Consider the following 60948-nt stretch of genomic DNA (forward strand, 5'->3'; position numbering starts at 1 on the left):
TTTAGACAAAAACAACTCAATTTCTTCATATTGATACACAAATATCTTCTGACGTCAATATCGTCGAAGTTTTAATTATTGGAGAAAGGTTACTGAATTTATTTATTTATTTTATTCATTCCATTTTTGTTCACGCTTATCCTTGTTTTTTTTTTAGTTATTTCAGTTCCATCCCAGATCTATTTATTGAAAAAAACTATTCCCAGAAGGTACGCAAAACGCAAAGTCTACGTCACTGTTTTTTTTTCAATTCTATTTTGTTCTCCATTTGAAATGAGTAAAAGAACATTCAAGAGGTATTTTCTCCACGTTGATGTCCCTATGAATTTTTTGTATTACCTTGTTCATTTTACTTTTCTAAAAGAAAATAATTGATTATGATTTTAACTAATAACATCAAGACAAATAATGCTAGTAAAAAGAAAATATGACTATTAAATAAATAGCCGTTAAAGTTTGATTACATCAAGGAGATGTATGCGATTGCTTAAGTCGGGACAACTAATATGACAGCAATTTTGAAGAATTTACGATATTACTCTAACCTTTTGCTTAACATTCAAACCTTGTATCTAAAACTTTGTTCTGTAATAAAGCCATTTATAACATGTCTCAATATGCTTTTAGCTTATGTTGTATTAAGGAATAAACCTTTCAGAACATGTAGTATTAAATTTTTCGTTCAAGACACGTAAACACATTTCAATTATACTAAGTGCTTGAAGAAACAAAATTCACCCCTGTAGCAATTATCATTCACGACCAAGAAGAATGACTTCATTCATCTTCTTGTAATATTCTGATGTTTTTCTGTGATTTAAAGGATCACCATACAATAAATTATCTTCGGATTTTTTTAGTTTATGGAAAGATATAACACAACTAAAATGCCAAGATGTTCCCATACAAGATGTTTCCGTTTGAGGAAAAGGTTCCTTGAAGGTTTTATGCATCTCTATTGTAATAGCAACATATATCTTAGAGCGAACTTCAACCAACAAATAAATGAAGTAAATATTATGAAGAGAATATAACATCAATAGTTATTTAACAACTCATAATGTTAGTGTTTAAAGAATGGTGTGTTCTTTCGAATATGGTGAATGGTTTGAATTTTTTTTTCTATAAAGGCAACAATAGTAAATTAATGTTCAAGAGTCATAAATCAATTAAACTGTAACAAATCCCTTGGCATTGTAAAAATATTGTAAGCTAAATACTATAAAAATTCAAAGGAAAATACATATGCACTTTTACTATCAATTTACCAATGATTTTCATAACATCAGATGCTTAATTTTGTTTTTATTGATGAACGTATTAGGTTTTGATTTTTTTTTATTAACAGTCATTAATGTTTCTAGAAATAAACCATTGATTTTATATCAAATATTAAATTACCAACACCTTTGGGGGGATGTCCTATATACATGTATGCACTTTAAACATTGTCAATGCTCAAATCTCAACTTAAAGACTTTTATAGCTGAGATCTTTTGTATTTATTTATCATAATTAGAAAAAACAACAGTATTCATGATTTATCTTTTTAATCTTTTCATATGGTAATTGCCTCATTTGGTTGTACACTTCATAACTAATTAACAATGAAAAGTCATACATATATAGCATTGTATAATGCACAGAAACTCAAGAACAATGACAAAAAGAGGGAAAACTGAGTTCCAATTGGACAACAAGAACGGGTCAGTATGTTTTAATGCATAATTATTTCATTTGTAAGTATACATTCAAGATGAACACAATGTAATCACATTGACGTATTGTATATTATTATATTACATCACAGCTCCATTGTTCTAACAGGAGTGATCTAAGCCGGATCACCCCTACCAGATCATCCCAGTTTGAGTTTCCTTGTTCTATAACATTTTGACGGGAATGTCAAATCCACTATAAAACTTATAATTAATTATACGGAAAAGACTATCTATTAAAATTCACGTAGAAAAAATCCAGTGCATATGCTGGGATTCGAACCAAAGACCTTTATCATATCAAGCCATGACACATACCACTACACCAGGATGACTGGATACGAAGTAACAGTTATTTAACATACTTAAAGGAAGCAAGATATTTTTATAAGTGGGGCGAGTTGGCAAACCTTTATTCAGTGGGGTTTAAACCTTTTTCGTTAATAAGGGAGTTGTCAGACTGATTGCTCAATTTGATTTTACACTTTTTCAAAAGCAAGGCGAGTTGGTCAACAAGAGTGGGGCGATTTTCTTATAAAGTGGCGATTAAGTGTGGGCCGATTGGCAAGTGGGGCGAGTTTATATTGTTTGATATCTACTCATCGTGTTCGGGGGTCATAAAGGGTATACATCATATAGTAATATATAAAGTATATTATAATGGTTGTGTGGCATTCTAAACTAGATTTTATGAATTGTAAATGTTTTTTTCGTCTAATCTAAAACAGCTGGGATGTAAAATACTGACCCCACTCGGACTTGGTGTGTCAGTGTTAGATCACCCTCTGGCCTCCGGCCATTGGGGTGATCTTACACTGACACACCGCGTCCTTGTGGGATAACTATTAAATCACATATACATGTACAAAAGTAGGAGATGTTTCTCTTTGGCTCACATTCCTGTTCCTTGGTATGTAAAGATTTGATAGACTACCGGTTATGATTAAAAGGTTTATCTAACAAACAGAAAGAATCACTGTGTTAATGTAAATACACTTCATAGTGGTGTAGTTCATTGTTGTATATCATACTTGCTTGTCGTTCACTGTTGACTGTGTTAATGTAAATACACTTCATAGTGGTGTAGTTCATTGTTGTATATCATACTTGTGTTTTGTTCACTGTTCACTGTGTTAATGTAAATACACTTGACAGTGGTGTAGTTCATTCTTGTATATCATACTTGTTTTTCGTTCATTGTTGACTGTGTTAATGTAAACACACTTGACTGTGGTGTAGTTCATTGTTGTATATCATACTTGCTTGTCGTTCACTGTTGACTGTGTTAATGTAAATACACTTCATAGTGGTGTAGTTCATTGTTGTATATCATACTTGTTTTTTGTTCATTGTTGACTGTGTTAATGTAAACACACTTCATAGTGGTGTAGTTCATTGTTGTATATCATACTTGCTTGTCGTTCACTGTTGACTGTGTTAATGTAAATACACTTCATAGTGGTGTAGTTCATTGTTGTATATCATACTTGTGTTTTGTTCACTCTTCACTTTGTTAATGTAAATACACTTGACAGTGGTGTAGTTCATTGTTGTATATCATACTTGTTTTTCGTTCATTGTTGACTGTGTTAATGTAAATACACTTGACAGTGGTGTAATTCATTGTTGTATATCATACTTGTTTTTCGTTCATTGTTGACTGTGTTAATGTAAACACACTTCATAGTGGTGTAGTTCATTGTTGTATATCATACTTGCTTGTCGTTCACTGTTGACTGTGTTAATGTAAACACACTTCATAGTGGTGTAGTTCATTTTTGTATATCATACTTGTGTTTCGTTCACTGCGCATTGTGTTAATGTAAGTACAATTGACAGTGGTGTAGTTCATTTTTGTATATCCTACTTGTTTTTCGTTCACTGTTCACTGTGTTAATGTAAATACACTTCATAGTGGTGTAGTTCATTGTTGTTTATGATACTTGTGTTTCGTTCACTGTTCACTGTGTTAATGTAAATACACTTGACAGTGGTGTAGTCCATTGTTGTTTATGATACTTGTGTTTCGTTCACTGTTCACTGTGTTAATGTAAGTACACTTGACAGTGGTGTAGTTTATTGTTGTATATCATACTTGTTTTTCGTTCATTGTTTTATTTTCATAAATCGGGCTGTTAGTTTAACTGTTTGGATTGTTTTACATTTGACATTTCGGGACTCTTAGTCATTGGTGAAAGCCTTCTTTGGTGATTTATATCTTCGTGTACATGTATTTACGATTTAGTGTATATTTTCAACATGAAAAGCGCTTAGAGTAAATGTAATGTTATATAATGCGCTTTAAAATTACAGAGTGATAATAATAGAAATAAATAAACACGAGCCTACAAATATAATCCGATCTAAATGCAAAGAATTAGTTCTAGGATTATTGTCACATTTCATTGACTTATATCACAAAGTGTCCATTGCAATCCTCATATCTTATTTATTTTAGTCAGGAAACAGTATCATTTAAGCGGATACTGTGTGTTAAATTTCAATAATGTTTTTGTTTTGTTTAAAAAATGAATATGTTTATATGATTATCTGCTACAAATAACATATAATGCAATACCAAAGAATGTGTAAATGGAAACACTAGTCGAAGGATTGTCACAAGAAGAAAACAGAAATTGATATTGATCTACAGCTTCGTAAAGTATATCTTATACTAAATAAAGGCAACAGTAGTATACCGCTGTTCAAAATTCATAAATCGATAGAGAAAAAGAACAAATCCGGGTTACAAACTAAAACTGGGGAAACGTATCAAATATAAGAGAACTACGACACAACAGAGACACAACACCGAAACGTAACACACAGAGAAACGAACAATGGCCATTTTCCTGACTTGGTACAGGGCATTTTATGAAAAAATGGTGGGTTGAACCTGGTTTTGTGGCATACCAAACCTCCCTAATAAACTAGTTTATTTATGAATCTAAAGAATTAAATAATTTGAGAAAATATTTAATCAGCAGACACTTTTATAATTTAATTGCATGTATATATTCGTACATGAGTTCTCATATTCTCCGCTTGTATTTTGTATTATATTGTGTATATAATCTACACTTTTATATTGATACAATCTATAAAGTGTCACTTTTTTTATTATTGGTGCATATAGAATTATTGTTTTTATCAATCAAATTTACTTTTGGAATAAAGTATAAATATATATATATGTATTATGGTGAACCTTCAAATTACACTAAAGATAAAAACACATGACTCTTTGACACATTCCCCATTTCCATTCTCAATTTTTTTTTTATACATGAGCGTAACAATAGTGGGATTTATAGTGGGGTGTAAGTTGTGTATTATCCATATACTAAAATAATGTTGTTTTAAACATACATCGAGTTACTCTCTTCCACTCAAATAGCAAGACGTTTGTCCACTGCGGAAAATGAGAAATACTGTACGAAATTTAAAGAATTCATAACGCCATATTGAAATCCTCGAAAAAAAACACATCCTCTCGTACCATGATTGTTTGCGCCAAAAACAATAGTGTTGAAATGAAAAAAAAATCAATTCAATTAGTGTCAAATTGGATATTGATAAATCAATTTAAATTTAAAATGGTTGTTTTTTAAATTTAGCAACAAATTATACAAAATTTAAAACAAGATTAAGTTTCAAATTGTTTATTTATTGAATTTTTCCTATATAAAATGCATACTGTGTCAATTCTTTCATCTTCAAGTAGCAATTGTAGTTTTTGGAAAGTATTCCAAGTTTCAAGCTAAATCAAAGTGATAAAAGTTGACATAAATTTAATGTTATCAAATGCAGGTTATTTACTAATTAAATAATGTTGTTAGTGCGTGGGTTTTCACCAATTAAATGAAATATAATATGTCGCCTCGTTATAATATGTGTTTTTGAATATGGCTGTTGTAATCTAAGAGTTCGTTTCTATGTATGTTTCATTGGCGTTTGTTTTTGTTGCACTTCAGTGTTCCTGCTTTTTCGTTGCTTTCCGCTTATTGTTGGCGTGTTTCACTCGGTTTTAGTTTGTAACCCGGATTTCTTTTCTCTTAAACGATTTTTGACTTTTAAAACTCGCGGTATACTACTGTTGCCTTTATTTAGCAATATGTTTTTACTTGATCAGTATTTGAGAATTGTGTTACAAGGAGTATACTGGTGTCAAATGTAATATGTAGCACGTACAAAAACACGTGCACAATTGTGTACAACAAACAAATTAAAAGTAACAACATTTTTTTTTAATTTTAACTGACATTGATATCATAATGCTATATAAAAAAAAACGTTTACAAGAATTTTAATTGAAGCTGATTTCATCATAAGCTGAACTTGCATATATGATGATCAAACACATTCATCTCAAATTTGATATGTTATATAAAAAAACTGCCTTCACAATTGAAAAGAATGTTTATCATATCCTTATAGTTAACGTTCGTATATCTACTACAACAAAGTTAATTTGAAGACCTGAATTACAGTTAATACTACATTTCGTGATAATTACTGACAATTTCTAAGAGTAACATATAAAAATAATGTAGAGATGAACATAAAATATGACAATTATGAACCAACGAATACCACTGAACCATTTGATGCATATTTTGTCAGTCACATATCGAAGATAGTTGGGTTAACAGTGTGGGTAAGCGCTTAACTCTCCTCTATATCTGAAATATTGGTATAAAAAGTAAAATAACAAAAATACCGAGCTCCATGGAAGATTCAAAATGAAAAGTCCCTTATCAAACGACAAAAAGAAAAGATTCAACGCACATACGAATGAATAGTGCGTTGAATCTTTAAATTATTTTGTAAATGGTTCCAATCAATAGATTATTACAAAGCACGTACTCATTCAAGAAAAGACACATAGAACTTATTTAGGAGTTGCCCATTTCGCTAGAAAAATTACAAGCAATAAATAAATCTTGTTTTTTATAAATTATTTCACCTGTGTAGGAATACATGTTTGTTACATTGGAGTTATACGGTTAAAGTATTATATAATGCCAGACACTTATTAACTCTTTTCACATAAGACTGTGGAGATTTTATAGCTTAAATATAATTTTATAATTTCCATCAAGTCAGTGGAAATCGTTTTGTAATGTCATGAAATTTTGGACAATAGTCACTGTTATGATCTGATCAGGGTTATAAAGAAGCGGATGGTTAGAATTATATGCTCATATATATCTGTCTGACTTATTATTTGTAGTTCATACGTGGTTTATTACAATTTGTAAACGCAAAAAAACGTAAATTGTGTCGTACAATAAAGATATCCAATGAAAATGAAACATGTTTTATTGTTATTTCTCATGATACAACATTGAAAAGCAAATACACAGACGTTGATTTATTCGAAGGACTGTGATTATTTTTCTTCTTCTGTTACAACCCGCCTGCATAACAGATCCCACGTCAAAAGTTATTTGATTGAAAAATGTATCGTGGAAAATATATATATTTAATAAAATAGTGTGTAGTTCAACCAGTTCTTGGTAGAGTTCGTGTTAAGTCTTTATTTTTCTATTTTGTGTTTTGTGTCCTATTATTTGTCTGTCTTGTTTTTAAGGGGGCTCGCGAGTCTAAATCATATTTGTTTTTCTTAATAAAGGATTTCGCTATATTTTTCTATAAATGAACTTTATCTTATACTAAATAGAAAAATAAAATAAAACAAATGAGTCTCCGTTCATTTACGCTCACAATCTGTCTTCGAAAGAAGCATACATTTTTGTAAAAGTACTTTTTTTCTGTTGAACTAATAGGAGAAAAAGAGGTAAAATAAATATCGAAATAAAAAAAGAACTAAATTACAGAAATCGCTAATATTTTAGAATAGTTTAGTTTAAGTACAGCTTATTAGAAAATAATAATTAAAAAAATATAGGTCACCGATGATTTAAAAAGATATTTCCGTTTTAATACCCCAAAAAAATGTTTTTTTTGCACCAAATTTTTCTTAATAAAGGATTTCGCTATATTTTGGATCTTTGTCAATGATACAAACAATTAAAAAGTCATTATGGGTCAAAACGAATTGCTTTATTTGAATGATTTTTGAACCATATGATAAAGTGACAACTAATAAAGTAATACATAAAATTTGTAATGATAAAACAAAAGTTTTATTTTTTTCAGAATTTTTTATACCTTCGAGCTTCCTTAAGTCATGGCATTGTCAGTTCATTTTCAGTCTATGAGTATGAACGAACCTCTGGTATTTTTGTTCCCTCATCTTTAATAACTATTTTCTGTGCTTGTTTTAATCCCCTAAACATTATATCTCAAATTACTTTTTAGGTTGTTGTTTTTTTACTGTTCGTGTAATTTTTTTATTACTTAAAATATATTTTTAACTCTTTCAAAGATTGTAACACTCTGGTTTCGTTATTTGATATTAATTTCAGATTCCTGTTATTTTATTTGTTTCGGTAGCCAATCCTTCGTATTGAATTCATGAAATAATCAAAATAAAAAGAATGTTGATGAGTATGTACCTCTGATAATACATAATATTATAATATTCTAGAATACTTTTTTAATGTGTACACGATGTAATACCAGTCAGTAATTTTCTTGACACATGCATTTTTTTAAATTATACATTAGTGTTAATTTGTATAGGTATGCTGTTTATATTTCTCGCTATTCTATTGTGCTTATCATAAACAACATTACGCTCGTGTGTTTGCGTCACCATCAAAACATTGAAAACTTTTATCAAAGAATTGATTCAGTTATTTTAAACAACTAAATATTAGAAAAATCAGATAATTTATGAAAAACGCATAGTGGACACTGGAAAGAAACTAAACTATTTCACCCAAGAAAATATCTATACGTATTTAAAGAGTAATCTGTAAGCGAAATATTTATTACAAATACAGTTAAAGAGTGTTCTGAAAATCAATGACGTATAATAGCTATGTATGACCATTTAAAAGAGTAACGTTTACGTGAACGTCTGAATATTTATAAATCTAATTCGAACGCCAATTAGGCGTTTATTATATTTCTTAAATAATGAATAATGAAACTGTATTTAACAAGTGTGTCTAAAGTTGTCAATCTTTTTAAATAATTATCATAATAATTAGTATCATGATCATCCTTATTTAATATGAATCAGTGCAACATAACAAAAAAATTATTTTAGGTGTGAATTTTACGATATTTACCCAACCGTGGGAAATACACATGATGAAAGTGATAAATATCCATCGGGATAAACAAGATTGTCTGATTTATGAAGTAGTACAAGCTAATCAATAATCATAGCTTTCATATATTGGTTACTTAAATCAATTCACATTACTCTTAGGTCTTAAAACTGTATAAAAATGTTATTTTAGATAAATGTTAAGTTAGTGAAGGTATGCCTAATTGGTGGGTTTTCGGGCTTCTTAATGAAGTTTAATTCATTCGCAACTTGTTGAATATCAAAATGATGCAATGAGCTTTATACTTTCTGAGAAAGAATAAATTACAAGATATAAGCAAGATATATAAATGTAGACGGGATAAAAGGCAAAAGATACATAAGAGACATGACAAAGTCAGTAGTCAAAAAGAAACTGAAACTGCCATGGTCATATCTGTTAGGGAAAATAAGAAAAAAATAGTAAATAGAAAACTAGATACTGAGCAACATTATCCCAATCGGAAACCGGGGTTGATTTCAGATGCTCATGGGTTAGCAGATCCTGCCTCACATATGACACATGTTGTAACTTTGATTTTTATCAGATCCGAAGATAATATTTAATTCGCAACTATCGGTGATGAAAATTGTCTAACTCTTAAACACTTAACCGAATGTAAAATTCTAATATTGAAAAATGTCTTTCATGACACAGGAAATATAAGACTAACACCGGTAGAACAAAAACAAACTATGAAAAATGGATAAAAGCAGCAATGACACTAAAGAGAGAGAAACTATTTTTAAAACAAATTATCAAATGATCTCTGGTACATAGTAAAGTAATCAGATTCTGCTCCGAATACACATTAAAAGCGGCGAACAACTGATGTTTGTATTGTTTAAAATTTGTATTTAAGAATTGAATGCTTCTTTTTGTAACTGTACTGAGGTGTAAAAGCGTTGACCGATGTACATTTTGTATGCTTCATTCTAAAAAGGTGCGCACGGTCAACGCTTTTCCAAACCTATGAAGTTACAAAAAGAAGCATTCAATACTTATAATTACATTTCTTAGCTAGGATCATGGAAACACGATTTTTATTATGGTTTTTATTTAATTTACCTGTGCGCTTTATTGTCAGACCTCGTGTTATCATGAATGATAAGTTTTATTGTGTAATGCAATTGCTTAAGGAATAACATGTGATGTTCAGTTAGCTAATCAGAATGACGTATTATAATGAAACATACATATAATGTAATTATGTTTATTTAAGTATCTATCTAAAAACTATAAGTGCTTGTTTCTCGTAAATTACAAACGTTAGAGAATGGCAAACACATTTAAAAAATCGGAAAATTCAGAAAAACAACCATGTAAGTATACATGATATTCTTTGACTAACAAAAATAACATTATTACTTCTTGTTCATACAAATGGAGATAGACGTCAAAATGGGTAGCAATTTTTAGTACATCTGCTTACATATCCATCCGAGGTCGTTATCGTGCACAGGATTTTCCCAGAACATCGTCTCGATACTTGTGGTAAAGATTAAGTTACATTTAAACGATAAAACTAACATGAAAAAGAGAAAAATAAATGTTTATGAAAATCGAAGGTCAAATAAGAATGAGATGTCATTTTTTATACTATTGTGTTATAATTCAGAACATATTGCAGCGATCATACGAGTCTTTGTTAGTTATAAGTTTGATGAAACCCAAAAGGTCATAAAAACTATTATTTATCAGATTAGTCTATCAGGAAGGAAATGGCTATAAGCTGTGCATACCATTAGAGTTTATAATTATTGCTTCCAATAATTGCAATGCACGGTAGTTTTTTCTTGTAATGAGCATTCTTATCCCATAATTGAAAATTATTCTTAAACGTTGAACAAAGTTTTAATAGATTGGTACCTTTAATTAAATTCAACGTTATAAATTAAATTGCTTAAGAACCTAACTTTTTAATTTCAATCTGACAGGTTATCTCCCCTGCGGAAGTAATGTATATAATTTCCTGAGAGGAATTGGTTCAATTCAATTTAATGAAGTACTGAAACCGATAACATCAATATTGTCATCTGAAGATATGCCAAACCTCAATTCAGGTAAGATTAAATCAATTAATTCTACTGGTTATTATTACGGAAATGAAATTGGTAACGATATATTGAGATAAACAATGGATAAGGCATTTTTAAAGGTTACAATGCTTGAAAAGTTCCATAGAAGAAGTCGTTCCATTACCCTAGGTTAGTACGAACAGCTGCATACAACAAAAATACAACACAATGCATTAAATTGTGCTAATAAACTTCCCCTTTTTGAACATAATAATTACAATTTTCCAATAGACTAATGACATAACAAAACATACTTGACCGATAATGGTTTACTTTTATAAATTGTTATTTGGATGGAGAGTTGTCTCATTGGCACTCATAACACATCTTCCTTTATCTTTTTATCAAGATTGCAATTATCAATATGGTTTTCAAATACATTACACACTTTAATAAAACAGCAATATAAACTTTAAGATAGAAAGATATTAAATTCAAATACTGTATATGTATCACTTGTGCTACGTACACACATGCAGTATACTCTTTGTTGAGTGTCATCAAATAATCGCATCATGTGTTTTTATTGTTACGGCTGGGACCTAGTCTCACGTCATCACAGTATGGTGCATGTTAGTTTCCTGTTATTGTAGAACGGATGAGCAAGTTATTCATACTCCAAATTTTTAATTGGTGTTTTGATAAAAGACATATTTTTTACTCGCCATTTTCTTTTCTCCTAATATCCTGTTTATTGTAAAATATATTTTGTATTCGGAAGCATTCGTTGTTGTAATTCCTTTTTTTCTGACTTTATCTTAATAACTCAATAAGAAAAATCCACTAATTAAATTTCTATTGCATTTATTTCTCTTATGAAAGATTGTTGAGTAATCAGTGAGCATTGAGTTCCCCCTTTGCATATTATGTTCCATGGAAATACATTTATCGCATAAACAACACCCTTTCAAGGATGATCGTTAACATGATATTACACTATGACTATTAATATTACCCAGTTTTGGCCACAGTGCATTTAAACATTCAAAGTATGACATATTAGTTAGGTACACATGGTATAGAAAATGTTATTCCACGAGTATATATCACTTGTAAACTTTCATTTCAAATTTCAAATGCTAAAATTGTATTGAGTAAGATGACTATTTCGACAAATCATTTATTTTAGCATTACCCTAGACCAAAATATCAGGACATCGAAGTCATCTACAGAAGTTGACGGGTTGAAATAACTTATCGAGACTAAATGCAGAACCAAACCAGTAGAAGGATTCGGAAAAATGCACGAAGGAGAAACTTTTTTTTATTTTTGTATAATTTCATATGTTTTGTTATAAGTGAAACTATAAAAAAAAACGGGTTTTTATGCAAACACTGATCTTTCTAGATACTAAGCTGATTATAAATTGTTATCTTGGAATATAGAAAGCTATCGACTCAGTTGTACACACATCTGTTATAAAAAAGGAAGAACATTTTACGATTTTGTTTTACTTTTGTGTAACTTATAAAAATAACGATAATATATGTTATGATATGTAACATTTCTTAAACAACATACATTACTTATGTATTCCAAATTTAGGTAGCTATGTGTACTGTAAATATTTAACAGCAGATATATTGGCATTATTTTTTGCCTCAAAACTCCAGCTTGCTTTCAATATAACACAATAAGTTTTCAACTACGTATTTGATATGACCTTCCAAAAGCTTTTTTTTCGAGCGCCGCCGATGCGTCATATAAATTTGTAGAAAGACGAAACGCAGTTCTGAAGTACTAAATTATATATTATTTGTGATGAATTTTAATTACCATTCGGTTGATGCCACTATATATTAAGCATTTAATACAGAAAACTTACGTAACCAAAAGTCACATCTACTTAATCCCATTTCTTTAAGGTGTCAGACCGAATAACTCCGTCCAATTTAGAACGTAGGCCTACTCAGAAAAAAATAGTCCATTTGATGTCATTTATTACTTAAACTAACCAACTAATTGGCAGAAATGAAACTTTTGGTGAGAGAGATTTATATTAAGACCATTGTGAGCCAAAATGTACTTTTCTATGAGTTTGCATTCAAAATTGAGGATTAATGCACTCCATAGTATACTAATTTAAGATTTCCAGAAAACCAGGGGTTATTTTAGTGGTACTTCTATTCGGAAGACCTCTTCTTTCTGATATGATTTTAAACATCTGTTGAAAATTGGCATGTAGAAAGCTTAAACATGTACAATTCAGGATATACCTGGTTTCTATGAAGTGAAACTAAAGGTAAAATATTTAGAAAGAGGTGAAAATTGCAAAATTTAGTTGAACAGATAGGGATTTTTAATTGGTGGTATGGCACCTATTATATATCTGAAGAAATGAAAGTAGAGGATTTGTTCTAAGTTTTATAAACTAGAAAACAAATAAGATACAATAACGATTTAGATTTAACTTATTTCCATTTCTCCTTCTACGTTCTTGTAATCTTTCTTTCTAGAAACAAATGACATCATCATGCATTATATGTACTTGTATATGCATATCAATTCGTAATATGTAAGGAATAGGTAATTATGTTCATCTGATTTTATCTAAGGCTAGTGTTTGTTTGAACGTAATGTGTTATTGAACAAAATCATACACCTTGATTCAGAAGTATGAAATTACTATCAATAATTTATGTTATGAAGGATGCTTGTCTTCGTTTTTCGATTGTTATCATCAGAGAATCCACGCACCCGTGAAATACGATTACACTTAAAAGTTATAAAATAGATTCTAATTTCACATGAAGTAAATAAAACCGTCTTAAGGAGCCTTGATTTCCAACCACTTCAAATGGAATTTTGCATGAAGATTTACGTTTAGGAAATTTTTAATTAACCATCATCGTCATAAATAAACGTATTCTACATCGATTCGAATCTTCTGTTTACGACTTTTTGAATTTTTGTTCCTGTATCAACATTTTCTAAAGATTAATACAGATTTATGAGTTTACAGGAAACATGTAGATTTTAGATTTAAACATTACTTTTGATCTTAAAACAACCTCAACATGCTCGACATGCATGTATATGTCAATAAAAAAAATTAACATAACCACAATCAAATTCTGAATTCGTAAATAGTTAAAAATAGTATAAAGAAATCTATTTAAAAAATTGTTGATTTTTTTTTAACAATAATTCATTTCATAGTTTAATATATTTTACATTGATGTAAAGAAACAAAGATTTATCAAATTTTAATAAGACATATAACAAGATTCTTGACCAAGGCAACGTTCGGAGTTTGACTTGTTTAAATTCAACGCAAACGTATTTAAATACCAACAGAAGAGAAAGGAACTCCTCAGTCTATAGTTATAATTATACAAAAGACATATTTTGTCACCATGAAGCCAGTTATAACAAACGCTTGTGGAATGTCCTCCATTTTTGTGTTTGAATTTTATTAACTGATCTTATATTAATTCATGTTCACTTATTTATCTTTAATAAAAAAAAGATAGAGAGGGACAAATAAAAACAACAAAACGTATATAAAAACAGCAAATTGTATAATACATGTAGCTAAAAAGTAATTTCTATTATAGCAAAACTAGGTTAGTAGTATGTCGTTCTTGATATTAGATGCAATAGAAGTTTACCAATATTCATTTTCATAAACCATCAAACGATAAAAATAACTGGCAAGAAAGCAAAACACAAACTGAATCACATGTTCCTTTATATTGTAAGAGCATTAATGTCTACTATTGTATAGTTATCAATGTTAAGGGCATACGATACAGTTACAGGGGAGGTAATGACGTTGCTAACGTAAAATGTAATTTTCGCGACGTCAAACTGTGACATATCGGGAAAAGATGCATTTTCCGACTGATTTTTATCATTCAAACTGATTTAATTTGAAAACGAGTGCATGGACCCCTATTTTTTAAAACGACATTTTGTTTCGTTTTGCAGGGAGATTATGTGGACCAACTTTTATAAAACTGTAAATAGAGGATTTTTTTTAATTTTGATAAATATACGGCAAAAAAATACGATTTTTAATTAATTCATGACCATTTGATAAATATGAGTTATTTCTGAATAAAAAATGCATAATTTTTTAGAATACTTATAAAATACAAAAATTACAAATTATCTAACAAAAAAACAATTTGTGTTTATCTTTTAAAACAAAAAAGTTATGGCTTTCGTTCGAAAGGGAAAATATGGCCACAAATCCGAATTTTGAACAAATATACAAAATTTCAACCTCATTTAACTCAAAAAGTAGCACATGAAGGTATATTTTTTATTACATATTTGATTTAAGCAGGCAAAAACTAGCCTATATGGAAATTTTCATCAAACTGTAAATACAGGATCAAAACTGTATCGTATGCCCTTAAGAGGCATGATAAACCAATACAAATATCAACAAGACAACTATTCTCCAACATAAATGTAGCTATCGGTTTTTGGCCATTCTTGAAGGCCATACACTGACCTTTAGTTGCTATTTTGTTGCTATGTATTATAACCGTCAGCTAATCGGTTTTATTGATATGAATAAGAAATCCGTGAAATTTAATGACACTTTACATATCGTATTTATAAAACTGTTAGTTTGCTAGGCTAGACTAGTATTTACTCATTTACAACAGTCATTTCTTATATCACAAAAATATGTTCCTCGTATGTTGATATCTATGTTAGAGGCAACAGTAGTTTACCAATATTCATTTTTATAAACAATAAAACAAAAACAGTGAGTGAGATAAAGCTTATCTTGCTATGCATGGATCACTAGGCATGCTAGTCCACACTTAGTTCAAAAGTTACAATCGGGAAAAAGGACAAAGTCTGTAAATCTAAAGATCAGACGACTACTATAGATCTAAAACCACGATAAAATGTCGCTAATCAGTTGATATTAATATTATAAATTATATTTAGTCGATCGCCACCGATGTAAAATTACTTGGTAATTACCTGACAAGATACCTGCTTCAGTTCAATGGTTAAATTGAATGTTCCAGACTGATTTTTATCTATATACATGTGAGTTATAATCTAATGTGAAAGTAAATTGATACTTTGCAACTTTGCTTTAGCTATGTGCCCCTCAGGAACAGTACTGGACCAATACCACTTCATAATGTATCTGTTCGCTTTTCCTTGAAATGTGTGAAGTGAAGTTCATGAGCAAATCTTGCTGGTATTTCCATTAGGTAAAATGTTATTCCAAATCTCCCGACGGAAAAGATTTGTTATTGTGTTTTCATTGAAGTAAAATGTAATGTCTTTTCTTCGACAGGGGTCATTAAATGTTCATTCTGCTATATTTTTTTTGTGGTAAAACATACACAACACAATCTTTTTTTCTTGGTAAACAGACAATACACTGATTTTGTTTAAATTTTTGTACTGCAGAAATTATAATTATTAAACATGTATAAATGCAAATTCAACTTTTATTAAAAATCCCTTCGTTGTAAAAACAAACATTCTTCCAGACAACAATGATTGATAAGTATTTAAGTTTCTATTGAATAAGAAAAATGAATAAAATACAAACGCATAGTCAGATATAAATGTCTTATTTAACTGTGTTTATAAATTGACTAAGAAATGAGTCTCAAAAATATTGTAATTCTGGATTAGATGTTAACGTATAACTTACAACAGGTTTACAATATGGTACGTCCAATAGTATTGATCCCAAAAAAAATCAGTAATATGACATTTGTTATCTAATTATTTCATGTGTTTGAGCCTTTGATTTTGCCATTTAATGAGGGAATTTGTTTTTAATTTACCTCGGAGTTTGGTATTTTTGTTTTTTTTACTTTTTATTCCAAAACGGAAAAACCAAGCATTGTTATAGTTCTCTCTGAAATGGAGTATCAACCGTTTCACAGATGATATCGGATATGTTTCTTATGTCGTAACTACAATACCCTTCCCTTTTCACGAATGTGATCTACCGAATTAGACTATTTACCGAATTTTTAAGAACATAAGCAACACGACGGGTGCCACATGTGGAGCAGGATCTGCTTACTCTGAACACCTGAGATCAATCCCAGTTTTTTGTGCGGTTCGTGTTGTTAAGTCTTTATTTTTGTTGTGTCTTCTGTACTATTATTTGTCTGTTTGTCTTTTTATTTTAAGTCATGGTGTTGTCAGTTTATTTTCAATCTTTGAGTTTGACTGTCCTTCTGGTATCTTTCGTCTCTCTTTTGTTTTGTTTTTTCTCATAAAGGTCTATACTGAAATCATGTTTCCGAGAAAACCTTATCAGAGAACATCTTTAATATTTTCGAGAAATTAATGCAAGAAAAATAAATTAAAGAAATGCTGAGTACAACGGCAAATTTTCTTGAAAAATATATTGTGTTATTCTTTAGTTAGAACGCTTACTCTTAATATTGTTTGCCTAAAAATAATAACAAAGTAAGATTCCGTACAGTTTTAATTTAATGTCTAATAACTATTCGTTGCAATAGGGAATGATAAACGATAAAATCAAACACAAACAAAACATTTATTTAACTATTTACACTTAATTAAAGCACTGCTAACAAAACAGAATTCAAAACCCCGAACAAAACAGAAAACAAAATATAATATTTAAATTATCAGGGCAGGCCTGCAAACGTTGAAATTAGAAAAGAGTATATACGGAGCAGATGTATACAAAACGAAGCTACCCTATCCGATCAACTTACAAAAGCTATTGCTGTCACTTAAATGCTCATAAGCCTAAAGGTCAAATCAACGGCTCATATATAAGCTATAGTTATGATCAGATATTCAAATAATATATTAAGGCAAATTACGTTTGAAACCTTTTTATTTTTCATCTGATTAATCATATCTTTAATTCACTTGGAAGTAATTTAGTATAAATACATAGTATAATATATGCACACAGCACACAGAGGTTCTGTAAATAGCCGTTCTATTGATATTATGTAGTGTTTGTGTCTTCCTTGTTTTTTAACTTAGGTTTACAACTGTTGTCTCTGATTTATTGTCGGTTTATTTCGTAGGATTGTCTTTTGGCGATCTTCAAATGTGTTTAATTAATCGAATGATTTATTTATTAACTGTGTCTAATGTGTCTGTATTGGTCCATTGGGAAAAGACAACATCAATAATTACGTTAGTATTTAAACGGGTAAACAATGAACACGAATCTTCTGAGAAATATTTCATTTGATTATTACTGATGACGACTGTGTTTGATTTTCACGAAAAGAAGCATAGGTTCAATGACGTTAATCAGATGCATCATCGTTTGATCTATCGATATGATATATTTTTGACTTTTGTTCGAAGGTCAAATGGTTGCATTTTGTGGTTTTAAATACCACAACAGTATAGATTTACAGTTGAAAACGGCCCCTGGGTCTTGGATTTTCTCGCTTTGTTGAAGACTAATTTTGTGGCTTTCAGCTGTTTTCTACTCTTTGGTCAGGTTGTTGTTTCTTTGGCACATTCCCCATTTCTATTCTCAATTCTACAACATTTATAAAAAGCAACATTTAGTGTCAATGACTGTTGCTACTAAATGTCCGGTTGCATATTCTTTCTGTTTAATTTTGAAAACTATAACCTAAACATGAAAAAAGAATTCCAAAAAATATGGAAACAACAATGTTTCCATAGTACACCGATGCCCAATCTGCACTATCATTTTCTATGTTCAGCGGTCCGTGAAATTGGGATAAAAACTCTAATTTGGCGTTAAAATTAAAAAGATCATATCATAGGCAACCTGTGTACTAAATTTCATGTTGTAAAAACTACCTTGACTGAAAATTTATCCTGAAACAGAACAGACAGCCGGAAAAACGAACGACCGGACGGACGAACGAATGAAAGGACACCCAGACTGGATACATAATTCCAATAAATGGGGCATAAAAGGGAATTGATGACAGACGGATAGTGTATAAGCCTTTTTCCTTCTTCTGAAAAAAAACATGTAACTAACAGTATAACTGAAATAATGTTAAAACATAACATGAGGTCAAATATTAAGTAAAAATATATTTTCAAAGTAAAACAAATCTTAGTTGATAAAGGTCCACGCAGTCGTTGGTGAAGTATGGTGCATTAGTATCGACTTTTTATAACGACAATAAATCTCCGCCCATGAATTTATAAAAACAGGAATACATGTTACAATCAAGCTGCAATTACTTTTCTTGATTCAATACCGTACACCCATATTATACCAAAACTTCAAAGGTGTATTCAACTAAGTGTCTGATAAAATATGTTTACCTCATTTGTACTTTTCTTTTAACTTTTCGCACAAGAATGATATTTCTTTGTTGCTATTTTGCTATAATTTCTTTTTGTCAAATTATATTTAGATTTCGTGCTGCGGTAGCTGCAATAGAAGCTGTTGAAAACTCTTTTAATCTATGAGAAAGACGCATATATAACGGTAAGAAGCAACAATCTAGGAGATTGCATGAACTCTAAAGTAGATGGGTGCGTCAAACAAGTACACATATCCCGATATTGTGATGGGTTATAATTGAGGAATCAGCCTTTTCTTTTCTGACATTTAATTATGACTGTGAGTCGAAATGCAATGTACGAAAATATAAAAGTTGTCATTTTGCTTTTTTTTAGTTTTTGTGAAATCCTGTTATAAATATGTTAAATGAATACAGAATACATCATATTCGTTTTTCCAGTGATATTAACCCTTTCTAGACTAAAGTTGGTATATTTGTACTTACTGAGAAGAAAATCTATGCCAATCAATACATTATATTTGAATACACCTTATCGCTAATCCCAGCTGACCCGGCCGCTTGAACTTTTGACGCACACAACAATCACTTTTTCATTGTGGCGTCAGATATTTTGCTTTATGACGTCAAAATTTAACGGGAATCTGTGGGATTTCTAGTAATGGCGGACAAATAGCGATAAGGTGTATTGTACTCACCTTTGCATCTATTTAAATACCGAGTACGTGACAGTTGGATTTGGAAATAGCACACACAGGATTTTCATATTGTCTACCTTATCTATATTAATTTCTGAATTAGTTATTCTCTACACGTTTCATAGTTCTGAGTCAGATGTCCATGATTTTCTTGGTATTTTGTTTTTGTTTTATTATGTTATTATCGTTTGTATTCGGTTTTGAATTTCATGTTTTGACCTCGAGTTTAAATTAAGAGACATAAATGGTCGAAATGCGTATCTGGGGCAATAAATTGGAACCGTTTTTACTCCAGATTGATATTGCACTATGACTAGTGTTGTATTGTCGTAAAACAAACAACCAAAACGGGTTCGGTTGTAAATGCAGTGTCATACCGTGCAAAGTCATAACTACCAGTTGCTATAATAAATTCAATTAAATAAAAATATCTGAAATATCATTTGTATTCCTTTTAATGTTCTATTATCTTTATCGTATGAATTTGAGGCAATGCCAAAATGACTTAAATCATATGAATCCAAATAATTATAAGCATCTCTTATAAGACAATGTCAGAGATGTCCATTGCAGACATGATTTACATAAACCTTTATTACAAATCTAATAGATTTTAGAAAGTAAAGCAATGACATCCTTTTAGAAACAAATTAATATTTGTAGCCATATGACCTTCTCAATCCTTACGTTAATTATAAAAATGATTTAATATCTGCCTCCATGGAAAATTCATTCTTGCTATAATTAATTTAATGAGCACTTCTAACAATAAACCAAAACAAAGCAATTCATTTCTTGATTTCGGAATCGCAAATTAAAACTAAACGTTTTCCTTAAAATTTCAATTTGTTTGAGTAAAAAATATATTTATTGAAGTAAAAAATAATGCGTTATAAAGCTATAAACGTAATTAAATTGATATTATCAGAATAGATAAAAGTATCTACAATTAGAAAAAAGTACATATTCAAGTTTATAAATTGACATTAAGTGGCAATTACAATTCTCAGAATTGTTTTCAACAGTGGTGTTTTCAATTTTGATTGTTTGATATATTTCGTAAACGCTTCCTATGTTGATATAGAAATAATCATGTTTGCATTTATGTAAAATGAAAATGAAAACATCTAACGTAAACGCTTTTCACTGTTTCCTTTCTGTTTTTGATCATTTCTTGATGATGTTAGTGTTGGTCAATATGTGCAGTTTAAATAAGGCACGTGGCACATGTATTAGAAACATTTTCTGATGTTTGATAGTCATTTGAGATTTTTTTCCTGTTACTTAACTACCCTAAAACGCCCTCGGTGATACCGATTCACACAATCAATTTAGTTATTTGCAAACCTAAATATGTTTAATTCTGCAAATGTAGACAATACAATTTCCCGTAGCTACTCTTTTTATGGCTAAACTTTTCTAATTCTAATATGAAGAACTTTTGGAATCATTTTTTTGAATAGCAAGTTCTACATTGTTCTTATGTATAACTATTGGTTGCAAGAAAACTTAAAATCATGGGTTTGTGTGGCATTTCATGAACTTCTAATAATTTTAATAGTACAATGACCAGTCATAATATGTATAAATACATATGTTGATACCGGCGGTATAGAACTACTAAGAACTTTCCATATCTAACCAGACACATTCTAGCAGCGCCTGCATGCGGAATATAGGTCTCCCATCGATACGATATATTAGGGTTTGTGTTTCACATCTTTATTTCCTTGAAGTAATGTTGCTGCTCACAAAGAAGCTATTCTACCAGGCCAAGAGTTCCAAGTGATGAAGTTGGCATTATCTCTTTCAAATTCATCTGCATATGGAATAACATTGAGAAAGGAAATGGGTAATGTGTCAAAGCGACAACAACCCGACCATATACATTTCCCAACATATTCGGTTTTCAAGAACTTTCAGCTGCTTCTCAGACTTTGTAAAACGTCAACAGTTTCTGAGCAGAAAGTTGATGAACTAGGGGTATGTCAAAGAACGTGTCGTCCTTTTTTAAAAACATTTATAGGAAGGTACCAAGACCTTGTTGATAAATTATCGATATCAACTTCACAAATAATACACGATGTTCTTGATGTATAGATGATTGGTACTGACGTTGTTTATCATCTTGGTACTTATAAATCCCGTTATTGTAATATTGTGCAATGGAATTTTTTTTTTTAATCTTGCCTTTATTTTTGCTTATGTGATTTTTCTTTAAGGCTTTTTGTGGTTTTTTCTTATTACATATTGTTTGTTTTTATAGTGATTAAGATTTTAACACAATGCTGATTGTTGTACCCCTATTTTAACGTTTTTACCAATTATGTCTGTTTGTTTTTGATCACGCATCGTTGTCAATATAATGGAATTGAATGCAACTGTCATACTAGGGGGATATTTAGCTAGCTAAAAACCAGGTTTAATCCACAATTTGTTACATAAGAAAATGACTGTACCAAGAACAGTTATAAACCATTCGATTGATGTGTTTGAGATTTTCATTTTGCCATTTGACAAGAGACTTTCCGTTACGAATTTTCACAGGAGTTCTGTAACATTCGTGATTTGTCTTTTTTCATACAATGTACGGACGCAAAAATGAGTTGGTTAATCGTTATGGAATATCTATTCTATAGATAACAGCAGATATATCCCAATGTTGTTACCACAATCCCGTACGCATGATCGGCTTCCCCAACGGGGTATGTGGGATCATTGCCGGTTTTTGATGCTCAGTCTTTGGCTTTCTATCTTTTGTTTTGTGTACTGTCGTTTATCGTTTGTCTTTTTTTGTCTTTTTATTTTGGTTTTCTATGGATTTGTCTGTTGTTTTTAACTTATGAAGCTCTCTTTTAGGAAATTATGTAGGTATGTTCCAATTCGAATGCCAAACCTTGTTATCAATTTAAAATTTAAACACTGTTACTATATTATCCAGGAGTATTGTGAATGCGCATAAATTTACTTCCAAATATATACTTAGAACTTAAAATGGTACATTTCTTTTAGTCATCTTTTGTGTGACGTTTTAAAATGTTCAATGTTATGCAATCCTCATTTTAAGAGTCAGTGGTCAATTAACATTCTATTGATAGTAAGAAAATTATTATATTATACATGCAGTTTCTATTAGATGGATAATTCTCAAATCTCAAATTAAAAAAGATGTTTTAAATATTAATTCAGGTTTACTCTTTTGGAATACCATTAATAAGGATATTGTATACATGTGCCTGGACAGAACAAATTAGATAAGATGCAGATCAAAATATTTCATAGAGAGGTGGATTTTCTCGGATACAACTATGCATATGTTTTTAAAGGATTAGATAATAGGAGCAACTGTTGTGCATATTGACAAATAATGCCAGTCCGCATAACTCTGTTCTATTAGATTTTCTGTATATGTCCTTGAAGTCACCACGAGTTATTAGTCCATAGTTAGTAACCCTTTAAAGTTATGATATGTAATAAACCGTCAATAGAATTTTTCCTTTCGATAATATACTATTTAAAGTATATTTGTTTTGCTTTTGGTTTGGTCTGAACCCATTTTGATTGATATTCCGCTATATAATATAATCACCTGCCCATAAACACCACAATAATGTAAAAATGCTGCCACTCTATCTAGTTTATATTTGCCAAGCTTAATTTTAAAATTTCTCTCATTATTAAAAGAACAAATCCGTAATCAGCTATTGTTTTCAAGCACTGGACATGTTTGTTTTCATGTGAAATACATCACATAATCTTGTTTGACAAACCGGAAATAATGACAACGTTGTTACACTAAATTATTTTTAATAGTATACCATGGAAACAGGCACCATGGCTTGAATGAAAGAAATTGCATATCACTGCCAGTTACTTCCTGAAGAAATGAAGGTTTTCTTTAAATGGTTTGAAAAAATGATAAAATTGTCAATTAAGACAGTCATCATTACGTAGTACTTGAGAATTTGTTTTATTTTAAGGGCCGAGGTTAATATTATCGGTCATTGAGGGAATCTGAATGTTATATAATAAACACATCAACAATTATGTGTAAGAAACAATGGCATTTTACATTTATGGATATAACTTTATAATTATGTAGGTCACTGACATATAAAATAAAAACATAGTAAAATTACGAGTAACAACAAATTAACATGTAAGGTAGCATAACCATTTGATAACCAAAAATAGTCAGAACGGAAATAATTAGGAAATATAGTTCCATAAAATACAATTTTATTGGTTAACATTTATACCTTTAATAATGTAATTATTTGATATTGACAATAATGGGGATAGTTTTACCCTGTAAAAAGACGATAAGCAGTCATGTGTGTTTTGGGTCATAAAAGAAACCAATACAAATTTCCTGGGGAGTTTATTGATAATGGCTTCTTTTCGTCCCTTAACTTGTATAAAAATGAGGATATGCGGTATGACTGGTATAATTGCTCGTTTTATCATGATAGCCGTGATACACAAATCTCAACTAAATGAATAACTGATTTAGATTTAAAGACAACAACATCAGTAATCCCGTTCTCAAGTAATAGGTTCAAGTTCATGTATCTATAAACAAACATATACATATTTAATAATCCCGTTCCCAAGTAATAGGTTCAAGTTCATGTATGATCCATAAACAAGAATATACATATTTAATAATCCCGTTCCCAAGTAAAAGGTTCAAGTTCATGTATCCATAAACAAGAATATACATATTCAATAATCCCGTTCCCAAGTAATAGGTTCAAGTTCATGTATCTATAAACAAGCATATACATATTTAATAATATTTATATTTTATATACAAGATAAAATGACGTATTCTAACATAAAGAGAACTAGAACACACCCGCGAAATCGCGGGCATTCAGAGCGTAGTTTAAAGTATGTAAAGTGTTGTTGGAAGAATTTTGTAAAATATTGAATGACTGGAGAATTTCAGCAAAAGTATCATAAGTCATATATAGGTTATTTGGGACAGGAAAATGCTTTCTTTTTTATCCCTCCTCCTTTATTTCCAAAATTCCCAATTTTTGGTTTTCTATCAATTTCAATATGAACATCGTTTTCATTTAGTATGTTATGAACATTTAAGTAAGGAGCCTGTAATTCAGTGGTTGTCGTTTGTTTATGTGTTACATATTTGTTTTTCGTTCACTTTTTGTACATAAATAATGCCGCTAGTTTTCTGGTTTGAATTGTTTTACATTGTCAGTTCGGGGCCTTTTGAAGTTGTTGAAGGTCGTACGGTGACCTGTAGTTGTTAATTTCTGTGTCATATTGGTCTCTTGTTGAGAGTTGTCTCAACATGGCAATCATACCACATCTTCTTTTTTTTGTGTAATCAATGAATTTTGTAAAAGATTTAATGACTGGAGAATTTCAGAAAAGGTATCAAAAGTTCACATGAATATTTTTAGCGCTTATCTGTATATTATGAACATTCATTACTATATAAATATAGTGTATTTACTTTCAATTCTAAGTTTACTAATCGATACATGGTGGTCATTGATAAAGTATACAGACCCTCTCTATTTAATAAAGTCTGTGACCGCCGTGGATAGTAAACTTGAAAATGATAGCAGATAGAATTCTGAAAATACATTTTATTCTTTGTATATGTATGTTCAAAGTATACAGAAAAACGCAAACCGGAAGTCAAATCTGACTTAAAATTTTGTCCGATGACGGGACAATATCCGGATGCCTTTTTTCTCGTTTTACTCCCAAAATAACTCAATCTGAATAATCATATGAATGGATGACAAATGCGACTATGCACTGTACCTATAGGACACAGAGGCGTGTTGATTAATTTATTGTGGAAAGGAGAGAAGCGACACCAAAAATGAGGTCTTCTTGTTTAATAGTATAGATGCGGGTTTGTTAGTCATATAGACTATGATCCATCATAGACTTACGTACATGGAGTTAAGCAATACCAGGACAATGAACGGCATTAAAAAATGAGCACAACCAATACCGTACAAGTTTATAAGGCTCCAAACTGACAGCATGTGAAACTATATAAACGAGAAAATGTTATTTTTAAACAATACCGTGACCCAAAACGTAAACAAATTCATCATACAACATCCACTGCATTACAGATTTTTGACATTGAGAGGCAAATATATACTATCCGGGGTTCACCTTGTTTGTTTATCTGCCTTCTTCAAGACAACATGAAACAAATACACATTTTTATTTCAGCATACATTTGGGATCCTGCATATTTGTTTTATTAAAACAAATTGCTTTCTACTTTATTGATTAATCAGTTTTTCATCAGGTGAACGTACAATACAATTTTGACTATCATAATGACTTCTTGTTAAAAGTTAAAATTTATTCGTTCGTGTAGATCATTGCATTAAGTGTGCAAACTAGAACTAGCTGTATATACATCTTTAGGTGAGTTTTCGATATAAAGAGTTACCTTAGTAATGTACAATGTACAATGTATAATATGAGGAACAGAGCCCCAGGTACAAAACCTTGTGTAAAGCCACGTTTAAGGTAGTTTGTATCAGATATTGCATTGACCCTTACTTGTTTGTTCAAGCAGCAGAAAAAAATAAAGAGATGTGATATTATTTTCAAAGAGATAATTACCTAATAGAGACCGAAGGACGATAATGTCAATAGCTGCAGAAGACCATATGGCCTTCAACAATGACAAAAACCCATATTGTATTACAATCAATCAAATACAACAATGACAAAATGTGGAACAATTAAAAGGAGTCAACCAAAGACTTGACGGACAGGAATTCTGAAAACAATACATTGGGAAAACAGTCATGGTAGAAACGAACCAACGAACACAACTGAGGTACAGACTCGTGACGACATATGACAGGAACACATAGAATATCGCCTGTTTCATGGCGTGTCTGAGCGTTCAACTCTCCCCTACCCTTAACAGTAAGAATACAGTTATGGTTCAAAGTTATTAAGAAACAGTTTGACTCATAAAATCGATACTAAGCACAAAACAACTTGTATGGATGGAGAGTTGTCTATTGTCGACTTAAGAATACATACAAATGTAGTCATATCTGAACCAAAAAAAAAGATTTTTTTTTCAAACTAAAACCTAAGCAGTACATCTGAAATGGATTTAGTGTAAAGATGTCATAAGCAGTTTGAGAACGTCACGAGCTTATGCAATGCTAAAATATTAACACCGACAGACGGTTGGGTCATTAGTGTTCATAGTTCAATAGCAATGCATTTTTAATTATATATATTTAAAATCAATGTTAGCGCCTATAACGACAAATTTTAAAGATCTAACATGAATGTTGTAGTAATAGCCCTTAAGAATAACTCGAATAGAGGATATTTAATTGTTGTTAGATTGTGTATGAGTTTCCGAGATCTATAAACTTCATGACAGTAAAAATTAGTAATAAGATTTTTACAATTACAGTCAAACTTTCAAACCAAATGTGTGTATCTGTATAGAAATTTAGTAAAGATATTAATACGAAATGTATAGGACTTTTACTCATTTACCAGACATACTTGAATAAGTGTCATTAAAAGCGAAAACCGGACGAGCTATGAAATATACACACGGTAAGAATGGGTCAAAGAAACACCATATCCCAATAAATGAAAATTGAAAAAAATGGAGCGGCAAATCGCTTTAAGAAGCAATATATATTATGAAACGATTAAGTTTGTTTCTATAGACTTATTGCTAATGTTATCGGCTTGAATATTTCATTGTACTATAAAAAAAAAAACAAAAAAAAAAAACCCCCAATTCAAACGAGAAAGCTACTGGCCGGATTAATAACTAATCAATTAACAAAAAAACAAATTTTGACAGACATGAACCAACGACAACCACTACAAGCTCAATCCTCTCCAATCCATCGACAGTGGTGTCACAGAAGAACATTTGAATAAACTGTAAAAACCAGTTGCAATTTCTAAGACTTAACTGAAAATATTGGTACAAGTTACAAAGTTTAACTTAAGATAAATAACATTAAAACACTGAAATATTTTAAATTGCAAAAGCTAGTTCAAAGCCAATTTACTTATTAAAACATCTTATTCTCCCAGACATTTTTTTTGTTTCTAAGTATGTTCCAAATACTTTTCAAAATGTGTACAATAAGTTATGTCTATATTCCTTAGCATTACAAATTCGTTGTCTTCTGATATCCCAGTGTTAGATAAACACGATGAAAAAAAATAGAAATTAAACTTTGGGAAAAATTACTTGTCCGTTTTATAGATTTAGTTTCCTTTCTATTAATTTGTATCCAAAAATAGTCTCTTCTATCATAGTACAATGCAATATTTTCCTCGTTATAAATTAGAAACGTGATGAAAGAACCTATACCACAATTACATAACTCAAGTACAAGTAAATATTCTGTTTCTGATGAAGAAAAAAATTAAAGTTCAACATTTTCAATTATTTAAGAACGTCAATCCATTTTTTCTTTAAATATCTTAGTAGATGTTTAACAACGTAGGTGTCTACTATTTCTTTAATTGCTTTCTTTCGATTTTCCGGTATAATATTGCAAAAAAAAAACTTAGACCTTTAATTAAAATCGTTCCTTAATAATTATATAAAAGTTTCTTAATTATATGCATTCTATTGAAACTGCTACAACAAGCGTCTTCCCGCCTTTCACTTTCCACATCCAATAATCAATTGTAATCGTTGCATCAGACCATTGACCTGATTGGACAACTGCTGAGTTTGAATAACAAATCAAAAATCGTAAAACGCCTCCATGTAATTACTAAAGAAAGTGTCTGATGTCTTTGAATGATAGTGAGTAAGGAATGAAGATAGGGTAAATCTGTACTAATAAGGTAGGTTCCTGATTTCATTAAATGTAGTACGACTTAACCGTATTGAATGTTAATCTTTGAAATTATATTGCCAGCGCTCAATTTCCAAATGTAGAATAGGTTTTTGATTTCATTTCTTCTTTTTACATATTATAAAGTTGTAATTTGATGGCAAACAAGGTAACAATAATTGTTAAACACATTTTTCCTCTTTATTCAAAGTTCATTTTCAAAATGCTCCTTCATTTTTTCGTTGCAAAACAATTGTACTTTATGATTTCAAATAGAAGGTTTTATAGTTAATCAAATTTAAAGCTAAGTACTTGTGAAAGTAACATATGAGAACATGAAGAGAATAATCAGTCTATTGAATATGTTAGAATACATCCTCTTTTTTTTTTAAGTTTCCTTGAGCACGTGGATAATTTTCGATAGCAGTATTTAATTTTATTCCGTTGTCGATTTCGACATATTATATTCTTCTATATTTCTGTAATTTAATTCATTTATTCGTGTGCGCAAAAGCATAAATACTAAGTTCGGTTTTGAAAATAATATTGAAATGTATGCAATACATGTCATGAAATGGTAACATGAGAAATCTAATTATTTTTTTCATCATAAGAATTAAGAATTGCTATATATACTTTATTTCAATTTGAATAAGTAAATAAGCACATTGTGATCACTTGGGAAATAACAACTTAGACATATACATGTCTAATGTAAACATAAATCGGTGGTGTTGGTTTTGTGGTAACGCTTTCGTCTCTAGTGTATCGGGTTGTCTTTTCGCTAATCTAAAGATTTTTGATAAGCATTTCCTGCATTTTCACCAAGCACGCGGCATTAAGTGGCAGTATCAAAAACTCATCAACCCGGGAGTAAGATAAAATTGAGATTAGAAATGGGGAATGTGTCAAAGTGACAACAACCCGACAAAGAGCAGAAAACAGCCGAAAGCCACAATTGGTCTTCAATGCAGAGAGAATGTATATGAGAAGGGTAGTTGATTGTTTAAAATCTTATTCCGCTCACCTGTCTACTACTATATTCGTATTTCATTTATGTTATCGTGTTGAATATGCTTGTAATAGTTGCAACTGGATTTTAAGGTGTTGTCACTCAATCAAGAAATTCAAGAAAGTTAAATTGGAAATAAAGTTTGTATATACTGCACATGCGTGTAAAATTACATTGATTTATTATTTGACAAAGAGCATTTGCTTATATGAGTATAACATTTTATAATTTTTGAGTCAAAACAAAACATTTGAAAGCGAGGTTTTTTCAATTACATTGAAAGGTTATGAATTACATGTAAATGTATCATCAAAAGTGATATTAAAGGAATAACAAATTAATCAAAGGTAAACTTTGCATGAAGCATAAGTTAATAATTTTAGACTGGTATATCAAAATACTGACTTATTTATTAACAGAAACCTACATTGGTTTATTGCCGTTAAACTTTTCTTTTTTGATACTGCCGTATGCATTATAGTAATGTCTGTGTCATTTTGGTCTCTTGTGGACAGTTGTATTGCCAATTATACCACATCTTCTTTTTTTATATTAACTGTGTCGAATAATTAATTTCCATTGTCATAATAACTCCTACAATGTTCAAAATATTTATTAATGCTGTTTAAAGGTGGAAAAGTATGACATATTTATTAGATCAATGTGTTATTGAAATTAAGATTGCTCTAACATCATAATAATCCCAGAGTTAATTCTTATATAAATATTTCTTAAATGACTTTTGTTCATTTTTATCGACAAGTTATGTCCTGACAATCAACTGCTTACAAATGTATATGACGTTTAGGAAGATCGTGATATGATAACGGAAATTCGATAAAGAGATCTTAAAGAGCAGTATGTGCATGTTACGACAAGTATCGAAAACATTGACTTCAGGAGCAGTATTTGTAACTTTGTTCGACAAGTTTCGAAAACATCGTGTTAAAGAGCAGTAATTGTACCGACATATATATCGAAAACATCCCGTTAAAGGGCTGTAATTGTACCGACAATTATCGAAAACATCGGTATTAACGATTAAGTGGTGGAATCTGTTTCTCTAAAGCCTGTTATTCTTCGTTTACAAACATTTGCAGAAAGCTGTGTTCTTTATTTGTGACGTCATCAGGCATGGTCGCCTTTTTTCGTGATGTCACAATAGGAAATTCAGAATAAATCAAGAGTTAGGGTTCGATGAAGAAAGATTATTCCAATAATTGTTTTTAAATTTGCTATTAAATATTTTTAATTAAAATGAGATGATAAAACAAAAATTAATTTATTAAATATTGGTGGGGATATTGCTAGACTCAATATACATGTATGCATTTTTCTTTCAAACTTAAAACTGCCGCGGACAAGTAGTACCCTAATTGAAAGCAGGTAATACGGTTTATAATTGTATTCTTTGCTAGTACAACCTTGTTAGAAATACTATGTCCAGTACGGACTTATCTGTAGTGATAACTACCATGTGTTGTTTCAAATGACAAAGACCTATTATAGTATTAAACATATCTGGTATAATACTATCGTATTAATATACGTTTGTATTAGCACTCTTGTAAAGCCAGTGGTGCCCATATTAAAAATGGATTTCATACTCTTCATTTAAAAGAGGGACGAAAGATACCAAAGGGACAGTCAAACTCATAAATCTAAAACAAACTGACAACGCCATGGCTAAAAATGAAAAAGACAAACAGAAAAACAATAGTACACATAACACAATATAGAAAACTAAAGAATAAACAACACGAACCCCACCAAAAACTAGGGGTGATCTCAGGTGCTCCGGAAGGGTAAGCAGATCCTGCTCCACATGCGGCACCCGTCGTGTTGCTTATGTGATTACAAATCCGGTAAATAGTCTAATTCGGTAGGTCAAATTCATGAAAGGGAAGGGGATTGTAGTTACGACGTGAGGAACATATCCGATATCATTTGTGAAATGGTTATTCCATAACGGTCAACCAACTCGTGATGGCGTCCGTAAAATTTACGAAGGGATGATTTCAACTTCACCATTTGGAACTCTTGATTTAATAGCTTCCTTGTGAGCAGTAACCCTCTATCAAGAAAATCATGATAGGAAATGCAAGCACGGGAATATCGTATCATTTGAGAGATATATACCCCGTATGCAGGTGCTGCTGGAATGTTGCTACTTAGAAATGGAAAGTTCACAATTGGAAAGCTGAAATCATCTCTTTTGTCGTAAAGTTTTGTCTTCAACCGACCCTCATTGTCAATTTCTAGATGTAAGTCAAGATATGAAGCTGACTTAACTGTATCTGTAGTATCCTTTATCTCCAATTCGATGGGATAGATGCGTTCCACATAGTCACCAAATTTTGAATTGTTTAGTGAAAGAACGTCATCTATATAGCGGAAAGTAGAGTTAAAGGATATTGCTAACTTCTTATCTTTCTTCCTAAGAAGTTCCTGCATGAAGTCAGCCTCATAATAATAAAGAAACAAGTCAGCAAGTAGAGGGGCACAGTTTGTTCCCATTGGTATGCCGACAGTCTGTTGAAAAACACGTCCTCCGAACGTAACAAATATGTTGTCAATCAAGAAATCAAGCATCTTGATAATATCGGTTTCAGAGAATTTTTTGTTTGAATCAGAGTGATTCTTTACAAAGTAGGATTTATCCCTCCCTAAGACAAGATACTTGTATCTACGTTGGCCATTCTTTTTTATGAAGCAAAGTAATACCAGCTCTTTTAATTTGTCTTTAAGTTTGGAATGTGGAATACTTGTGTAAAGAGTAGAGAAGTCAAATGTTTTAATACTGTTACAAGATGAAAGAGAGTTAGATTGTATGTACTCTAAAAGATCTTTGGAATTTTTAAGTATCCACATCTGATTCACGCCACCTCTAGAATAGGCAGTTTCACAATAACTTTGAAGCCCGTCTTTGATTGCTGATAAAATGGATGTTAATAATTTAGAAAGAGGTTTTGTGGAGCACTTGGAAGACCCAGCAATATACCGCTGTTTGTAAGGACACTTATGTAGTTTAGGTATCCAATACAGTGATGGAAGATCCAGTTCTTCATCTTTGGTTGAAATACCAAAGGAACAAAGAACAGACCTATGATTATCCAGGATTTCCTCTTTGGTAAGTGTCGTGAGGGTATATGTTGAGTTTCCAAGTGAATTGTCTATACCTAATTCGTTTATCAAGCAATTAATGTAATGACTTTTACAGACAAAAACGATGTTATTTGGGGCTTTGTCTGCGGGGACAACAACATATTTATCATGGAGGTCGGATAGGTGTTTAGCAACATTTGGGTCTTTAAAAATTGACGTAGCATGGGCATTGATGGACCCATTCAGTTTCTTAATTCTGATTTGTATTAAGGACCTCACTGCCTTTATCCATTCGGATAGAGTGTCTACGTCTTCCTTCTCGCGCTTAGCCCATTGCCTGGCATAATCCTCGACTGAATCCATCAAAATTTTAAAGTTGTATTTCCAATTGATGGATTTAGGCTCACGATATTTCGGACCTTTCGATAACACGTTTCGTAGAGAAGTGTTATTAACAATGTTAAGGTCACCGGTAATAACGTGGCCAGCGGGATTATATGTGAATTGGGAACTAGCACAAGTGCAATCAGGAGGTTTAGACTTGAAGTCGTCAATATCGAGATCCTGCAAAACGCGTTTGTAATTGAAAATTTTAGTTGCAATAGGTTTGGTATAGGTATAAGAAATTATTGGTACAGACTGGTCTTTAAAATAAGGAGGTATTTTCGATTGAACTAATTTATGATGAAGGAATAAATTAAACCTTTCATTCATGATATTAAACCATTACTTTACACATGCTGGAAGATCAATTTCCTTCATTAAACTTAAGATAAAGTATAGGGTCTCGATATATTGTCCTGTTGAAATTTTAAAGTTAAAAGACGTTTATAGATGTAGACTAAATAATTATACACAAAACCCAGCTCGTTCATTTTTTTAATACGGTGCAGCGAAACTATTTGAAAGCGAAAAAAGGACCCTGGTTCTACATTGTAAGGCAACCTAGACAAATAGGCCACTGGTGACATTCAAATCAATATTCGTCTTTAAAATTGATCATGCATCGTTATTATTGCAGTTATTTTGAAGGAGATGCCAAATGGGGTGATATACGGTACACATTTTTATCCTTTAAGTACAAAGAAGAACCGAAACGTATGAAATATCGTTTCATTGAATGGGACATATGACGAAATATATATATAAAAAAATTTGAATCGTCAAATATGATTTTGATATGGGTAATGTCACGTGATTATTTGTTTACAGCCAAATGAGGGCCAAAGTTAAAACGTGGTTGAAACTCTTGCATGAGAAGAAGTCAGTTTAAGTGTTCAATTTACATTGGCCTTGGAAAGAGACAATGTAGGTGCCAAGAAAAATACCACGTGATATACTTTGACTATTGTCCCTAGTCCAGAAGTATATTGCCCGATGTGTCATCAGAGAACGGGACTTGTTTTTAGCGCGTCATTATTGTTGTGACGGTGTAGGAGTAAGTTTTATCGACTTATTATTCAAATTAATAAACAATTAACACCCAACCTCGACAATAAGATCATTAATAACAATAATAATCGCTAAACTTGAACGGTCTCCCTCGTGTCTAGCACGGTTATTATATACCATTATCGCTAAGTTATGGATTTAATTATTAAATTTTTAAGTATACACTATTAGCATTATAATTGGTGTCTTATAGCTACAATACTACTGTGCTTAAATTTTATCTGCTGAAACTAAGGTAAGAATATCTTCTTGATTTTAGGGAAACCCTGTGTATGTCAAATCTGATTTAATTGTTCCTCTTGTACGTATTTAAATGTATCAATATATAATAATATGCAGTAGGTAAAAATTTGCTTACTGCATTGTAATCTATGCTTTTCATTATTATTATGTTCAATAAATCCGTCTTTTATTAGTGCGGTGGGGGTATTATTCTATTTTTAAGGCTTGAAAAATTACATCGTTGAACCCGACTCTTTGATATTCAAATTTCGAGTTTAGGTTTCCTCGGCCTTCCGTCTTCGAGATTGAAACACTATTCTGTCTTCTTGATTTATACATGTGTTAAGTCAGTATAACAATTTACGTCCGTTACCAAATGGGATACGATTCGAAGAGTTTTGTGTACTGTTTTGTATCTTTTCGACTCTCCCTGATTTGGTCAGTGTTGTCTGTGTTCATCGACTTATGTAATTAGATTACCCCTTAGTACATGTATCTTCATACTCTTTACTTTTACTGCACCACAAACTTTCATTTAAATTTCAATATTTGATTATTAACAGAAGAGCCTTATAATCCGGCACAAGTACTATAGGGCACCCATCTTCGTGATAATACTGAACAAATGTTGTTGTCCTTGTAATTTGTTCTATCTAAATATGCAAATAGTGTTCGATAAAACAAGAATATGGACTCATTTATTTTTAACGTATTGTAACGAGCACAAGCGCGCGTATTTGGTGTTCTATAAAAAGACGATTATGAATACAATTCGCTCTGTATTTTTTATTTTTTTTATTTCAGTTTGAATACAGAACATTCTCATGATTCAAACAAACATCGCTATCAAAGAACAAATTTTCAACGTATACATTTTTATGCCCCACCTACGATAGTAGAGGGGCATTATGTTTTCTGGTCCGTGCATGGCTCCGTTCGTTCGTTCGTCCGTCCGTCCGTTCGTTCGTCCCGCTTCAGGTTAAAGTTTTTGGTCAAGGTAGTTTTTGATGAAATTGGAGTCCAATCAACTTGAAACTTAGTACACATGTTCCATATAGTATAATCTTTCTAATTTTAATGCCAAATTAGATATTACCCAATTTCAAAGTCCATAAAACATGGAAAATGATAGTGCGAGTGGGGCATCCGTGTACTTTGGACACATTCTTGTTCAGATATTAATTAGGCTCTACAAAAATAGTTTTTTTTTATCATGTATTTTTTTAACATATCAACAGATATTGTTGCGTGACACTGATTTTCCCTAATGAACGCGATTCTTTTTTTTCGTGTATTCCTAGACAAATTTGTTGGAAAGAAAATCAATTTTATGATTTTATTATCTATTTAAAAAAGAAAATAATTCATACTCCTACTATTGCACTGTTTTGTATAATGAAGAGTGAAAAGTTTTTGATAGGAATATTATTTATCATTATTTCGTTAAATCTATTTTTATTCTGAGCAAAATTTAGAGATGATTTAGTTAAAGCAAATAAAAGATTACACCATTCATAAAAAAAAATGTCCTAATAGATAAAACTGTATTTGCTACATTAAACTGACATCGGCATTAAATCTTACGTTTACTGTAATAGAATTATGAATGTTAAAAATACCAGTGTTACATGCAGTCAAGTAATTAATGTTCTGTTGAGAACTTAACGAGAGAGAATCGGAAACAACATTGCATTTAAATCAAATTTCAGAAATTTAAGAAATCTTTCATCGTAAAACTTTACATGTCTGATAGAGGACTATTTTATAAGCAGATACACTGTAAAACGATTACGAATTTGAATTCTATAATTATGAAACATAACAAGCAGTTATACAAAATTATTAGCGACAAACAAGGACACAAAAGGCTAGTCATAGACACTTGACTGAAATTGAAATTTTTCATCTATTGCACGAAAACTCAATCATTCCCATTTTAAGTACTTTTTTAGCCGTTCCACTTAAACTCTCTCAGGCAGTTTTTCTTTCCTACCAATGTATAATAGCTAGTTATTATTAGAATTTTGTTTTATGATTGTCCCACTGGTGTCTTGTGTCACTTTTTCTCTCTTCTTATGGGTTCTTTTCCAAATATTAAAAACATTACACAACTAATTTCTCGTTTGAATTGTTTTACATTTGTAATATCGGTACCCTTTATAGCTGATTATGCGGTATTGAATTTGCTCATTGTTGACGGCCGTACGGTGACCTACAAAAATGTAACTTCATCCATGTCATTTGGTCTCTGGTGGAAAGTTGTCTCTTGGCAATTGTATCACATCTTCAAAATTTGATATCGTGAACCGTATGAATGTAGTTTGTTGTCAATTTAAATAAATCTCCATCGAATACATTTAGCATGAAAACAACAACTAAACAAAACTCAAATGAAAATTTAAAATGGAAAGCCCTATCAAATGGCAAAATTAAACACATAGCACGATTAGAAAACAACTGTTTGGTACATTGTACCTGTAGCCATTTCAATGTGTAAACAAATGATGGATTAAACTTGGTTTTACCGTTTTACCATTATTAATACTGCGCAAGTTTATATGAAATATAACATCTATAATTGAGTTAAAAATCCTTTTTTCCAATAGCTAATGATAAAAAAGATACCTAGTATGTACTCTTATTCATTAAAGAACACGCACAAAACGTGTCTTCCGTTTTCAGGAGGATCTTTGGAAACATAGACAATTACCTCGAATTCGATTTTTCTCTTGTAGTATCAGTCTTAAGACTAAATTCAATTTAGACGTTCATTATCCCTCAAATGACTGCAGCATCACAACTGTCTATTGTGAGTTTTTTTTTCTCCTTTAATTGTCTTTTAAACGTTTAGTTTTTACGACATAGTAGAAAGAAAACTGGTGTTTAACGTTTTTCTCTATTAGTAATTGCATTGTAATATAAATTATATTTACTTGAATGTAAATGTCGTCCATTAACTCATTCTATTAGATTCGGTCTAACCTAATTACCCAATTGTCAGCTTTAAATAACTAATGCTTTTCATCTATAGTAGGTTAATAAAGGTAAATAGGCTTTCTTTTGGCATGCGATTCAGTTAGTTCCAAATGCAATTGGAAAATAAGTGATTTTTATTTCATGTCATTGTCGAGATGCAACCAAAACCGTTTTTGGATACGCATAGAGAACTGCCAAGTCTTTAGTACATGAAGGTGCGAGAAATATTATTGGTGTTTCTTGCTGCATTGTGAATATGGCATGCAAAATGAAAACATTTCTTTTACTTGAAATATTTTAGTAGATTTATTAGTTGATGTGTAACGACACTTTCAGAACTATTGGTTAAATCGTTAAGGTCATTTTCTTTTTATTGGTGATGGAAGTTTCATATGACTTTAACATTTATGATCGTTGAATGATATAAGCATCTCTGTTGTTCGGAAGTTGTTGTAAAACAAATAGTATTTCATGTAAAAGGGTGATGCTTCTGCTGCAAAATAGAGGAAACAGTAGTGTACCGCTGTTCGAAATTCACTGAGAATCGATTGAGAAAAAAAACAACAAATCCGGGTTACAAACAAAACCTGAGGGAAACGCATCAAATATAACAGGAGTACTACGACACAACAGAAACACAACATTAAAATGTAACACACACAGAAACGAACAATAATATAACAACGGCCATTTTCCTGACTTAGTACAGGACATTTCAAGACAAACATTTGCATATCAAGCCAATTGTAAGATGTTGGCTTAGTAAACTACAACCAACAATAAATGAACAATAGTAGTACAAAAAGATTAATCATAGTAGAATTTTATCTTAGCATAAACTCTTTGTATTGTTCTTTAGTCACCGACTTTTCATTGTTATATTCCTATGTATTGTGTTTTACCGTTTTAATTACGATCGTTTGACACAGTTTAATCTGCTGTTAAGCACAGTTTGACATATTACATTGTGGATGTGCAAATGTAAATCAGTTTTATATCAGAATTTTTAATCTTGTCTGATATTCCCAATATTACATTTGCATATATATTCATAACATGTTATATCATACTGTTGAATACTTATTTACAGCAAAAACAATTTATAGATGTCTTCAAACGTTTTAAAGATTTAAACAAATTTTGAGAAGTCGTTAAAAAATAAACGTGAGCCAAGGATCTAAAGTGAAGGCCGTATTTTTGACCTATAATGATTGACTTTTACAAATTGTGACTTGGATGGAGATTTGTCTTGTTGGCACTCATACCACATCTTCTTATTTCTATGTCGGATATTTGAAACCAAAAACTCAGATGTTACATAAAAATAAGGAAATTTCATAAATTTCTTAAATAATGTCATTGTGATTGATGATTATATTTCCTTTACCTTTCCGCTTCCAATCTTCTAGTTCGTATTCTTCATATAAAGTATTTTGATTAAATTACTAGAATTGCAGTAAAAATGCAGCATGCGTATTCTTCTGTTGTGTTTTTTTACATAAAATATATTACATATTGATGTGACGTGAAGGATAAATTTTCCGACAAAGTCCATAACGGAATACTTGAAACAGAATACATGTTGTTTGTGAAACAAACAGATGGCAGGGAACAAATAGCTTTTAATATGAATCTAATAAAAAGATATCTCTTCTGTTGAAATTGTTTTGATTTATGTTCATTAAACATGCGAAAGTTCCAAGATCAATTTCAGTCCAATCAGAACTTTAAATTAAATCTTTACGACCGTAAACTATCCAATGCAGTACAAATAAGATTTCTTAACAAATTATTAATAACAAGCTCAAAATTTAAAAGGGTTAAAATTAAATAGTTTAAATGAATATGACCAACAGCTAATAACATTGTTTGGATCGACATTAACCCAAGGTATAAAGGACTTCAGTACAATTTAGTTCCTTAAAACGAAAAATCTATTAACCATCCATTCATTTCATACAGTAATTTACCCTACAATCATAATAATTCAGCATGGAGTGTTGTTGTGTCTCCAAGACACTTCTTTCACATCTTACAATTAATCATCTTGTCTCCTATTTTCTAAAATGCATTTCTATACATTTGACATGAACTCAATTGAACACAAAAATCTAAGTTGAAGATCGTGTTTCCTGCGAATAAGATTAGTGATTTTCGATGAAAAGATTGTGTTTATAGTGACTAATGAATCGAAATGGCGATTAATAATTTGTCTTTTATTTTATTACGTGTAATAAAATTACTAAATCAGTATTATTGGAAAGTGCGACATTAAGGTCACTTTTGAAAAGATCATAAAAGTCTCGGTCACGAGAACATTTACAAGTTAAGTTTAATCGACGATAGAACTACAATAATATTTTACTTTAGAATATTCTCTATGGTTTGAAGCATAAATATTTGAAGTAGATGATATAAATGCATATTTCATTTTCTGAATTGTCTCTGTTCAATATTCATAAAAATGAAGATAGCATTAATTTTATAAAGCTTGCGGTTACATCGTCACAGTTTTTTAACCTCTCAAAAAGTTCTTCGAATGTTCTTTATTTTCAAATTGAGTATATATAACAGTACTACTAAGAAAACGTTGTTCTATAGATTTCATCCTAGAAAGTATCCTAAATATAGGTCATTTGCCAATTTCACCAGACCTTCTAAAGTGCAAATTATTCAGATGACTAGATTTGTCTGCTAGAATTGACAAGACTTCGGGAGGATTTTTGTTTTCTACAAATTTCCAAATTATTGAAGTCGTTATTGTGAAATGCTGTTCTTATTTCTTTTGCAATTGCATTTAGTAACTATTAAATTGTAAATCAGTTAGCTTTGCATTTCCGCTTAGCTATATTTACCATACATGTCAAAAGGTTTGATAAAAAATCAAGTTGTTCACAATTTGTTTTTAGTTGACTTTTTCAAATGCAAATAAAAATCAATCTTGGAATTGAATTCTTGCAAGTTGTGATTTTAATTTCATTTCCGATTGGCAAATCTTTTTTCTTCTCCATTTGAAGTTTGACTTGAAATTTAATAAGTTTGTCTTCTCTCTGGTTTTGTTAAGAATGAAGAGTGTAGGGAGTATGTACGTTAATCCAGATGCTACATCTCGCTCAAGTAGGTGAACAGTAGATGAAATCGCCATTATCAAATCATCGTTGTATTTTGCTACAGGAATGAATTTATTTTCTTGAAACAGCCTCTTATGGCAGTGTTCAACAAGCCCAAAACAAATTACTTGATCAACTGGTTGTCACTTTGTCGCTTTATCGCGATTTAATTGACAAATCAATTGATATAAAGGCTTGTAGAATAGTTTCAAACTGAATGAAACGAAGGAGGACGTCTCATTAAATTATATTGATATACCTGCTAGCATCTTATCTGCAGATGAAATAAAAATCCAATCTAAATATATTGCACGGTCTTTCGGAAAAAATCAACCGTCAATAATGCAAGACATACATAACCTTTAGGATGATAACATCAAGGTCAATTTTCTCTTTCTTTCGTCTTTACCAGTTTTAGTATTTAGTATAGAGCCAGCGAGTAATTGTTGATATATAATCATATAACAAATGGGTAAATGTTATAACTGAAAATAACTGGATAATTTTTGTAGAAATCTTCGAAATTGCAAGGTAATAGATTTTGAATTTTGAGTATGAATTAACACGTTGTGTATGAAAGTTTTAATTCCCAGAGTCTTTAGTATCTTATTTTAACTTGTATGCAGTAAATCCTGAGTAAATGTTAGTCCAGGTTGTTAATTTTATAAGAATTTCTCAGAATAGAAAGATGAAAAACTGCACAAATAGAGGAAACGGAAGATTAATTCTGTAACAATAAGGAACTTAAAAGTCAAGAACATTAATTAAGGGTTTGAAATCAAAAGAAAATGCTAGACATTGACTTCTTCCTTGTATAATTGATATGAGTATTTCGTAATCATGATGTAATAAGTAATTGAGGTTTTATCTCAACCTAACCCCAAACAGGAAAACAAAAACGGCTGTCAAAGACAGTCATAAGACATAATTTTTATGCTTGCGTCATTTTAATCAGCAGTTTAATGAAGGTGATCGGAAACATATTAATCATATGTCAAACGAACGTAGTAAACTACGTACTTACAGACTGTTCAAAAATAAATTTGGTGAAGAAACTTATTTATTAAAAAATATACCTGGTAAATATAGGAGTGCCTATGCCAAATTTAGAAGTGGTACTGCTCCTTTGAAAATTGAGACTGGAAGGTATGAAGGTCTTTTAGTTGAAAATAGAATTTGTTATAACAGTTTTTGTAATTAAAATCTTTGAATTGAAGATGCAAAACATGTATTAATGAATTGTCCTGTGTATGAAGATTTGCGTTGTTATTTGTTTTATCAGGCATCTCTATTTAATGTTAATTTTATGCAATTGTCTGATGACGATAAATTTATATCTTTATTCACAGATGAAAATATGTACTTTTACACTGCCAAAATCTGCAATGACATTTTATTGAAAAGAAAATGTATTTTATATAGCTAATTTTAGTGTAAATAATGTATATACATTTTAGATAGTCTCTCATAACTCTTTTTAGAACGGCTCTTGTATGTTTTATGATGTTGTTTTATCACGTTTTGTATGTTTTACATAATGAAGAGGTGAGACTTAAATAAAATATTGTCTTGTCTTGTCTGTCTATGTATTCCAACTGTAAATAAGGAGACATTGTAAATGCAGTTTGTATATACTGTTTGTTGAGTAGTATGAATACAGCCATGCCTAACACAGATCTCCTTTTATCCATACAATGTTATGTAATAGAAACACTCTAGGAACTTTTTTGTGCAGATATTCATATCACCGCTCGAGGACGTATTTTGTGCAGATATTCATATCACTACTGCCAATCTTTTAAATCTACTTAGCATTGACTCCATCCAAATCACACAAGCCAACAGATTTTCGTTACTTCAAACAATATTGCAACCTTTTAGCTAATTAAGTCTCTGAGCGACAATATCCTTATCACATCTGTATACGTCGTTCAATATAAATAGATATAATAATGAAATAATTTTGCATTTATTCTTCTTCAGGGGTATAAACAAAATGAATCTCAACATACAGAACAGTTTAATATCATGTGTGACTTTTCTATCAATTTTTGTGATATGCAACAGTGCCGAAACCTTGAGTAAAGATGACAGTAATAACGCTGAGTTATCTTCCATTATTGGACAAAATCTAATAGATACCGCAAATCAAGACATAGACAAACGAAAATGGGGTTCAGTTGCTAGTTGGGGTAAACGGGGGTGGCCGCTATATTCAGGAAAAAGATGGTCCGTTTTACATACTTGGGGAAAGCGTGCCTCGCCAGACTTGGATGATATTAATAAAAGAAAGTGGTCAGGTTTTACATCATGGGGTAAACGAGCACTCAAAGATTACCTTAATAATGGCGACGATAAAAGGAAGTGGAGTGGTTTTACATCTTGGGGAAAACGAGATTTGCCAGACTTTGAAAATGTTGACAAACGTAAATGGTCTGGTTTTACTTCTTGGGGAAAAAGATCTGATTCTGATGACATTGAAAACGATAAACGAAAATGGGCAAGTTTTAATTCTTGGGGGAAAAGATCTGATTCTGATGACATTGAAAACGATAAACGAAAATGGGCAAGTTTTAATTCTTGGGGTAAACGTTCCCCATCTTCTGATGATTCGGAATTAGACACTGACATGGATAAACGTAGATGGAACCAAGTAGGAGTTTGGGGGAAAAGGAGTGAACCGGAAAAGAGAAGATGGTCATCTGTATCAGCATGGGGCAAACGAGGATGGAACAACTTCCAGTCATGGGGAAAACGACCATGGTCATCATTCAAATCCTGGGGGAAACGTAATCCATGGCATTCATTGTCAACATGGGGCAAACGATCTGTTCCAGGTTAGTATATTATATATATAGTTTTTAAACTTCTTTAAAGAATTTGACACATTCATGTCAAAATAAGGGATTGGGCGATTCGCTCCTTATTGTTGTTTCTAGTTGTTTCTAAATTTTGAACCACAAGGCGAAGATTCACATGTTATATCAATTTATTTGATACAATATATAACAATAAACAGATATGTTTCATCCATGTTGTCATAATTTATGTAGTTGTGACGTCACGGAAGATGGCATATACGTGTTTTGGTTCAAAAATATTATATAGATTTCGGTCAATTTTCAAATTTTGGTCAATTGTGAAACCACAACAAAAGAGCACCTGCGGTTTTGAGATTACTAACCAACAGCGAATTGTTTTTCAGATGATACGATATATCAAAGATTATTTTTCGTTTCAACAAAGCTGAAAAACTTGTTTGCGCTTGACATTAATCAAGTAAACCGACTATGCTTGAGGGAACCAAAGGGTGTATTAGAACTCTTCTATCTTTCACCATGAATGCTGATTTTCTTAAATTAAACTTTTCCGCATACATAGATATAGGAAGATGTGGTGTGAGTGCCAATGAGACAACTCTCCATCCAAATAACAATTTAAAAAGTAAACCATTATAGGTCAATGTATGGCCTTCAACACGGAGCCTTGGCTCACACCGAGCAACAAGCTATAAAGGGCCCCAAAATTACTAGTGTAAAACCATTCAAACGGGAAAACCAACGGTCTAATCTAATAAAAAACGAGAAACGAGAAACACGTATAAATTACATAAACAAACGACAACTACTGTACATCAGATTCCTGACTTAGGACAGGTGCACATATTTGCAGCGGGATTAAACGTTTTAATGGTACCAAACCTTCTCCCTTTTTTTGAAACTATAGCATAACATTACAGCAAAGAAAAACATACGATAAAATATAATACATGTCCATCAATATGCAGGTAATGTTATTCTTCCTTACATATATTTTTACAAAAAAGAACCCGATAGAGATGTGGTATATTATCTATTAAGACGACTATTCACTAGAGACTAACAGACAAAGATACAAACACATACAGGGCATTGCATGGCTGTCAGCAATAAGTTAAAGTCAAATTGTTTAGTAAGCTATGTGTAATAAATAAAAAGAGAATACCAAAGGCCTGATTAATGTTAAAACAACAAACGAACACAAAAACAGACAGCAAGGAAGCAATTCTGTATAGCAGTGAATTACAGGATCATGATTCTAACAGGATCAGACAAAATGTTTAACATGATTGAGTTTAAATTTTAAAAACGTATTTGATTTTGTTTATCCTTTTGTTTCCAAATAAAAACATCAATTCATTATGTAAGTACAGGATAGTGAAAGGTTGTACAGCGTTTATCGTTGTGTATTGTTTTAAAGAAAGAGAGATGCAGAATTATTCATTATTTTATTACCCTCTTACACTCAAACATTTGATGGCGTTTAACGACAATGACATGACAATGACATGACAATGACATGACAAACTAACATAATAATTTTTCGTTATACAAAATATGTAAATGTCATTAGACGCCTTACAACGATAAATAACACACAATGTGTTTAACAAACTTCCACATTAACTTTTGTGCTCTTAATGAAACATATCAAAACTGGCATATAAACAAATTTATAAACGGAAGAAGACATATCACGTGGTCTTCTAATGTAGGTATGTATTGCCCATCAGTGAATACCTTGAATTACTTTCGTCACGTAATATGCGTTTTATAACAGCTATTGAACATTCTATCTTAGTTTTTATTAGATATCATAATGCATTGAATTAATGACGATTTAAAAGTTAGTATGACGAAAATGGGTAAACAACAGCTGTTTTGTAAGATCATAACGCCATTTGTGTACTTTTCCTATGATCGATGCTGTATCTTCAATTTAAAGTCATTAATGACAAAGATGTGTCTACTTTTCTACATTTTCTGGATTCGTTTTTACTGCTATTTCATAAGTTTATTATAACCACCTTAATGGCATGCTCCCACAACAAGAATGACAAGCTTTTATACTGTGAATTAAATATTTTAAAATGTGGCTCAAGATCAAAGAAATTCTTATAATACTATGGTTATGTCTGAAAGAATGGTAATAAAAATAAAATAATAGAGACATCGTGAATACCGACAAAGTCATCCCATTGTTACATTTAACGACAACTTAACAATAGCTGAGTGCTATAGAATCCTTCGTCTGAAATGTCAACAATATTTTCATTTTGTGGTAACTAATTGATTTTAGTATTGAAATTGTGGTTTATTGCTTTGATTCATTAAGTTATGCATATCTCAAAAGCGTTTTATTCTTCTTTTTTTTTTGTTATTTCGTCTCATACATTATTTTTTTCAAAGCAACTGACAATTGTTGTATTTTTATATATTTGTTAACAACAAAATTTCTAGAGCTATAATGATTTGCCTTTTTAATAAAATCTATTTTAAAGATAATCCTTAGTCGACAGTCTGAAGAAAATATGACAATAAAAGAAGTATATCCTAAATAAATATTATAGGTTAAACATAAAAACTAAATTGGAGCTAGTTAAATTGCTTTGATCTTACTCGTTTCCAAAAAGGTCATTCCTTTAGTAAAACAAAAAGAATCAGTGTTTTACATAAAAGCATTCTACATTTTGGAAAAGTAAATCTAAAACTATTTCGTCTTGTTATTTCTTATTTTTTATGAAGCATTCGTAGAATATTTTTTTATGTAAAGCGCTTAAAGGGGCACTAGCTACGAGATGTATAAAAAATCTAATATCTTTTTTTATTTGCTCAATCAATAATGAAATTAAAATAGTGAAAAAATAACTAGCTTTTAGCAGCCAGCATGGTCCAATTTTGTCAAAATAAGCTAAAAAACCCCATTGATTTTGAATTATTCACTTGCAAGTGAATAATCCGACCTCATTGAATCCGTATTTATGTGAACTTCAATTTAACCCCTTTGCTTGAGATGGATAACACGTGAATTGTATTTGTAAAGTTATTTAAAGGAAAAGAATGTCAACATTGAAAGTGAAACAAAGGTAAATCATTTGATTGACTGATTCGATCCACAAAAATTCATTCTTATTCAGGTAAGAACGATGATAAACATTTGTTTTTCATCTATAAAATGAAATTAAATAGACCTTAAATAATCAAACAGCACGAGTTTGCTTAATCTATTTATATATCTATATTTATGTTTACATCGCTTATATGGTCATCGCATAATCGATAATTAATTAGATGGCGGCTGGACTAAAATACACACGAAACGAAACTACGTATTTTCACGCTCGTGCCCTGTTTATTATTTATTTTAAACTTTTAATAGTTTGAATAAATGTTTTACATTGTTATAAATGAAATATGAGATTTTGAATTAAATCGATGAACATGAATTTGACAGCTAGTGCCCCTTTAACACTCATGGTGGTTGTTTTTCCCCAATGAAATTTGAAGATTAAATACTTCGTGTATTGAGAATACAAAAAATGAATATCGACACTGTCTTTACTTTTCAATGGGGTTCTAAAATGTCCACAAAAGAATAAAATAGAATGCATCTTTTTTCAATCTGTTTATACGTCTACACATACAGGCTTGCTAATTTAATTTTCTATTTACGCCAAATATGTGTCTAATTTATCATTCCGACCACCACTGATGGTTATGTGCGAAAAATTCAATGTTTTGCTGTGACATTTACATCAAGCCATCAAACAAACTCATGCTAAGTAATATAGTCTGGAGATGTCTCGACAATCTTTTTTTTTCTTTGCATGTTATTAATTAATCAAACAGTCTGGTAAACAGTATTTTCTTTTGAAAAGAATATGATACATCGATTTTACTTATGCTAAAAAACGTGCATTTGTATACACGTAATGCTCGTATGTATAACACTTCAATCAAATATTATGTAGTCTACTGATTTTTAAAACAAACAAAATTTTTGGGAGTACAACTTGAGGAAATCCCTATCTGTTCAACCAAATTTTGCAATTTTCACGGCTTTCTTAACATTTTACATGTACCTTAAGTTTAACTTCATAGAAACCAGGTATATCTTGAATGGCGCATGTAGTACCTTCTACAATAGCCTTTGGGAAGTTAAGTACCACTGTAAAAAAAAAACTGGTTTTCTAGAAATCTTAAAAAAGTATACTGTAGAGCGCATTAATCCTCCATTTTTAATGCAATCTTTTAGACAAGTAGATGCTGGCTCAAAATGGTCTTAATATACATTGCATATATAAAAAAAAAAGAAGATGTGGTATGATTGCCAATGAGACAACTCTCCACAAGAGACCAAAATGACACAGAAATAAACAACTATAATAGGTCACCGTATGTGGCTTTCATCAAAAGTTTCAATTCTGTCATTTCTTGATGTTGAAGTAAACAATGACAACAACGTCACTTATTTGTGTCAGAGTAGGGTTACTTTTGCATACGTTCTAAATTTGAAGGAGTACATTGGTGGTCTGACACTTGAAACAAATGAACTTTGATTTCTTGAAGGCAGTCTTATATATTTCTTTTGAGGCATGTTATTCATATATTTCTAAAACCTTTTACCAGAGACTATATATTGCTATCAGAAAGGGCCGCTTATTGACAAGTAGATGATTGGATCTTGCTCAAAAGGTTTAAGCTCTATATTAATTTTCATTATTGAATACCTCATATCAACTATAAAGAACACGAACAACAATTATAGAATCTGATTCTTTTAAAATGGTTTTTATTTCATAATGTTTTAATGGAAAGATCTTTAATGTTATGTCTCTTATGTGCATCTACCTTCTTAGACTATTTTCTAGTTTAGAAATGTTGTTTTTGCATCGACCGTACACCCTGCTCTGAAACGCCTTGTTTTTGTTTGGCTTTCGAAATTATGGGCTCGAGCTTACCTGAAAAAAAGTTTTACAAAAACGTCCTCGGTGCGCATAAAATAGTTATGGTATTTATTTTTGTATGTAAAATCTATTTTACGAAATGTTAAGAGGTCTTTTGGCTTATATTTATAATGTCTTTTATTACGTTGAGCCATAAATCAATTGAAATTATATATTTTAGAATGTCTGGAGTCATGAATAAGTTAAAAAAAAAAATAGTAGAAAAACGTGTTGATCGTTGACAAGAAAAACATTCTGCGTACGTTGTCAATATTTTTTTCTTTCTAAACGCGAAACTGAACTTGACATAAAGTTGTATTACTGCTATGCACAAATTAGTTTTTGGTCTCTTGGTATTTACCACCAATTGTCTTGCAACGACTAAAAGGGACAATAAAATGTGAAATTTGATAATAGTAACAAGCATAATCACCATAAAACTTAAATGATACAGCAATATAATAATTGTCCGAGGTAAAAATAAACTAAATTATGGCTTTCATCTTAACATAAATCCACGATTAAAGCATATTTCGATATTGACTTTTTAGGCATTTATATTCATTTCGACTTTGCGGGTTGTATAATAATTCAGTATGAATTCAATATTTGTAATGATAATATTTTCAAGGATTGAAGGACTTTAGAAAAATATGATTTAAACACCTTATCCTCAAAGAAAATTGTATTACTGAAAAGGACATAACCCATGGGTCCAGGTAACTTGATTTGGTAGAGAAACAACAGTTGGTGGGGCTAGATCAGTATCACACGCGCACCTGTCTTGTGTGCATATCTACGAGATGTGACGCAAAGGTAAATACAATATAAAGAAACCCGCACTGTCCAGCAACACTTATAGTATGAAATTCAAAACAGTGTAGCTGTGGCCATTGGTTGACCCATCAAAATCATTCATTGACTGGGACAATTTACGTGAACGTTTGTCTGTAACAACCACTGTTCATGACGTACCTACGATAGACATTTAAACTGTGGGGTCAACAAAGGTTTCTTAACGCCTTTAATTATAAAATAATTCGAAAAATTAATCAGGAATAACCTTTGTGTTTTGATTTATATAATTGATATAAATCAAAATATCGTGTTATTTCTGATTAATTTTTCGAATTACTTTATTTAGGTGTTGAGAACCTTTGGTGACCCCATAGTTTAAGTGTCTTTAAAAAGTACATAGTGAGCATTTGTCGTTACATACAAACGTTCACCTAAATTGTCCCAGTCAATGAATGATTTTAATGTGTCAATCAATGGCCACAGCTACACTGTTTTGAATTTCATACTAAATCCTTACTGACATAGAAAGTCGAAGACATCACACAATTTTTCGGGTCAAAGCACACTATCAAAGGAAGCTGACTACGGTACCAAAAGCTGTCGGTTAGCGCCGCATCACGCAATTTCGATACGAATAGAATACACGATTTACTGAATCGTAATTTTATCAATATGTTTACGTAAGCAAACTCATTCGAAAATGAACTGAAATTGTCATGGCAAAAACGGAACGACCATTAAGCAAACAAAAGTTTACAAAACTCGGCATTGAAAACTGAGGGTGAGACAATACTAGACCCACCAAAAACGAGAGAGTGATGGCATGTGCTCCGGTAAATAAAGCATTACGATTATGAGTATTGTAAAAAAAAATATTATTGACAGTTTGTATAATACTAGATAGAACTACGACGATTCCCGTACTTACTAAAACAAACCATCGGAATGTTTGGCCCTTGATACTCTCGAATTTCGTAATTTATTTGTTTTTATTGAAAGCCTGGTATCTTATCTTTGGTCAATTTTCTTCAATTACATAAGAGCGAGCAAATTTACAACAAACGAATGATGAGCAAGTGAAATAACGCACTGTTCAGCTTGCTAAGGATTTGTTTTTATAGCTTTTTAAATGTATCATAGTATGTGTCGCTAACAGTGATGTTTACGGATCCCCATAAAATAGATTTTGATAAAAATGAAAAATGTTATTCATTGAGTTATTTTGGAAAATTTACAACTATCAATTTCATCAAATATAAGGCGGAATAATAGCTAATAACGACCTATACTAACAACATCCTTGTATTTCAAACTATAGTCCCTTCCTTCGAAGACTAATGGGCAGTTTAGTGAAATAATTATTCGGATTAACAATAAGATTCTAAAAGAAGAATTAAACCTTGAAGCGTACCGGTACACACCTTAACAAATCTAGTCTCTTCATAAACCATAACTCGTGATTAACAATATGTCATTTTTCTTGCGTTACTACAGACTTCAATAATTTGCATACCATAGTCAAATTAATGTGAGAAAAGAACATGTGTTAAAGAAAATTACAATAATTTAATGTCATTATAAATATTTGGAGCATCCTGTTAACTAGGAAATGAATAAGATAATTAACAATATATCAACGGCCTTCGTGCACGTCGGATCAGTCAGTTTCCTTCAAGCAACGTTTGAGGGGAAAATAATGATTAAAAACGTCAAATAATGTGGCTTTAGACGTTCCTTTATTCCGCATTGATGTCAATATGTATCGCAACATATTTAAAATTTATTTTGATATAAAAGCGGAAAATTAATCAACTTTGAAAGGCATAGTTTTGCTCGTTAAAGACTCTAGCAACTCGTTCATTTAAGTTATAAATAAATGTGAATGCTATTTTGATAAGGTTACAAATAGTTCATTTATTTAATACCAGTCACTTTTCTTGATTAGCACACACTAGGTACAAATGTATGCTTTTATGTCAGTAAGTTTGAAGATATCAAAGATGTGTAACTGTAAATTATATATTAAGGTAGATCATAAGTAAATATTTTTTGAGACAGAATTTTCTTATACTTAGCCAAAATGAAGATTTTACTATGCTCTTTTCAAAAATATAATAATAAGTATGGTTCACCGTGCTATTTTTTAAGCTATGAGTCGTTGAAAATTGCCTAAATTTGGTTAGATTGTTCATGGAAAAACACATTTGTGTGCATAAAAAAAAATCAATGAGATAGAATTTTGAAATAAATTGTGAAAAGATAGGTTTTGTAATATATTTAAAGAAAATGAAAAGAAAAAATGGTGTCACCGAACTTGTTTTCTTGCTACAAGTAAAAAGAAAAAATTTCCCTATCAGTCCAGTATAATTTTTTTACTAAAAGAGTTATCTTCCCTTAAATGGCTAATTTGAAAAAAAATATTCTTAAAGCAAAACAAATAATATTTGTTTAAATATTTTGTATTATACAGTAAATTACCAAGTTTTCTTAATATTACTTAACAGTCTATCCTTTAAATTGCAAATCTGTCTCCAAATTTGCAGATTTAGGCAAATAACTTGACTGATTTTTTACTGTGATTGTACAATCCAAGATGGCAGTATACCATTTATCTACCTTAAGTAGAGGTGGTACTCGTATGTTTACCAATAATTTATCTACCAGAGACCAAACAACGAGAATGCAACCAATGAACAATGCACAGGCTTCAACAATGAGCAAACTCCACTAGCAAAATAAGTTATTGAAGACCATGTCACAATAAAATGTTTCAAATTACAAAAGAAAGTAAAAACAATGGCATGATTCATAAGAAGTTAGCAATATCCTTTAACTCTATTTTCCGCTATATAGATGATGTTCTTTCACTAAACAATTCAAAATTTGGTGACTATGTGGAACGCATCTATCCCATCGAACTAGAGATAAAGAATACTACAGATACAGTTAAGTCGGCTTCATATCTTGACTTACATCTAGAAATTGACAATGAGGGTCGGTTGAAAACAAAACTTTACCACAAAAGAGATGATTTCAACTTTCCATTTCTAAGTAGCAACATTCCAGCAGCACCTGCATACGGGGTATATATCTCCCAATTGATAATTTTACGGACGCCATCACGAGTTGGTTGACCGTTATGGAATAACCGTTTCACAAATGATATCGGATATGTTCCTTACGTCGTAACTACAATCCCGTTCCCTTTCATGAATGTGACCTACCGAATTAGACTATTTACCGGATTTGTAATCACATAAGCAACACGACGGGTGCCACATGTGGAGCAGGATCTGCTTACTTTTCCGGAGCACCTGAGATCACCCCTAGTTTTTGGTGGCGTTCGTGTTGTTTATTCTTCAGTTTTCTTTGTTGTGTCATGTTTACTATTGTTTTTCTGTTTGTCTTTTTTCATTTTTAGCCATGGCGTTGTCAGTTTGTTTTAGATTAATGAGCTTGACTGTCCCTTTGGTATCTTTCGTCCCTCTTTTATGCTTAAAACAATAAATGAAAAATGATTAAAATTGTATATTAGACCAATCGAGGACAACCACTGTATTACGCGCTCCTGACTTGGGAAAGAAAGATGAGGAGTATTACGGGGTTAAGGATGTTGTAAGGTCTGAACCTTTTCCATAACCTTGGACAACACAACATTAGAACACATAAGACTATTTGGAATAATAATAAAAAATATATACTCATGGATGCATTTAACGCATTTTCACTATTTGATCAATTATCCTTTCTTCTTGGATCTATCAATCATAGAACGAAGGTTAAAAGTGTAAAAATGTAGCTTAACGGTTTTTTATCACACATGTATCACCACCGCAAGCTATTAAAATTAAAATAAATGAAAGATTCAGTAAAACAGTTCGCATATTGTAAATGGTAAAGTGTCCTTCTTTAAAAGAAGAATTTTTATCGTAATAATGCCTCGATTTTCTGCTAGAGCCAAATTTTCTTGCATTGTATTTACGTAATTTATTCAAATGGGCAACGATAACATTGTATATATTCATTGCCTATAATAACTACAATTTCAAATTATGTTCACTTTATTTATTGGCACAAAGTTCACACAGTTTACATGTAAAAACATATTAATTTGATTTATCTTGTTACAATTTGCATCTTGTCCATAAATTCTTACTTTAATGAAAAGTTCCAAAGTTTATTCTAAAAGGCACCCACACACTCACCATAACTTAGAGTTGTAAAAGAGTTGTTCGGTCAAATTTGTAGAGCTTCAAATTAGATCTACCACGAGTTTCTAGAATAGAATCCTTATATAACACACATTGAACATTTAAACGTCATTAGCTAAGATATTTTATCGTATATTGATAATTTCAATGCATAATTTAATGTAGAATGTTTCATGAAAGAGAATAATACAACAATTAGATGTAGATAATTTAGGTCTGTCAGTACCGAGGAAATTGATTTAACGGTCATTTATTGGTTTAGGCTCTTTAACCATTAATTATAACGGTATTGAAGAAGATTGGCAAATCTTAATAATTAATACCCAATTTTCTTCTTCACAGTTTTTGATATGTAAATTATTGATTAATTTTTAAGTAGCTTGTTAAAGTGTCCAGTACACGCTCTCATCACACTCTTCAAGATGCCACCTTATCTGTATTTGACAGAAATATAAGGATGATTGTTCTGGGTACTCTTGTTTGTCACGTTTTAGAACAATTCCATATACAATTTAATATGTGAGTGTCATAAATGCTTTATAATTGCTGTATGTTAATGCTCTAGTGTAAATAATTCTTCAAATACAATCATTATGTTTGTTGATTCAAAATCTTCATTTTCATGTATTTCCTCTTTTCCTTTTTAGGAATTTTCAACTTTTCTTTCTGAGATAACTTCGTTAAATGAATATGCGAAAGATTTTAAGCAATATTGAGTTACGTAAAATATCAAACGTAATAAGAGCAATCAGAAAATATTGTATCGTAAAGCATTAATAAGTACAATTATAGTTATTGCCATTGTTCTGCTACCAAATGCTCATCTCTACTATTAAAAGTGTCAGTTATTTTACTCGTTTTAACCTCCCCCCTTGTTTTATGCTTTGACGTTTTTTGTTTGAGTGTCTGTTGATTTTTATCGGCTTTGCGTCTAGCGTAATTACACGCAAAAACGAGAAAAGTGTTAGAAAAATAAGCCTTTTACTGCAACCATGAAGGGAAAACGGTACTATTTATTCTGCCATAGGCGACAGTAGTTACCTTTTCTAAACCAGTATATGGAATCGGAGACGTTCTAAGGAAAAAAAGGAAAAATCAACAAATTTTGATTTTAATTACTATATGTAATATTTGGAATCATTCTACTTGTTCGATAACATATATCATTTTATCATTGTTTATTATACTTCAAAACTAAACCCCATATCGTGTATTATTTGATATTCTTATTCAAGACGAGCTTTGTTCCAATATTCTATTTTATCAATTTCATCAAACATTAATAGAATAGTTTATTCCAATCTTCTGTCTGTCTTTTTGCTGAAAGGAATAGTATGTGGCCATAATTTCCCTCAAATGTCTAGTAATTATTATATTTAAATTAACTGTGTGTCACTGTTTTAACCTACAGGAAACGCTGGTGGTTTATTGTCGGGGAGTTCCGTTGATTATAATCATAAAATCATATCTGTCGCTCAGTTTTCCTACGGTGTAACTAATTTTCACAGCCTTAAAAGAAATTCTTCATTTTGCTACTTACGAAACAAAACATAGTGAAATTATCCACTTTGAACTTTATACAATTTGTCATGTGGATTATATTGCAGAAGTCTTCCCTAAAACACATAGACGGCGTTCAATTTTACTATATAATATTTTCTAATGTTGCCTATTCCCTGGGAGTATAGATCTTACAAAAGATATCCATGCCATAATCAAAAACACGTGCAGAATTGTGCACATCAAAACAAATAATAATATTTCGCCGTTGGTCTACGAGAGAGCTAACGCCAATAGACAGAGAATGTATTTAACTCAGGCGCCGATCCAGGTGGAGGGGGGTGTCCGCGGGTTGGAACGAGTGTCACTGATGAGTCTTTTGTAGACGAAATGTGCGTCTGGCGTAAATATTAAATTTTATTCATAGTATCTATGATGAGTTTATTTGCAACCACTGCGTCGATGCCACTGCTGGTGGAGATTTATTTCCCCGAGGGTATCACCAGCCCAGTAGTCAGCACTTCTGTGTTGACTTGAGTTATCATTGATATGTTCATAATTATAAATTAACTGTCAACAAAACTTTGAATTTTGAAAAACTATGGCTTTTCTACCCCAGGAATAGATTACCTTAGCTCTATATTTGGCAAAACTTTTAGTAATTTTTTACCCTCAATGCTCTTCAACTTCGTACTTCATTTGGCCTTTTATAACATTTTTGATTCGAGCGTCACTGATGAGTCTTTTGTAGACAATACGCGCGTCTGGCGTAAATATTAAATTTTAGTCCTAGTATCTATGATGAGTTTATCTGTTAAACAAGCAGATGCTTTCTTTTACATTTCGAGTTTTTTTTTTAACATCAAAAGTAAACTCACAAATTACTGAACTCTGAGGAAAATTCAAAACGAAAAATGCCTAATCAAAGGCAAAATCAAAAGCCAAAACTCATCAAACGAATGGATGACAACATAAACCATATGCAAACAATGCACACATTCTTCAATAAGTTTGTAAAGATTTACTCTTATGGTTAAAAGAAGCATATATAAGCTCGCCATATATCACTTTCAACAGAAGTTGTATAACTAGTTGTCTTGTCCTTGTTGTAATAGTTATTTTCAAAATTGCAAACTGATTATTATTGTTACTGTGTAGAGAAATCATGCATTGAAGAAAACAAAATAATGGAAGTTATTTTCCTTTTTATATATTTTGGTATTAACTTCCTTTATGAAAAGACAAATAATCTTATTCCCGCTTTATCTTTAACATTACAAAATTTTGTTTGTTTAAGTCAGATCAAACAGCAATCTATCGTTGTATTTGTATGCACGTATGGGGCTTGCTACTTTACTCATTTGCGCAGCTTGCAAAACACTCGAAAGAAGGAGTATCAATAATGGATTTAAATTATCACAAGCACTGTGCAAAATATTTTAATTAATTTAAACAAATAGGAACAAGACTAGAAACGGAAACTGAAATGAATTTTCTATCTCACTGAATGAATTAGGCTAATATTTTCTTCCTTTGACTTGGTACTTGAAATTTTAAGAGCCTGTAAACAAAGTGCATGCTTTGCATAAATGATTTTTCCTTCATTTTTACTGTAATCATTTAATTCATTTAACTCTTTTTCATTGATAAGTTTTTGTGTTACATACAAACGTACATTTGCCTAAACATGTTTTAGCAGAGTAAGGACACATATGCTAAGGCCACTTTAATGACCCCATTTATTAGAACTATAAAAGAACATCTATCAAATAACATTCCTCATATCTTCATATCATAATAGTGTTTCAGATATTCGACACAATTCTTTTTTTAATTTAGCTTTACAAATTTTGTTAGACCTTCACCTTAGCCGTATTTGGCTCAACCTTTTAGAATTTGGGTCCTCAAAGCTCTTCAACTTGTTCTTATTTGGCGTGACTGATGAGTCTTATGGAGACGAAACACTCGTCTGGCATATTAAAACTATAAGCTCGGTACCTTTGTAACTTTTACACTTAACGTGCAAACATAGCCTTATTTGATATCTTGTCATTTATATTTTGATATGAGCAATAGCTTGTCCCACACAAAACAATTTGCAATCGATTATGTGTTTATTAAGATTTAAAAATAAAACAGAGGTTATGATTCTAGGACCACATTTTATCGTTTAACTCTTTTTATTGTTTCCAAAATGTCTTTTTGACGCAATATGATGCTCCAGTCTCTAGAAGAATTCAATAACATATCATATCAACTGTTCTAGTTATCTTTATCCAATGACCTCTGCGAGCCTTTTAAATGACCTCTACGAGCCATTTACCAATATATGTTTACTTGACACATCAATTTGAGCAGAACCAGAAACTGTAAAGATGACAAGATTTCTGAATGAAACATTCTTATCAAATTAGTTTCGTCAATCAGTCAAGTAGACTTCAATAACGAACCTAAATGGCTACTTTTCGTCTTTATATAAACTCACATTAGACAATTGTTTGTTTGATGGGCTATATATCAACACTTTCAAAGAACTGTTAAGGTTAATATCTAAATTAACAACTTTGAAGGTTTATAATTCAATCAGAAAATAAAAAAACAACTTTTGTTTCATTATAACTTGAAAACAGGAAGCATTGGTTTAAAATCTGGTATAATAGGTTTAATCACTCCTGCATATATATCATCAAAAACATTATTAGAGTTTGCCAATAAAAATCAACGTGCACAGGCTTAAAATTTGCTATCAAATCAGTCTAAAAAAAATTAAAACTTTTTTTTTCTTTTTAACTTTATTCCTTTAATGCTTCGTTTGTAGAGAAACAATGCGCTTGTTAAGGAGGGATTATTAATTCAATAGTGTTGCTGATTATATAAAACATCCTGACAAATCAAATAATTTAAATTGCTGCTCTCTTTGATGTTTTTCAACATTTAAGGCCATGTGTTTAGCCTGGCATTGTGAATTAAACACTTATTTAAAATGATTAATCCGGAACAGCCCCATTGCATAAGTGTTATTGATTGACAACTGTTGCTTTTGTGGTCATTCCAAAAATGCAATTGACAGTGAGCGACCTACAGTTAATTTCTACTGCAAATGTATATTGTTATAATTATAAACTAATAACTTAGTCAGAAATTTTGACAATGTGTTTGACATTATCAAATGCAAAAACATATTTCGAATGCATGCAATTTGTACTGTAACTTTCATTTTAGGTAGACTGAGGTCTATTGGAAGGCATAATAGAGAGAACAAAAGGGTGAATGATTCATGTTTTCTATTCAAATCACAGTTTGAAATTTGAACATTCCTCCTGCGTTTTGTTTCTTTCGATATTTGCTTGCAATAGTATTAGATATGATTCTAGTATATGCTTAAAATTTCAGCACTATTCAAACATATGTAAGGGGGGATGAGATGATATGTTTTTTGTATTACTCAGTATACGTCTGAATGAGATTTAACTTATGAATACATTTCTATATGATATGATATTAACATTATCTGATATTAGAGTTGATTTTACCATTTATATTCATTGCTGACAGACCTCTAATTAATACATAATGTTCACAATCACAAGTGAAGCGTTGCCATATATTGTCAGTAGTGAAAGCTTTATTGAAATAAGCAATATCTCTTACTTGACATGTATTTCCGATATGTTATTTTATTGAGAAGCAGGTCAACTAACATGTCTGATCGGCAATATATTGTCTATTTTCAGTTGAGAGTGACCAGGAAGCATCCTACACAGCCCAAGCTGTTTGAGAAGGGAGATAACTCGACATGTACAGATTCCATTATACCAATTAGCAATAAACAAATTTCGTGACAAAGTATATACTTCGCTATATTGTAATTTGTCTTAAAGAATCTTTTTATGTATTTTAGTGAAATGTAATTTGATTTTCGAGCCTGCTGACATTTAATTGAAAGGATGCTAAACTATCACCTCAGTCCCGGCAATCTAATTAAATGTTTGTTAATATGTTGTGTAGGACTAAGTGCGTCCGGTAATGGCGGACATAATAAGTTGTTTAAAAGCTGCTTCGTTTCAGGAATATTAAGTCACGAAACATTTAGAATGACATGAGAAATGCTGATGTATTGATTATGCACACGCGGAATGTAGTTATTATTTAAGGAGAAACTTCGTTTTTCTCTTTTTTCCCATTTTAATCATTTGTGTTTTTTGTTTGTAAACTTAAGTTCAAATTATTTCGGATTCATTGAAGGTTATACTGTCGGCTGCCTGAATGAGAGAGAAAGTATAACAAACATGCTTTCATCTTTAAATAGTTTATATACATCATTGACAAACAGAGAGGAACTGAACTTTTTGAGTTTCTAAAGCCTATGTTTGATAGAAATTACGATATATCTACATATATAATATATAAGAAGACAAGACAAGTATAGAATTTAAGATTTGTTATTTCAATCAAACAAATGCATAGGTCCGTTTATTTTTCGGTGTTTTGTGGTTGGTTAATAACATTGAAAGTCAGATATTATTTTGTGATACACTACTATGATGGAGATTTATTATATCATATATATATATATATATATATATAGCAGATTTAAAAAGTATTTTCATGGAAAATAAAATGCTGATTTACAAATATTGTGTCTGTTTCTTTACACGCCACTTAATAAACAGTTTGTTTTAATTTTTACTGACAAGGTGGTCTCGTGGTAGCGTGATCGGCAAGATAGCGGAACTGGGAACTCAAAGTTCGATCACAAGTCAAATGAAATCAAAGACTTTAGTCATTTTTATTTGCAGTCTTTCTTCATCATGCGGTATTTAAAATTAAAAACAAAGATGTAATCTATTCGATTCTGGCAATCACTTGATTGGCACAACATGCTACGTGTGTATTAAAATATCTTCGCTATTCCAATATACCTTTTTAAAATCCGGAAAGGTATTTGAACTTTTGTTTACAAATCATAGTCGTAAATGGTCCGTATCATAATTTTTACTTCAAACAGTAGCTACTCCATGATCATAACAACAATACATTTTGTATGAGAACCACGTCTAATGGAACGAAGATGTCACTTTCAGTGAAACGAAGGTTCTCTGAGACATTACAAATCGCATTACTGGAGAAAAATCCGAACAATTACCGTCGTGCACCTGTTTTATTTACATAAAAACATAGATATTATAACATATAGCATGAAATATTACTAGCTGAGAATCGTTCGATGAAAAATTGATTTCATCCAATGCTTGAACACAAAAAAGTGCAAACATGTATTTATGCAATAACACAATAAAAATTCAAACAAAACACAATTGGCGATAATTAAACAATAAGAGGTAACCGCACAGCTTTTAACAATGAGCAGAAGCCATTCCAGTTAGTAATCTATAAAAGACACTGACATGACAATATTTGAAACAATTTGACAGAGAAACCCATTGGCTTTTAATATATGCCAAACAAAATAAACGCAAATTCTATGACTATGCTGACATCTGGAAAATAAATACAATATAGCGTATTGAATTTGAAATGAGCAAAACGTTAGAATTGCTCTGCGTTAAAGGATTTCCTTTTACTTTCAAATACATATAAAACACCAGAATATCTGCTACTCTGCTTTGTAGATATGTTGTGTTATAATCTAATACACCTTTCACCAATGGTAGGGCTTTTTATGCATCATGATATATAATATCCCACTTGTTTTTAACGAACATGTCATATGAGCTGATTTGTAAATCGTCTACAATCAACTTTATGAATCATCTGAGATCTCCCCCCAACTCTTGGTTGGTTTCATGTTGCTCAGTCATTTGTTTTCTATGTTGTGTTTTGAGTACTACTGTTTGTCTATCTGTCGCTTTCACCAAGGCATTGACAGGCTGTTTTCGAAATTACGATAGTGAGTTTCAATTCTAAGAGACTGGAGATTCAAAGCGGGAAATCAGAACGTTTAAAAAAAACATACAGTTACATGACCAATCAAGAAC

The 60948-nt window shown here is 31.1% G+C and overlaps 1 protein-coding gene across 1 annotated transcript; it reads left to right on the plus strand.

The window, feature by feature from the left end:
* Positions 1–28700: 28700 nt before the first annotated feature.
* Positions 28701–59584, plus strand: LOC139481169 (prothoracicostatic peptides-like). The gene is made up of 3 exons (XM_071264325.1): positions 28701–28808; positions 42659–43512; positions 58684–59584. Exons 2-3 carry the CDS (start codon positions 42672–42674, stop codon positions 58725–58727), a joined length of 885 nt encoding a protein of 294 aa, XP_071120426.1. The 5' UTR covers positions 28701–28808; positions 42659–42671; the 3' UTR covers positions 58728–59584.
* Positions 59585–60948: the final 1364 nt, after the last annotated feature.

This window comes from Mytilus edulis, chromosome 7 (genome assembly GCF_963676685.1).
Source record: "Mytilus edulis chromosome 7, xbMytEdul2.2, whole genome shotgun sequence".
NCBI classification, from domain to species: domain Eukaryota; kingdom Metazoa; phylum Mollusca; class Bivalvia; order Mytilida; family Mytilidae; genus Mytilus; species Mytilus edulis.

Bases quoted from the DNA above. Each gene is read 5' to 3' on its own strand.
- LOC139481169 (XM_071264325.1), top strand. From the start codon at position 42,672: ATGAATCTCAACATACAGAACAGTTTAATATCATGTGTGACTTTTCTA. The intron at 43,513-58,683 runs GTTAGTATATTA...GTCTATTTTCAG, and splicing joins GGGCAAACGATCTGTTCCAG to TTGAGAGTGACCAGGAAGCA.